This window comes from Triturus cristatus, chromosome 2_2, assembly GCF_964204655.1.
Source record: "Triturus cristatus chromosome 2_2, aTriCri1.1, whole genome shotgun sequence".
In the NCBI taxonomy this organism is placed as follows: Eukaryota; Metazoa; Chordata; class Amphibia; order Caudata; family Salamandridae; genus Triturus; species Triturus cristatus.
In genome coordinates, this window is record NC_140582.1 from 974,940,316 (window position 1) to 975,012,404 (window position 72,089).

Here is a 72,089-nt window from a genome sequence, read left to right on the forward strand (position 1 = left end):
CGACGCCGGTATCGACGCCAGTGAGGAGTGAGTATCGGCTCTACCTCCAAGCGACCCCGTCCCGACGCCGCTGCTGATCGCATCGACTCGACGCCCTTCTCGACGCCGTGAGCGCTGCTCCGGCCCGACATCCCTCGACGCCGCTGCGGATTGACCCGACTCCGAGGCACGATCGACGCCGACATCTCGACGCCGTGGATCATCGTTTTCTTCGTTTCTCAAGGTACTGTACTTGTGGGGTCTGTTGCGACTCCAGGCTCGACGTAGCGCTCCTCGCGGTCGACGCCGAACCTTGAGAATCTGGTAGACTCGACGTCGTGTGACTCCTGTGGGGGTTACATTGTTGCCAAAGAACTGTGCTCAGAAGAATACTTTGCTAAAGAACTATTTGCCAAGAAGAAACCTTACTTGAACGATTATTTTTCCTTCCAAAGAGTATTTATTAAGACTGTGGTATATTTTTGTCGTTATTTGGTCTTGTGCTAAGCCTTATATAAAAATACTATTTTTATAATAACTTCTGTGTCGTGTCCATCTGTAGTGTATTCACCTTATTACTGTATGTGGTCATAAATGCTTAACACACTGCCTCTGAGATAAGCCTGTCTGCTCTGCCAAGCTACCAAGGGGGTAGCAGGGGTTATCTGAGTGTGTAATCCCCTTGCCCTGACTAAAGTTGGTTGGTCCCTATTTGTCAGAAGTGTATACCTCTGCCAACTAGAGACCGCCGGTTCTAACAATGATCATGATGGGATAGGAGACTGTGTTGAAAGTTGCAGAGAGGTTGAGTATCATGAGGGCTGACATTTATCCTTTCCTGAGGATCATTCAGATGTTGTCTGTTCCTGCTATAAGGGCCATCTCTATTTTATGGTTAGGTTTGAAACCTGATTGGCCTGGTATGAAAGGAGGAAGACCGGTCAGTAGTTTGTGAGGTTGGCTAGGTCTGATGAGGGCTTCTTCAGGGGAATATTGACAGCTGCACGCTACCAGGCTTACAAGAAGGTGGCTGTGTCAATGGAAGTGCTTAGGATGAGGGTGAGAGCTTTGTTAATGGGTGTTGCACCATTGCTGAAAGCCTGGTGGGGGCAAGGGTCAGACAGAGCCCCGGATAGGTCATTTACAAGTGACTTATCCCATGTCTTTCAACATCTCACATAGTGATTATTACATTTGAAAAAAGTTATAACACAATTTTTGACATGCTAGCATTCAAAAAGTAAAATCAGCAAGCACTGGTGAAGCCAATAGGTCTCGTCTTTAGAAGGAACGTATGACCTTTTCGCTTTGCCACTGCTTGTTTGCATTGGCACCATTCTTACATGGCCATTGGTCATCTTATAAGAGGAAAAGCCAAAATGCCTGCTAGCACGTCATACTAAAACACATTTGCTCATCTTGAAATGGTAAGGATGTCAGTCTTGTACACAAGCATGCTCACCATCATGCAAAAGGGATTTTTCGTCGTTTACAATTCCAATATAGCTGGTGGCCTTGTCGGAACTGTAAATTAGTAGAAAACATATATTGGCAAAGCAGGTGTGCCTAGCTTTGGGCATGTGCTCATGGAAAAATACATTCAGCTTTGCACAGGCAACACTACAGGTATGCAACTGAGCACAGATAACTTGCATACATGAATGAATACATAAAAGGCCACACTCAATCAACAGTTAAAACCACATAATGTATGGAGGTTCAAATGTACACAAAGTAAGTAATACTTTATTGTTTGATTAACAAAAATCATTACAATTTAAAACAATGGTATATAAAAAACAGTTCCTCAATCAACTAAAAAACTTTGATATGTTAATTAACTGGGACCTTTTTCATTTCCCTTAATTCGCTAATTTATATACAACTGTACATAGAAAACACTACAATGGTTACATACCAAACAGGGTCTTTGATACCATATATAGACCTCTTTATCACAATTGTTCATTGGTCATAGTAAAAGTAACATATAATCATCAAGCAGTTCCCAAAACAATAGAATAAAAACTGTAAACATTATGTACCATTATTCAAATAGATGATAAAGTGCCTAAGTGCTTATACATGGTCTATAGAGTCTAAACACCTGAATAGCTAAAATAACTGACCATTATCATATCAAACAAATAGAAAGGAAAGCCATAAAACAAGTCAATAAAGCTGTAAACATTATATACCACCATGTAAATGAGCAATAAAGTGCCTCTGTGCTTTCACATAATCTTTAAGGCCTAATTCCCAAGGTTACCAGAAACAGAATCATTGAGTCAAGCTGCGTAAAAATTCAAAGTGCCAGGTGCCTAAAAACAACTATCCTTCTATTATCCAATCCTTTAAACTTTACCTTTAGAAAAGGCATAAACAAATTAATTAAAAGTAAAAAGGGCAGCATTTTTTCGTAAATTGCTAAAAACTTTATCAATTGACAAATCAATGGAATCCACACACCCGATAAACATAGAATAAGGGCGGATGAGCAGATCTTACCCCAGCTTTAAGAAATAAAGGTTTTAGAAATGTGCAACGTGTTTTAAGCCATTGTGGAAACACACACACAGACACAATGTGTAGTAGAGTTTAACACGGCCAACCGCACAATCTACATTCACTAGTTGCCCATTGTTGGATCCAGGTTAGCTTGCTCTCCTTAGTGGAGTATCTGCCAAGTCTTCATTTAAAAAATGTATCCCTCATATGGGCCGAAAAATAAGCAGTCAAATATGGCTGAATTCGCAAAGAGTGATGGAAATTAATCACTGACAAAACATGTGTATTTGCCACTAAAGCCTCCTTATCCACTAGAAGTGTATTACCCCCAGGTCCCTCCGTCCTCGACACCGTCATGGACAAGTGAGATGTAACTATCTCACTGACAGAAAAAAGAACGCAGGAATGCTGGACCTATCCTCCCCCCTCCCACTGGGAGTACATAAGGAGTACCGGTCCCAGCATTCCTCCTGTTCTTTTTTCTGTCATCCTGACAGTGTGAGGACGTGGCAGGAGTGGGGGCGCTCCTGCCTTGTTTCTGGATCTGTCGTTGTGGCTATGGGTTCCTACCTGGTGCCGTTGGTCCTTCGTTGCTGGCCTCTCCCTCCCTGCCGGGCTTGGGTGGAGTGGCGCGGGCATCTTGGAATCCTTCGCCGCGCGGCGGTGTCATACCGTGTTGGTGGATTCATTGCCCGATGGCCGCCCCTCCTGCCTGCCGAGCTTGCTAGGGGGCGCGGCCGGTGTGCTGCACGGGGATTGGTTGCAGCCTCCTTTCCCTTCCGGGCTTCGTCCTGCCTGGCTTCCAGTTTTTGGACTTGGGGACGGAAGTCAGGCGCCTTGAGGTTCCCGGCTGTGGGAGGCTCGTTTAAATGAGCCGTTGGGGTGAGTACCGCATAGCGGTTGTTTGCTATTGTGTTTTGGCTGTGTTTGGTGTATTACTCTGCGATGGGGAAGCATTCTAGGAAACGTCATCACCGGGAGAGATCTTCATCTTCCTCTTCATCCACTGCTTCCAGGTCTCCTTCCCCTGCCAGGTCCAGGCGCCGTGATGCTGGTGGTGATGCGCGCATTAAGCGCCTAATCAGGGAAACTTTGACCGAGATGGTTGATGTTGGGTCCCGTCGCAAGTGCCCTGCTCCTGTTTCGTCTGACTCTAGTGGCGATGAGTCTGCGTGGTTGGGGGACGGAGAGTTGAAGGGCAAATATGTGGACAAAGACGCTATGCCCAGTATTCTGAAGCATGTTAAGGAGAACATGGGGTTCCCTGATGAGGACGCACCTAGTACCTCTAGGGGCCCTTTGTTGTGACAATTTCAGAGTGCTGCCACAGTCGATGTTCCTGTCCATCCCTACATTAAAGATGTTTTGAAGCGCGAGTGGGCTGATCCTGATCGCATTTTGATTCCGTGATTCATGGCTCGGCTTTATCCTCTGCAGGATATGGCTACAGATCTTCCGGATTCGATTCCTATTGACTCCTTTGTGGCTAGTTTGGTGGGACGCACTTCCCTTGCTGAGGACGCTGTGCTGAAAGATCCTGTTGACAAGAAAGCGGATGTTGCGCTCCGTAAGGTGTATTCTGGTTCCCACCTGGCCTTGAGGGCTGGCATCTATGGGACTTATGTTTCGCAGTCCCTGCTGTCTGACCTGAAGTCGCTCTATCAGTCTATGGACAATGCCACGGACTGTTCTGGTTTGCTTGAGCAGATCGAGCGTCAGGTGGAGCTGCTGTCTGATGTCTCCTTTGACGTTGTGCGTGCTTCTGCTCTGTCCGGAGGGGCTTGTGTGGCTGCACATCGCAGTCTTGTCCTTAAGGACTGGAAAACTGACTCTGCGCAGAAGGCTTGCGCATTGAGGTTGCCTTTTCAGGGTACTATGTTGTTTGGGGGGGAGTTGGAGACCAAATTACATAAGTTATTTAAGGAGAAAAAGCATTCTTCTTCTTTCAAAGCCTCTGCTCCTGTCCCTTCTAAATCTAAATCTTTCTTTTGCCCTGCTTCTCGTAGACAGTTTGTGAGGGGCCAGGGTAGGTTTGCTTCTGGCCGTGGTCGGGACCGTAAAGCTAAGTCCCCTCCGCCTGTTAAGCCGCGTTCCTGACTCTTTGGCGGTGGTTCCCGGGTTGTTGGTTGGAGGGCGGCTGCGCTTCTTCCTGGCTGCCTGGGTTCAGTCTTGTTCCGACGTCTGGGTGTTGGAGATCATTCGCCAGGGTTATACTCTGGAGTTTTCGGTTTCTCATCCAGACTCGGGTGTTCGGCCGACTCCCTGGCCTTCGGGTCGTGTGAAGCGGTCTCATCTTTCTCAGGGGATTCTGGACCTTCTTCGGAAGGGTGCCATTCAAGAGGTTCCTCCGTTTGAGAGAGGGGTGGGCTTTTATTCCCTGATCTTTCTGGTTCCCAAGAATACGGGGGGTTTCCGCTTGGTTTTAGATCTGCGGGTTATGAACAAGTGGGTGACCAGGATTCCATTTCGCATGGAGACTTTGCAAAGGGTGATTCCTTTGGTGCTTCCGGGTCACTTCATGTGTACCCTGGATCTACAGGATGCATATTACCATGTGCCGATCCATCCGAGGTCCCGCAGGTTTCTGCGGTTTTGTGTACAGGGGCGTCATTATCAATTCATGGTGTTGCCCTTCAGTCTTCGGTCGGCGCTGAGGGTCTTTACGAAGGTGGTGGCTCCTTTGGTTGCGTGGCTTCATCTCCTAGGTGTGATGGTATACCCGTACTTGGACGACTGGTTGGTCCATGCTCCCTCGCGGGTCCTGTTGTTGGAGGCCCGGGAGGTGGTGTGTTCGGCATTGAGGGCCCATGGTTTCCTGATCAACATCCCCAAGTGTCAGCTGATGCCGTCTCAGGACATGGTTTTCATTGGGGCCCGCTTCCGTTCGGATCTGAACCGAGTGTTCCTCCCCAAGCCTCGGGTTGTGACGTTGGTATCCCTTGCTCGTCGTTTCAGGGTGGGGGGTGCCTTTCCGGTGCGCCTTTGGTTGCGTCTTATGGGTCTGATGGCGGCGACTGTTTTTACGGTGGCCTGGGCGCGTTTTCATCTGCGCCCCCTTTGGGTGTACCTCTTATCTCGCTGGGATCCCCTGTCCCGCGATTTGGATGTTCTGGTTCCTGTGTCTCTGGCGGTCCTCCCGGTTCTCCTTTGGTGGTCTGTGAGGGGTCATCTGTCATTGGGTCTGCCCCTGCAGTCTTCTCCTTCTCTGGTCTTGACGACGGATGCCAGCGCCTTGGGTTGGGGTGCGACCTTGGGGTCTCGCACCCTTCAGGGTCGTTGGTCCCTCTTGGAGAGTCGCAGGTCATCCAACTGGAGAGAGCTCACGGCGGTGTCCCGGGCTGAGATGGGTTTACGGGGACTGTTGCTCGATTGGAATGTGTTGGTGAGGTCCGACAATAGGGTGACGGTGGCGTATCTGAATCATCAAGGAGGGATTCGTTCGGCGTCTTTGAATGCGGTGGTGGTCCCCCTGTTTTGTTGGGCGGAGAGCCATCTGCTGTCTCTGACGGCGGTTCATCTTCGGGGAGTGGACAACTGTGTGGCTGATGTCCTGAGTCGGTGCTTTCCGGATTCTCTGGAGTTGTCTGTCACCCCATTTGCTTTTCGGCTTGTGTGCGGGAGGTTTGGACGTCCCTTTCTGGATCTCTTTGCCTCCCGACCCAATGCTCAGCTCCCCCGTTTTTGCTCCCGGTTTCTGCAGGAGGGTTGCTGGGGGGTGGACGCGCTGTCGATGCCTTGGCCGTCGCGTCTCCTCTATGCCTTTCCCCCCCTGGCTCTGGTTCCCAGATTTCTGGCCCGTCTGTGTCAGGAAGATCGGGAGGTGGTGGCGGTCCTGCCGTTTTGGCCTCGGAGGTCCTGGTTTCCGACGGTGCGTCTTTTGGCGGTTCAGGGTCCCTGGTTTCTTCCCCTGTCCCCGTCTCCCCTTCGGTCTTCCCCGTCCCTGTCTCTTCTCCGGTTGCAGTTGTCGGTGTGGAAGTTGAGAGGTAGGGTTGGAGACGGCGCGGTTTCCCGGAGCATTTAGCGGTGGCTCTTCAACGTTCCCGGCGGCCTTCTACCCTCAAGGCTTATGATCGGCATTGGGGTAATTTTGATCGTTGGTGTTCGGCATTGGGCGTCTCCCCTTTGTTCTGTTCCTTGCAGGTTGTCCTTCAGTTTTTGTGGGAGGGTTTCGAGAAGGGTTTGGCTGTGTCTACTCTGCTTGCCCAGTGGGCAGCTGTTCGGGCAGTTCGTTCCCCGTGGGGGAATCTTTCCTATATTGAGGACTTGGTCTCTCGTCTTCTACGCAGTTTTACTGTTTCTCGGCCTGTGCCTTGTCCTTCTTTTCCCCTGTGGGATTTGCCTTTAGTCCTTCGGCTTTTGATCGGTCCTCCTTTTGAGCCTTTGGATGAGGTGGATTTGAAATTTCTCACTCTCAAGGTGGTTTTCCTGGTGGCTGTCACCTCTGCTCGTCGTCTTGGGGAGTTGGGGGCCTTGATGGCGCGTGCTCCTTTTCTGTCTTTCACGGAGGGTGGGGTGGTACTCCGCCTTGATTCTTCTTTTGTGCGGAAGGTTTCTTCGCAATTTCACAGGTGCCAGGAGTTGGTGTTGCCTGCCCTGGGCTCTGTTTTGGATTCTCCTGGTGGTCCCCAGTGGTCCTTGTTGGATGTGTGCAGGGCTTTGCGCATTTATCTTGACCGCACAGCGGTGTTTCGCAAGTCGGACTCCCTTTTTGTCTCCTTTGGGGCGGCTTCGCTTGGGAGTAAGGCTTCTTCTGTGTCGATCGGCCGTTGGCTGAAGCAAGTCATTTCCTTGGCCTACTCTCTGTCTAGGTATCCTCCTCCTTTGGGGGTTCAGGGTCGTTCTACGAGAGGGGTGGCTGCTTCTTGGGCGGAGGTTCAGGGTGTTCCTCTCTCTGAGATTTGTAGGGCTGCCACGTGGGCCTCTTCTAATACTTTCATCAGGCATTATCAGCTCCTCAATCTGTTGGGGGATGATGGAGGTTTTGCATTGGGGGTGTTGAGCTCTGTTCGCTCCTGATGATTTTTTCTTCTTTATTTCCAATAAATCTCTGGGTTTGTTTGCTATCCTGGTGGTTTGTTGTATTTTCTGGTATGAATGCCGGTGTTTGCTTTGGTATTTCTCACTTGTCCATGACGGTGTCGAGGACGGAGGGACCTGGGGGTAATGTCCTATTACTTACCGGTAATCTTCATTACTCCGGGTCCCTTAGTCCTCGACACCGTCATGACTTCCCTCCCTCCCTCCCTGTCTGCCGGCCTTCATTAGGGCTTGGTATTTCAGGAGGAATGCTGGGACCGGTACTCCTTATGTACTCCCAGTGGGAGGGGGGAGGATAGGTCCAGCATTCCTGCGTTCTTATTTCTGTCAGTGAGATAGTAACATCTCACTTGTCCATGACGGTGTCGAGGACTACGGGACCCGGAGTAATGAAGATTACCGGTAAGTAATAGGACATTAATTTTAATCTTTTTATTTAAAAACTATTTAAAGCTGAGCTTTGACATTTCTGGAAACCATGACTTTAGATCAAAATTCTGAAAGCATGTTGAAATATGAGATATCCAAGCGTCTGTATAAACAGAACAAATTATTTCACACCAGCATTTGTTTGCTAAAGAGTCAGGATCAGATAGAAACAAGGAATATATACGTTTAAAAAATTACCCTTTCACCACCATAGACTGTCTTTGGAGAACAAACTCCAGACGAATTTTGGCTTGGCCAATTGACCTGGGGATTCCAAAGATTGATTTAGAGGTCTTAATTACTAATAGATCTAAGAGTTTAGCATCCTTTCCCCTTGGTGAACGGTGAGCCAAATGCAAATGTTGGCTGTAGCTTGGCTCCTAAAACTTTAAGAAGATGTTCATACGATTGACACCTCAATGATTTACGTAAAGATTTAAAAACATCAATTTAAAATTATGTTTTTGCCCTCAGAACATTAAAATGACTTTTAAATGAGACTTTGGGCCAGATGTATCAATTAGTTTAACCCATTTTGTGCCTATTGGAACATGTGTTCGTACATATGAACCTTTGTTATCAAATAAAATGCCCAGGTATTATATGTCTTCCCCACTTCAATCGGCCCACCTCTAGCTCTCCATGATCTAGTTTTAAACATCACTGGGCCAATTTCCATGATTTTAGTTTTTTTAACATGCAGCTTCATATCGTTGAGTAAAATATAATCATCAAATGCAGTAATTAATCTTTGTAAACCTATCGGAGTTTGACTTTGCAAAATCGCATCATCAGCGTATTGTAAATAACTAAGATATCCATCACCAAGTTTCAGAGGATGGGCATTAACAGACTCAAATATACTGTGGGGGATCTGACATAAGAAGATCAAAAAGACAATGGGCAAGTACACAGCCTTGTTTGAGGCAATTACAGGTTTTGATGTTTTAAGACAAAGTAAAACCATCATCTAGCTTAACCTGAACCCAAGTAGTGGTATGGAGGAGTATTATTGCATACAGCAACTTTTGGGGAATACTACATCCTGCAAGTTTTCACCATAATAATACTCGTGGCACTGAATCAAAAGCAGCTTTTAAATCTATAAAACAAATGTATAGATTTAGTTTTTTTTATACAGCCCGCTCAGTTTATGGAGTAAGGGCCAATAAATTAGCATTTGTAGATTGGACCTTATGAAATCCTGTCTGATTAACTGGGATTTTTTCCTGCAATGCAGCCAATTTTCCAGCTCACTCAATAAACGGGAAGCAAAGACCTTAGCTTCTACATCAGTTAAGGCAATTAACTGATAATTTGAAGGATTATTTACTGGGCCACTTTTAAAAATGTGTTCTACAATACTTCTTTGCCAGGATTCAGGGGCAAATATTCAATGCAAATACTGCATTAAACATTAGTCAACACTTCAGCCAACATATCAGTGTTGGCAAGGAATATAGCATTAGGGAGCACAATTTGTGCCAGGAGCCCCATTTGATCTTTCTCTATAAATTCTCACAGTAGTGACTCACATCTGGCCTATTTGTATCAGAAGCACAAGCACCATACAGGTTGTTAATAAACCTCACCCAATCCTCCCACATAATATTAACACACATGGCCCTATAACCTCCCCTTTCCAACTCATTAATGACATCCCAAAAAGATTTTGCATTATTTAGCTTAGTGGCATTTAATATTCTGTGCCATTGCCCTGTTTGATAATGTGATTTCACCAGCCACACTTCTTGTCTATATGACCTTCATTATTCCCTCAGTTTGTCCTTAAAAACATAAGATTGCCAATATCGATGGATAAAAACTTCCCTTGTCGCCCTATTGAGTGACTGTTTTAGTTTAAGCAACTTAGGGCCCGATGTAGGTAAAACCAAAATACCGAGTCCTTAATAGCGAATTTTACTGATTCGCTATTAAGGACTCGCAAAATTGAATGTAGGTAGGAATCGCTAAAATATTAGCGATTCCTTAACATTCCTTAATAATGAATCCCAAATTGAGATTAGCTAATAAGTAATATCTACCCATTCATTCCTATGGGCTAGGAAGCACATAGGAAGGAATGAGAAGATATTCACTATTAGCGATTCGGTATTAACGAATGGCAAATAGCGGGCGCTTTTTCAAGGGTATATTTCAAGGGTGCCAGGATGTCAAAAGGGCACCCTTTTGCACCCCTGAAATGTGCATGTGTGGCGTTCATACATGCCCTAATGGCATGAATGTGTGCCACATGGCACTTTAAAAAAAGCAAAAAAGTGTTTTTTTAAAGGAAATCGCCAATTACCACCAACTTGAAGTTGGTAGTAATTAGCGATTCCTTAAGGCTAAAGTGCACTTACTTTTGTGCTACTTACATTGCATTTAAGGAGTCGCAATTCCTGATTTCTTAAATGCAAGAGCAAAATAAGGAATCGCAATTTTGCGATTCCTTATTTTGCTAGGAGGTTCAAACTCACCTACATTTCTCGCAGCCAAATACCGATTGGTAACGCTGGAATTCTGCTAATTTCAGCGTTACCGATCGCTATTTGGCCACTTACATCTGGCCCTTAGATGAATACCATTTGTTAGTGGTGGGTAATAATGGATTCGCTTTTTGCTGGGTTTCGTGCTGTGAATTTTCTAATCAATGATGAAGTGATATAATTCCACTTATCCATCATTGATCCTACTCCCACCAAACTTTGATCACTATCTTTGATTAGAACTTCCACAAACGTCATTATTTCAACTTGTTTTCTGAGTGGCATACCAGCCGTTTCAAGTTATATGAAGAATGGACAATATTTTGAAGCACATTGGCATTGGGATTACAGTTTATTGGCAGATGCAAAGTTAATAACTGAGGATTATGTTCACTTTCAACTCTAAGAGTCACCTTATTCAACAATTTTTAACCCAGTTTATCTGAAACAAAAGTGTAATATATGATTAAACCATGCTTGGACTGTTTAAAGGACGGAACTACCCTTGATTTGCACCATAAAGATGATTCATTTAACATATTTGGCCCAAGTTTCTGTATATTATCACAGCACAATTTAACAATATCATTTCTCGACCCATTTAAAGAATTAAGTGCAACCAGATGTACATTTAAATTTAAAGAGATAATCAAGCCGGCCGTTGGATACCAGAGTGCTAATGTTCTTATGAAATCCCACAAGGTAAATAGCTGAGTTGTCTTATTATTTTTCCTTGTGCTTGAATAGAGATTGAATATTATAATCATATAACAGTCATGCTGTAATAGACCACCTTGTATCCATGGCAACTAAAAATCAATTGCTTCTACTTTCAGTCTTAACTCGGATTGTGATATAAAATGAAAGACCGCCCTTTGCTCGGCCTTGTTTATTAGTGCGTGTAGCTGGAAGATTACATTAATTGAAACCAATCAAAGGAGTATCTTGCTCTCTCCGTGTTTGTTGGAACATCAAAATTTCAAAAGCATTTAAAAAGAAATTGTATCAGGGTCAGCGAATAAGTGAGCTAAACCGTGGACATTCTAAGAATATATTAGCAATTGTTTATTGTTTCTACTAGCAGCAAGCAGAGTTCAATCCGCATTGACAGAAGATGCATTTGTAGGGGTAGCTGGAAGCCATGCCCAATCATCAAATGGTAATTTGTTTTTAATTAACAATTCACAGGTACATACACCTTTTGATGTATTTGTAACTAACAGGCCTGTATTGTTAACTAAATTAGTCAGTGGTCCAATTGTACCTCTAAGTAATGGAATTGAAATTTTACAATCAACTTGTTTTCAATTTTTAGGGCTACTACTTCCAGTATAGAGGGATATTTTGAGGGGATGCATTTCTTAATCCCAATACACCAGTTCATAAAATATAAACTTGAGTAAAAAATGTTGTTTACTATTTCATTAGTGGTACAAGTTGTGATAGTGGACTCACGAACTAAGTTTGGGTTCATTTGTTTGAATTGAACGGATAAAAGATCTGTGGATTTAATAAGTGTTAATTCAGAAACTGTTGAGATGAGATTTAAGATTGAACTCCGATTCAAACTATTATGTATGCCCCTAGATTCATATAAGGGATGGAATACTAGTTTCAAGGCATTAGACGATGGATTTTCCGGCAATACCCCAGTTGATATAGCTAAGCCTGGTTTAATGCCGCCGGATAAAAAGCTATTCCGATGTCCTTTAATAGATAATGATCTCTCGGTCGCTCCTGACCTACTATCCTTGACTAACATAGGCCCAGAGTTCTCTGGATAACACTACCCTGTGGTTCAGACAGTCTCATTATTTATAGTTGGTTTAGTCAGCATTTGTGAATAACAAGCTATTTCACCTAAACTGTTCCAGTTAACCGGCTTGGACTTTGTCATACTCTGAGTAGCACTATCATGTTGCAGTAACAAAACCCGTTATTCGTGCCTTGTTCAATTGGCATTTGTAGCTGACAAACATTGATACTTGCCGAATCATTGTTACCACATTTTGGAGGACTAAGTACCTGTGATTTCGGCAGGGAGTTTGAATGAGTTGTCTGGATAAAACAATAGGGATTATCTACACCCTTTAGAGATTATTCCTACCTTTGTATATTCTGACCAGTCGGTTTAAAAATAGGGTAACAATCCCTGGGTTGTTGCACAGGTTTAGTTGATATATCTATAGTTTTCTTCACTTTATTCTGGGCCTTCCACAACCTCTTTCTAGCCCTTTTTGTAAAAGGGGGGTCGCCAAAGGTATCTTCACATAAAGCAGTGGGATTTAAAACATGACTTCTCTCTATATCAACATTTTCTGTTACAATAGGACTTTCATCAGTGTCAGTATCGAGCCCCAAACCCCCTCCCAACCTCCTGGTGTCCCCAACTGAACCACAAAAAGTATGCGCAGGGGTATCACACAGAGCATTTTAAGAGCTTTGTACCCTCACTAGTAGCTTTTGCCCCCAAACCAATATGCGGCAGTAGAGGTAGTTCTGCCTTTGGTTGTATGGGCAATTTGTTAACCTCATAAATAAGAGACCCTACTATATTTGGAGGTTCTGACACATTATCCAAGATAATTGAACATGTACATTTAATAAGTTGGTTATTAATATCGGACTGAGCTCTTACAACCAAGTTAGCTAAGATATGCGGTTTGGTGTCTATCCCAGCCACATACACAGATGAAGTATTTAATAACTCCACCTGGATTTCACGTTTCTTGGAACTAAAATTTAGCTATGTTGTTATTGCATCCATTGTACCCAACACATTTCGCCATACTCCATTATCTGATGGGAGTTGCTTGGGAGGACTTTCTTCCACTAACGTGGGGACGTCATATGTATCTAAGAATGAAATATCTGCAGAATTCAAAGTATTATATATTTGATCAAACTTGCTAAGCCTCAGTTCAGACCCTCTACGGTTCATTTCTTGAGGGGTTAGAGTTGGCTGTGAGTCAGGAATTTGGTTGCATTCCCAAATTATGGGACTATATGGATTCACGCTCATTTTTTTATTTGATCACTGGTTTATGGACACTCCTAAACTCTCGCAGACCTTTAACATCTTAAGTATGGGTGATTTGGAAAAACTTTTGTTTCATTGGTTATCATCCAAACATAAGACATCACAATCACTAGAAGAAGAGTAGTGATCAACCACAACTTGAGCAATAACTTCCACCTTTAAAGGTGAGATCTGTTGAACAGGCAACATTATTAAATCTGATGTCACATTTGATGGGAAGACAAATTAGGCACCCGGATCAGGGCTGAAATGTACTCAGGCATTTATTACTGTTACGTGGGGCTTTCCTCTTTTAGATGAGACCATTTTTGTAACAGTAGTTTTTTAACAAAAATCATCATCATCAGCAGGCTGTTGCAAACAATCACCCAACACAGCTCAGTGGATAACAGACCATCACAATCTGCCAAAACTATTGCTGGTGAGCATAGAGCTGCTGGAGCTGATACGGGTAAAGGCAACCTACCCTCACATTGAACTTTATATGACAATTTAAAATAGTCCATAATACAGGACTGATAGAGCTGGGTCCGATTATTATTAACAGTCTTAATTACTTGATCATGTTCCATACTTGGTGATGCCTCAATATGGAAACATTTCCTCCAGATCTATCTCATTGCAGGGTAACTCATCCTTTTGGGCTTTCTTGATGATCTTCCACCTTTTATGTGACTGTAAGGACCCACGTAGGTGACCTGACTTCATAATATAATCCTTCAATTAGCCTCCAAGACACAGATATTCACAAAAGCAAGATTGACAGCGACAAATTGGTAGAAAAGTCATCTTCTCCTACCACACTTAGCGAAAACATGGAGAGGAGTAAAGGGAATTCTCAGACTGCAGACTTTGGACAGTAGTTTGACCTATCTGTCCATATAGCATGAGAAACTTTACGATGTGGACAAGAACTCCGGATGCAAGATCCAAAAGGAAGGCCAGATAAAAAGATTTCAAAGAAAAAAAAAATAACAAAAATTAGAAAGTATATATATATGGACTTTTCACTTGCACAGCCAAAAGATTAGCCGACCCACTTGGTCGTAGTGTAAGCCGCACCAGCCTAACAGCCACCAACAGAAGTGCCAACAGAGGTACCAGGGCCTAATGCAAGCAAGGGAGCCCACAGCGCAGCCTTGACATGTTCTTACTGTGTCTATATCTATGAGTAGTAGGGCCCAAGCAGTCCCAAGGGCCCATAAGTTTAAAATACTGCTGTCTGGCTGCCACCAGGCGAGATCTGCAGCAGTGTCCTTTTTGGTGCACTCAGAGCTAGAGCTAGAAAGGGCTGGAAGCAGTGAAGCAGTGAAGCAGCTTGAATGCAGAAGATTTGTTAATTTTTTTTAAAGATTTAAAAAGCAGCATGAAATCAATCATGTCTTTCCCCCTAGTGATATAAACAACTTGATTCCCTCAATTCAATCAGTGCGAAAAAGCAGTGAAAAGCAGTGAAGAACAGGCAGGCAGCAAATGTCTTTTAAATGCATATATCTTTACAAAGTGGGGCACCACCAACAGCAGAAGAGCTGAAAAACAAAGCTCACTGGAGTCAGGAGCCAAGAACCTGCTGAGACCCACAGGTGACGCTTCCACACCTGTATGCGGAGGTCCAGAGTGCTGGGGGGTCGGAGAGCTGATCGCAGTCACAGAGGTCAAGAAAACAACCACGTATCCCACATGGATCACAAAGCCCGCCTGCTAGCTCTCACCAGCAGCATCTGCTACCTCTGTTCTGCCATCCCTCCGTCCCACTATCTTCAGTCAGGTAGGGCAAATTTGGCGCAGGGGGAGTGAGCGGTAAGTGACCGAAGCGACGGCCGACAGAGAACCAGAACCCGGAACCAGAACTCGGAACCAGCACCCGAAAGTCAGACTCAAACTTGAAATAATTTCTTTTCAATTATTTTTCATTATTGAGGTGCCACACGAATGAGATCGGTGAGGGAGGAAAACAGACATCCGCGATAATAATTTAGGCAAGTTTCATTCACATGCGAGCGCTTGCTTTTTCTAACTAAGCATCGCACGTTGTCAAAACAACTGTTCCATTTTTCAACTACATAGGAGCTGAGCCCAAAGCATGAAAACGCCAGCGCCTCTTCCCCAAAAATAATCACAAGCTCTCAAACACGTCAGTGTGAGTTAACCACTTTCTTTTTTAAATAATGTTGAGAAAGCCAACGACTGCGAAACCTGAATATATGAGTTTAAAATTCAATTACTCTCTTTTTATGCTCTGACACAGCGTGTGGCCTGGTTTCAATCGGTTGAAAGTAAAAGCCCACAACTACGCGTACATCGCAGATAACAGGAGATCGTTGAAATAGCTGACTTGTGAAAGATTTAAGGCAAGTGTCAGTATGAATCTTTTAGAAAAAGGAACGCTTTTCTAAGGCACGCTTTTTAAAACATACTATGACATATTGTTTTTAATACAAAGCTCTCGTGTGGCATTGTTCGCTAGAGTGCACCTAAAATATAGCCTTTCTTAATTATTCGTTTGAGAAAAGCACATTAAACAGTGCAGAACATCACACCACTGAATGCTAAACAGCTTATGCACTTACCTGCTCCCCTTGAAAGGTAAGAATAGACTCATGAGTGGAACAATTAGAAGTAGGAAAATATAAGTCTGAACTCATACTTACGTCCCTGCAATATTCCATTACGTTGCAGAGTCCGACCAAGTCCTGGTCCTGAGGAGAACCCTCAAAGGATAATAGGGTTCCGAAACGCGTCGACCACGGACAGCTAGCCGCAACCATCACAATTTCACTGAATGACACAGTGTGCAAAGAAGGCATTCAGCCTGTTGTAATTCTATTGTCGACTAGCTGGTTTTAGCAGGTTGCGGTAACGTAAATCATAAACAAGTCCGCATCGCTATTGTTTCTTTTCCAACTCAAGGACTGGTCATTTATGTTGTTAATGGTTTTTTGTCATGTATCTGTTAATTGTCAATTATATTGTATTCATTATTTGATGTAGTGTTGAATGATAACATGCATGTCGCTTTTCTATGGCATGGATTTAATGTCTTTTATGTATGCTATATAAACTAATGTTTAAAGAAAAAAGGTGAAATAAAAACACCAAACCCACTTTATGTGTCAAAAGGGGTTTTGACTAAAATAGACTCAGATAAATACCACGGCCAAACAACTTCTTGGTTCTAGTTTAATTGGTGGCCTAGCTTGGGCGTGAATATAGGCCCAACCCCCCATTTGTTAAAAACTTTCTAAAAGTGACATTTTTTTAATTGTGACTTAAAATCTGGCTTTACCATTAAACTGGATTTTTAATTACAGTTGCTCAGACACCACACATACATTTTTACCTATTAAGAATCAAACGTTAGCACCTATTACATTTAATATGGCCAATGTTTTGTTATAGGAAGGGTAGGCCTCACTGTAGTGAAAAACACATTTGTGAGTTTTTCACTACCAGGGCATATAAAACTTAAAAGTACATGTCCAAGCAGGGCAAGTAAAACTTAAAAGTACATGTCCAAGCAGGGCAAGTAAAACTTAAAATTACATGTCCAACCTTATAATGGGCTGTTTAGGGCCTACTTTAGAGGTGACTTATATGTAATAAAAAGTGAGTTTAAGGCTTGGCAAGGGGGTTATTTGGCCAAGTCAAATTGGCAATTTAAAATCCCACACAGGCTGCAATGGCAGACCTGGGACATGTTTCAGACTTGATACAGATTCAATATAGGCTACAAAAAGGCCTATTCTTTCTGCCCATCCTCAGCCTGGGATGTTGATATTAGATATTTGCCTACTCTAGCCTGCTCCCCGGGGCCTCTTTGCCCTGCATTACTCTGATGAGTAACGACACTAGAGTGGACCACATAGTCCAGACTACCCCTGCACTCTTTGCCTTTACTTTTCCAAGTAAAAGAAAACTAACTCCCTAATCATGTCCAGTCTCACCAGCCCACCATATCATTTTTAGCTGGTAACACTTCATTGAACATTGGGAAATCTTATCTCACACCCACCTAACATTATTAATTAAGCTTCGCCTCTGTGTCTTGGTGTTGGCCCAGGCTGCACGGAGCACTTAGTGCTCACTAGAAATAACATCCATGTGCTGAAGGGTGGTAATGTGTCTGTTGTCTGTGTATTTGTTTGTTGTGCATCTGAGTATGTGTGTTTGTGTGTGCATAGGTGTGCTTGTGTGTATTTGCTTCTAAATCTGAATCTGTGTGCATGTATTTGTGTATTGAACTGTGCTGGCACTGGCGGGTGCAGGGGCTTGCAATAGGGCCAAAGAAACTTGACCATACAATGATGGCAAAGCTGCGTACTGTGCACGTAGCGCTACAGTATACGTTAATTGTAATTTGGTTTTTTCTCAAAAGAATGTTTAATAAGAAAGACAATCACGCAATTTAATCCAGATACAATTGTGCCGACGGCTTACAGCTCACGGCCGAGTTCTGTGCTCTCACTAGTTCATCACATTCATCAGCCCGAGGCCTTTAAATAGGATAAGTGCCTTTGATTAAAAGTAATAGATGTATTGTTTCGGGTAGTGTTAGTAAAGACCATATCTGCAGCAAGTGTTGTATAACAAAGTAGACCAATATAATTCACGATTGAGAGCAAAACACAACATGGTCAATCTCAAGTGTATTAGGTTATTTTGTTAAATTGTCTCAATAACCTTCTACAGAGAACGGTCACAGCATCTATGCGTGCAACTGTGTGCATATGTAGGGGGGGTCTCTGTGTGTATTTGTTTGTGAACGTGTGCATGCAGAGCAAAATAAATAGTACCAACTGAATCAATTTGTGTAATCACACGTAGCCACAGCAAGCAAACGCAGATTAAAGATGGGCACCATACAGACCCCTTAGCTTGCTGCTATGCGGCCAAACCGTGTTTGTTGTAAACATTTGAGTTCCCATGGCTTCCTGATTGTGCACTGAGCGCAAATGGGCATTTAGAACTGATAAAGAAGGCGGTGAAATGTTTTGAGACCTACTCCCCATAAAAAGAAACAGTTGCAAAAAATTAATTCGAGCTCCGTGTAATTTGTCTAAAATTCCTGTGTGATGTGACTCTCAGGTAACACCATTAAAAAGCATTGGCGATGTCAATAGGTCTGGCTTCAGATTAAAGTTTTATGGAAATGTGAAGCATTACAAGTAAATAGAATGGTTATGGATATGTATTTGCATGGAAGCAAAGAAATGGAGAATAATATTGGTGTAGGTTAAAAGATCATGTGACAGTTGAACAGTCTAGCCTAAATATCAGTGTAGGCTATTGACTTCACTTCTCCCATCTTTGCTGCTGCCAGAAAAAAATGCACCATAAATTATCTTGTGATCACGACTTTAATACCATTGCAATGTTATGTGTGTGTCTCTGAAAGTTCAAGTTCAGGCAGCTGGATAAATAAACAAAATGGAGGACAAGCACTTTTATTGTGAAGACACATAGCTTCTGCCTAATCAAAGCATGTGCTCCTGGCTCCCAACATGTGGCTGGAGCCAAAGCCCCTCTGCAGTGATGCCCACATAATTGTCTGGCGATAGCTATGCTGTAAAGCCAGACCATTGTTGTGTTTTTACCGGGGTGTGGAGCTCCTCGGTAATTCACACGGGTCGGCCTCGGTCTTCGCCGGTAAGTGCGCGGGCGCCGGCCAGAACGCAGTCATGAATAAACACGCACACAGCGGTATTGTTTACTGCTGCCGGGTCCAACCCACTTGGGACCCTCCCCGCAGCCTTTTTATTAACAACGCCCACGTGCTGTGGGCTAATCCAAACAGAATACAATACAGCAAGGGTGTGAGGGCATAGAACCTATTTCAGGACATTCCCATAGTTTGACCTCATGTGACGTATCGCAACCGGCGATACTACATTCCTCTCCAAACAAAAAATAAAAACAACCCAGTGAAAACAACAAAGAACAATCAAATCCCCAGTTTGACCATGCGAGCTTGGCATAACAGAGTGGCACCTGTGTCCAATTGGACATGGTCCATTCAGCACAGGTGGTCTTTCAGCCTTCTGGATGGCAGAGGGTTCTTCCGCAGATCATACCTTGTCCGTGATTCATGACCTGGTTCAGGATTTCTCTCACACTTGTCAGGCTCCTCCGGCAGATCAGGAATTAGCACTTGACCCCTGTTTCCCGGATCCTCCTCCTCAGCTGGTCCAGTTCCTTCAGACTCATCATCTGACCACCCTTCCTGTGTTGAGGCGGCACCCTCCGGGTCCTCACAAGGCAATGTACATTTTCGGTATGGATTGAAATTTTTAAACACCGGTACATTTCGAGTGATGGTGTCCTGTCCTTTCAGGCCATAACTTGGGTGCCACGTAGACAGTGATCTGCCAGGGATCCTTCTCGAAAGGCATTCAAAACGTACTACCAGGATGTCGATCTCGCACTAATACCTAGTCACCAAAGAATTGTAATTTCTGCTGCAGAGATTCGCATTTATTGTGGTGTACTGTGAGCCCTGAATCCTGGAGTCGTTGAAGTACTTTCCGGAGTCTGGAGTTGTACTCTGATATGGACTTCGCATAAATCAAAATGTCATCGCTGACATTGAATACTCCTGGGAGATCTGCGAGAAGCTCTTGAATGGTGTTCTGAAACACCTCCGCAGCACTCAACACTTCAAAATTCAAACGCCGATATCGCCTCAGTCTGACATGTGTTGAGATATACCGCAACTTCTCATCCAGAACCAATTGTTGGTAGCCTGATCTAAGGTCGAGCTTGGAAAACCAACTAGCTTTACTGAGCTCGCCAATGAGATCATCAATTGTCAGAGTGAGGTGTCTTTATCGCTTGATGGTGGAGTTTGGTAATCGCATATCTACCCAGATCTTCACTTTGGGCTTATGGGCGACACCCTGGGAGTGGGCCCCTTCACCTTCTCTATATTTTCTGCAGCTTCCAACTTGTTGAGCTCTTTTTCCACGAGTGGTCTGAGGTGAAATGCCGGTGTCTGAGGGCCCCTGGTTGCACTGACGAGTCTATGTGCAGGTTTATTTGTTTTCCACGGAGGCACCTAATGCCATCGAATACCTGGGGAAACTCGTCAAGGATGTGATTTATGGCCTTGTGGTGTATTCCAAAGATGAAGTTGACGATTCTTAGAGCCTCTGCTGCTCGACATCCCAGGAGCATGCCATGATCTTCTTCCGTCACATACACTTCAGATTACTGGTCATATGTGAGAAAGGCCACGCATGGCGAGGGGTTGTTCTTGCCCATAGGCAAAGACTTTGATTTTATCTTAGAGCAATTGCGGGGCGTGTGCATCTCTCCATATGCCTCTGAGGACATGATGTTGATTGTCGCTTCCATGTCAACCACCGCTCTGGAGGGATGTTTTCCCACTAATATTTTGCACTGGGGTAACCGCCAAGCTGTCTGAGATGCAGAGCCAATTGTGAAGATAGAATGGACAGTATGTTCTTCACCCTATTTATCATCCAAGTCACTGCCTCTTTCCTGTCCTTCCGAGACAGCATTTACCGTTGAGTGCAGAGCTCGTCCTTTTCCTGAACGGCATACTTTCATGAAGTGACACACCCCTGAATTATTTGTCTTCTTATCTCTTCCCCTTCATTCTGAAAACCACAAGTGCTTGCTAACTCTTTCAGGCGTTCATGGAATACATCAAGGGACTCTTCGGGTTGCTGTGTCACCTGTCTGAATATGAACTTTTCATAATCCTGGTTTGCCATAGGTTCAAAATGTGCTGTTAATGCCGCTATGAGGGGGAGGTGCGTTTTGGTGCAGGTTCCACCACTGCTTTGGATATTTTATAAATGTCTCTCCCACCCAGATGTAGTAGCATCGCTCATTTCTGTGCGTTGTCAACTTTGGTGGCCTCAAAGAACAGAAGCACTCTCTACACCCACACCTTCCATTTTGGTGCTTGGCCAGATGGTGCCCCTTCCACTACGAAGGCCTCCACTTCAGGGATTTGAGCCATCTTTGTAACAGACTGGTTGTGGCAGACTCTTGCTCTAATGTTCTTGAAGGGGGCTGCAGGACAGGTTATTCCCCTCATGGTGTGACAATGCTTGTTTTTCTCAAATGATCTTCTCTAGTGTATTTGCTTGTGTTTAATTGTTCTTTCTTTTTTTCTTTTTTTTCTATCTTTGAAATTGTTATATTGTTTGGTTGTAAGCTGTGTTTATCTTATGGAAAGTCCATGCAGTCACTTACTAGAGGTCGTCTTCCCTCACTGCTGTAGGCCAGACCGTGGTGAGCTGTCACGCCAAGGGATGCAGCTGGCCGACGGGGCTTGCTGCTCTTCCTTCCCCCTCGCTGAAGAGGCTTCACAGTGGGAGCAGAGCGGAAGTCCCGGCACGATGTCGCCGAGAGCATGTTGGGCGTGGTCCGCACTGCGGCACGAGCACCGTGCACACGTGTTGGTAGTGCGCGGCTGCCGCGGTGAGCAGAGGGTCATCTAGAACATCCTCCTCACCAATGTTGTGTTTTTACCGGGAATGTGGAGCCTCTCGATAATTCACACGGGCCTGCCTTGGTCTTCGCCGGTGAGTGTGCGGACAAAGCCATGAATAAACACGCATGCAGAGGTATGGTTTACTGCTGCATGGGTCTGTTCCACTAAGGACCCTCCCCAAAGCCGAGGCCTTTTTAATAACAACGCCCACGTGGTGTGGGCTAAACCAAACAGAATACAATACAACATTGGCGTGAGGGCAGACACCCCTTTTTCATGACATTCACATACTTTGACCGCATGAGATGTATCGCAACCGGCGATACTACAACCATAAAAAGCCAATTATAGGATGGCCACAAATCCCTTTTGTTCAAGAGCATTACAATATTTTCGGTTAAGACCAATGCTGGACTTTTTCAGAGCATGTATGTGCTTGTTAATACCTTCTCTCTGCAGATGTAACTGTTTTTCAGAAACACCCTCGTTAGCAGATGTGTGAATTACTGTAGGTATTGTAGCCTTCATTAAAGTTTCATCATGTTAGAGGAGTGGGTAGGGAGGGGTGTGTGTTTTGTGCTGAGCACAGCCTGAGGTGCTTCTACCCATGCCCACAGCAAAACAAAAAAGCTTTGATGCTGCCACCAATATCCTGGGGAGGATTACAAACTTGTAATTGACACCAGCTATACAGTGCCTCCTTTGTGCAGGCGATACCGGCTCTTCAACAGGAGATGGGGTGAAGAGAGTTGATATTGTGGGACACACTGTGAGTGGCATTGTGTAAATTGGACGGTATCTTTCAGTTCGAAAAATGCCACTCATTAAGATGGAACTGAAGCAGATGTCCATTTGTTTGGAGCAACACCCACAAATAAATCACTTTAATTTTGGCTCTTTGTTGTTCATTATAATGGGAGTGTATTCATGTATTTTTGTTTGTGTGTATTTGTGTACCTGTTTCTACTTTTTTTGCACAGCTCTAGAATCCCTAATTTTAGCCTCCCACAAATGTCAAGCTGATTTCCTCTGTCTGATGACGCTGCTGCATCTGGATGCATGAGTTGGAGTGAAACTGAGAGACAACAGCCAGTGCCATTAACATCATACGTTTTCTGTGTTGGACCTCGGTCTCCGTGCCCTCGAACCCGTTAGCTCCCAAGTACTGCCACTATACTTGCATGAACTGGATTGTAATAACTTAATTTGGTGCTGTAAAACCCTCAATTCAGTCTCTGATAGGAAGCCCAGCATTACCTGGTAGTCACAGGGTGTCGTGTCTTGGCATTTATCTGGGTGCCACACTGCACCCAGTGCTCACTAGAATGGACAGGCATTTCCACAGCTATGTGCTGAAGTGTCTGTATATGGTTGTTGTGGTGTGGTGCAAATTATAGTTAGCTCAGTAAACTATAAATGCTGACTTTCAGTGTTTGTTTTCTTTTTCAAATATACATTTTTATGTTATTTCAATACCTAACTGGCAGCCCACCCTGTGGCCATATTTACAGCAAACTCCCCTCCGGCCCTGCTCTGTGCCCAACCCTCCCCCCATTTAACCCCAAACCACAGTTCATTTATTATTTTATTTATTATGTTTCATGAGTACCGTGGTCCTTCTGTGGCACCAGTGCTTAAGTTTTACCCTCCATGGTACTGCAATATGATGCATGCTTCCCCCAAGATGCTTATGCTTTATTATGGGGCAAAGGTCCTGCTGGGCCATGTGGGTGTATCATGGTAACCATGGCACAAAACAACCATGTATTTCTCTGGTGTCCCTCTGCCTCCTCCCCCCACAAGTGCTAGTGCTAGGGGGTCAGAATATGCTTACTCTGTCCTTTTATGCTGCTTTTTATTTTACAAATTTACAACATGTGACTGAGTCCCCAAGTCCTGTAATAGCAGCCACAATGTTTTTTCTCTGGGTTGTAGCCAGCCAATCAGATCTCTCGGTACCTCAGGACAGCTACCAATCCTGTGGTATGAAAATGGCAGACAGGAGAAAAAGCTTCCTCGCCCAATCAGATAGCTCTATTTCTTAATGTTTGGTACCACGGAACTCCTGTGGGAAAAACTGTACAAATACACCTTTTTTTAACCCCTTCATGGCCAGGCTGAGCAACTCTTTAAACCCAAAATTCTCAAAAACAGCTGAAGAGATTTACCCCAAATTACAAAGAGCATGTTCTTATTTTTTTGCCAAATTTGGTGAAAATGCATTCAGCCATTCTTTTGTATCGATGACAGAAGTCATCTATAGGAATTAATATGAAAGTCAACGCTTTGGGGTGATACCCTCTTGTTGGTCCCATTTGACAGATGACCCTGAAACTTCCAGGAAGGAGCTGAGAAGGATTAGTTTTATTTTTGAAAATTTTGTGTAGATTCGTCCAACACTGCCAAAGGTATTCACAAAGCAAACAACACTCTTCCTATGGAAGCTCTGAACGAACTGTAACTACTCTGTGGCAATCAGCACTGTGTAAATATATACTCACTGAAAAAAGGTTAAAATGACGTTATCGTTAGGTGTTGAAATGAAAACTGTAGGAAAGTGGCGTATTATGTGGTGTGGTGGTTGGACCTCACCCAAACCCCAAAACCCCAAAGATGGTCCTTGGAATCACACTAATAAATCCTAGCTAAGTCCTGGTAGGGTGACAAAGAACAGTCAGGGTTTACTAGAGGAGCGTGTGTTAAGCATTTCAGAGTACCAACATGGACAATAAGTAATTTGCACACCTTGAGAGAAATTTGACACCAATTTGTAAAAATAAAGGGTACTTTTTTTTCTTAATTTAAACACCAAAACAAAATAAATTACAAACATACAACCGGAGTTATAGATTTTAGAAGTAATAGAAAATCAATGCAAAATAACACAGTGAAAATGTTAACATTGCGGTCAATGGAGCAAACCACTAGTGACAATCGGTCACTTGCAGGTCGAGTTGCATTGTACCTTTGCAGGTTGAAGTTGATGGGGGTCCCAGGAGCAAGCCACAACAGTCAGTTCAATTTTGCCTGGCCCATGGAGCCCGGGTGCAGAGTTGTCCTGGCTGTCCTTGATGCTGAACTGGAGAGCTGCTTTTACCACAGAGAAAGTGCTGCAGGGAAAAAAGATGCCAAAAGATAACAATGATGTTGTTGCTGAGATCGGTCGAAGGTCGGGTGAAATTCACTCCTAATGCAGCGTCGAGCAAAGGGGTCAGTTGCCTGAGTGGCTTGGCTGCATTAAGCAGTACTGAAAGTAACTTCAACATGCAGTGGCCCAAGGAACGCTGTAGCTGCCTATAACTTCAAGGAATGTGTTTTAACTTGAGTGGCTGGGCCTGTATGTCAGCCTCATGCTAGACCACATTTAATATGCAAAACTCAGTTATGCCTAGTCTGGAATCATTCACCACACTTTTTTCTTTTTTTGGGGGTTCAGGGTTATGATTTCCCGATACCATGGTTTTTATAGTTTACCACTAATCTTTAGTTCAAATATACCATTTTCTTATGTGAAACACATTAGATCCCATACATCAAAAGGTATCTGTGCCCACTTGTGCCGTGTTCAAATCATAATGGAAATTTTTACATTCCCCAAAAATCATATAAAACATTTAAATGGCATCTTCATGGGTGTTGAGGGAATAGCTGAGTTCGAGCAGTTTGCACTGCTACTGCTTTATGCAATGGCAGGTCTCCTGTCAGTAATTTGATCGGGTCACCCAGGGTGGCACAAAACCGTACTGCAGAACTTCGGACCCCTTTGCCACATATGTACAGGGTACCCCTGGTACCATATACAAGGGAATTTTAACAGGGTAAAGTTTTTTCCAATTTGGGATTACCAAGCCAAACGTTTTGGAAGAGCACAGACACAGGGGTCCAAGCAGCAGCCTGCAGTGCACTATCAGAGTCATACCCATCAGCAATTGGAGGGAAAAGTAGGACTGACCATAGAAAATGGGCACTTTCCTAGATTAACCTCCCCCCGAGTGAAAGGTGATGAGCAACTAAACTATTCCCTGGTAGCTTTTTATCATTCAAGTAAAAAAATCTGGAAAGGCCATCTGCACTGGCATGGTCAGTCCCTGGTATGTGTTGCACTGTAAAGTCCATACCCTGTAGGAAAATGGACGACCACAACAGTTTGGGGGTTTCGCCTCTAATCTGCATTAGCAATCTGAGAGGCCTGTGGTCGGTTTGACCCTTGAAGTGAGTCCCAAACATGTAGGGTCTTACCTTCTTCACCCCTGCTTTCTTCTCAATGGCACTCCAACGCTGCTCTCTAGGGAGGAGTCGCCTGCTGATATAGGCAACTAGTTGATCCTAGCCCTCATCATTTGTTTGTGCCAACACTACCACAATCCCTGTTCAGAAATGTCTGGTTGGACAATAATAGTCAGGTGCCTTCAGTACAGGTGCTGAGCACATAGCATCCTTCAGGGTGACAAGGGCTTTTTGGCATGCTTTAGTCCAGATAGCCTCCTTAGGCTATTTCTTGGAGATAAGTTCAGTGAATGAACCACAAGGGTCCCATAACCATTCACAATTTTCCTGTTGTCACCAGTCAAGACAAGGAAGGCCCTTACACGATACTGGGTTTTCGGAACCTCCCACTCCAGAATAGTCTCGATCTTGGGTTGAAGTGGTTGGACGTGACCACCACTTACACGGTGGCCCAAGTATACAACAGAGCTCTGCCCTATCTGGCCCATATTGGCCTTGATAGCTAGAACTGCCTGATGCAGGTTCTGTAACATTTCCTTGAGGTGGATGAGGTGTTCCTCCCAGGTGGAGCTAATGACAGCTACATCATCTAGTGTCGGGACACTGCCAGGAGCATCTATGTGCTCTATGAATCTGTCTTCATCATCAAATTGCTGCATTAAAGTAATCCAGGCCCGAAATTACTCTATTCACAAATGTCTAGAATGTGGCAGGTACATTTTTTTTTACTCCAAAAGGCATCACTCTGAACTGGTAGTGAACTTCTGGGGTCAAAAATGTTGACCTCTCTTTCGCTCTCTGGGTGAGTCCAATCTGCCCTTACACCAATGTTAAATCAAAGGTACTCAAAGCCTTGGCTGCACCCAGTTTGTCAATTAGGTCACCTGCTCTTCCGATGGGGAGAGCATCAGATTTAGTAACTGCGTTTAAACCCTTGTAATCCACAGAAAGCCTCATATCAGGTTTCCTACCCTTGGAATGAGGTTTGGGGGCCAGTACCACTGGACTGGCCCAGGGACTGTCAGGGGTTCAATAACCCCAAGCTCTAAAATCTGGCTGACCTCAGTCTTAATGCAAGCCTTAACATAGTCTGAAAATCTGTAAATCTTACTTTGGCAGGGACGTTGTCGCCAAAGTCCACATAATGGGTACAACATAATGTTGTCTGATTAGAGGCCAACGAAAGGAGATCAGCAAACTGACCTAGTACTTGCCTGCAGTCAGATGGATGTTTTGCAGTAAGGGTGTCAGACAAAACAACACCGTCAACTGATCCATTCTGTGGGTTGTTTTACAGCAGGTCAGGGAGAAGTTCACTTAACTCCTCCTGGCCTCCATCAGCGACCATGAGCACGGTCATGTCAGCTCTGTCCTGGTGGGGTTTTAGGCAATTTACATGGAGAACTCTTTGAGGACTTAGTGGGGTGCCTAAGTCAACCAAGTAGGTGACATCCCCCTTCTTCTCCAAGATTGGATAGGGCTCAGTCCACCTATCCTGAAGGGCCCAGGAAGCCACAGACATCAACACCCATACCAGCTGCCCTGGCAGGAACTCCAACAGTGCTGACTTCTGGTCATACAAATGCTGGATAAGCTCCTGGCCGGCCTCTAGGTTCTTGTTTGCCCTTTTCATATACTCTGCCATACGTGAATGTAAGCTTAGTACATAATCCACTATGTCCTGCATGGACCCTTTGAGAGGTCTCTCCCATCCTTCCCTTGTAAGACTCAGTGGACCCTTACAGGATGGCCAAACAAAAGTTCAAAAGGGCTGAATCCAACCCCCTTTTGTGGCACCCCCCCTGTAGGCAAACAGCAAGCAAGGTAACTGGATATCCCTTCTACTTCTGAGTTTTTCAGGGAGGCCCATTATCATGCTGTTCATGGTTTTGTTAAACCTTTCAATTAAACCATTGGCCTGGTGTTGTTAGGGGGAAGTGAACTTATAGCTCATACCACATTCATCCCAGATAGCTTTTAGGTCTGCAAACACAAAGTTAGTCCCTCTATCAGCAACCACCTCTTTAGGAAATCCAACCCTAATGAAGATGCTAAGGAGGGCCTTTGCTACTGCAGGAGCAATTGCAATCCTAAGGGGAGGTGCCTCTAGTGGCATGGTGGCACGTGGCTAGGTTAGGCCTGGGAAGAAATACTGCCATTTTACATGTACATGATTCTTAAGTTGCCTTCTTTTCTACATGATGACTTTTGACACACATTTGCTTGAGTGACAGTGCAGGATTAGTTTCTCTGAAACCACATTGCTTACAATTCCTCTTCGTGAGTATACTATCATGACACCTTGAACATTTAGTACAAGGCCTAGACACACATTGTGCAAATGTTGCTGTTTGTTACTCGTCCATGAGGTGTCATGGCTATCACAAAGAGAATAAGCAATGTTGGCCCGGCTGAAGCCTCGACACGGAAGCACAGATGATGTTATTATAAATACACACATATTTCCATGCTCAAATTACAAGACCACACTGCTGTCATTGCTGTGTCGGGGTCTCAGACCAGTTGATTCCTCTTTACCCTCTGTGTGGAGGGATGTCCAACTTGTGACCAAGATGGCGACCTACATACCTTGCCTTCAGGTAATGGGGAGTTTTTTTCATCCAGTTGGGGATTCTTGGCAGAACATCCGTCCTAGGCAACTAGGTTAGGGAGCACATAGTACGAGTACACTATACCCAGTACTTATATGCCAGGATATATACACTGCTTTGCCACGACGGTGGAATCATTTATCCTTTACACTGTTCTAACATTGCTAATCACTTTTGTCTGCTTTTGTCTATTAATCACTGTAGCACACATATTTTATATAAGATTCACAATGGTTCAATAAAGATTGAAAATGCTCACTGTGAGCTAGCATGTCTATAGGCCAACATATCCTGAGGAGGTGCATGAAATCAGTCAAGCACCATCCCAACTTTTATGTTGTCCAACAAATGAACAGTTCCTAGTGAGAACGTGGAAACCGTACGACATGGTGCCGTCAAAGTTGGTAGATTGGGTTCTTATTTAATGGATCAAATGAGTAGTTCTCTCGTGCATACCCAGAGACCCCTGCACACCTCCTAACCAGCTGAGTAGGTAACCCCTATGTATTGGCTGTAAGTTGTTCAAGCTTAAACTTTTCAAAATCTTTTTCCCATTGTGTTACCTTCTCTGAATACCATTTCAGAATATGTCTGACACAGAAAACCCAGCAGCACTTAACAGAAATGCAGTTACTCAGAAAATAGTACAACATGGTCTCACAGTTGCAAGTGGAGATGTGACCTTCGTGGTTCAGACTCATGAAGCATACAGGACAGAGGTATTCTGTTCATGGGTTATATTCCCAGACAACACAACAAGGTTATTTCACAACTAAACACAAGATGAAGTTCCAAATGACAACACTATGGTGCCGATCCGGTAAAAACCGGGTACGAACCGTCGGTCGGAAAGTTTTCTCCGTCCGACTCGTACCCGGTCGGAAAACTTTACAAACATGGAATTACGATTCGCACGGAAACACCATTTCCGTACGAATCGTAAAAAACACCGACCGACGAAAATATACGTACGAATGTGATCCGGGAATGCTGCGACGTGACGTCGGGACGCTTTCAGGCAGCGTTTCACGACCCAGGAAGTACGATTCGAACCGACAGCAGTCCGGACGGCGATATTTTCACAGCACCAAAAAAGTGCCGGAAAAGTGAAGTACGGCGCGAAACGACCAGAGTAGGTGGCCCGGTACGCGCCGTACCCCCCCCCAGCCCCCGTACGTACGTGTCGTACCTCCCGTGTATGTACACCCGTGTACGTTCGAGTCGTACCCCCCGTGTATGTACACCCGTGTACGTGTCATAACCCCCGTGTATGTACACCCGTGTAGCGCTGGGGGTATGCACCGTACATACACGGGTGGGGGTACGACTCGAACGTACACGGGTGTACATACACGGGGGGTACAACACGTACATGGGTGTACATACACGGGTGGGGGTACGACTCGAACGTACACGGGTGTACATACACGGGGGTACGACACGTACACGGGGGTACATACACGGGGGGTACGACACATACACGGGTGTACATACACGGGGGTACGACACGTACACGGGTGTACATACACGGGTGGGGGTACGACTCGAACGTACACGGGTGTACATACATGGGGGGTACGACACGTACACGGGTGTACATACACGGGGGGTACGACACGTACACGGGTGTACATACACGGGTGGGGGTACGACTCGAACGTGCACGGGTGTACATACACGGGGGGTACGACACGTACACGGGTGTACATACACGGGGGGTACGACACGTACACGGGTGTACATACACGGGGGGTACGACACGTACACGGGTGTACATACACGAGGGGTACGACTCAAACGTACACGGGTGTACATACACGGGGGTACAACACGTACATACGGGGGCTGGGGGGGGGTCGGCGCGTACATACGGGGGCTGGGGGGGTTCGGCGCGTACATACGGGGGCCGGGGGGAGGTCGGCACGTATGCGGGCACATGTCTCCATGGTTGCTATGGGTGTTCGGTGCGGACGGTGTTTTTTCCATACGGTTGTAACATCGGACGCACGGGATGGATCGTGATTCCGCGGTCGGACTTCACTTTTCACATTTGTACGGTAAATTGTCCGAGGACGTGTCGGACACATTTTCCGACCCGAGGACGTGTGGGGAATAATTCCCAATGCGGTTCGTATGGACTTTTTACCATGCGAATCGTGATTGGCAGTTTGTACGGCACTTGTACGATTCGTACGGTAAAAAGACCGGATACGAGTCGTACAGGGAATTTTTTGGCCGGATCGTAATCGGCACCAATATATGAAGAAATGGAAATACCTTTAACATACCAAAAAGACAGAAATTGGTTTGGGGAACCCTACCACATACAACAAAAAATGTCCCCTTTGCAATGAGGGAGCAATATTGCCAGTCTTAGCCAGATACACACCGCATCCAGATGTTGATAGTTATTCACCAGTACAATTGCGCAGATTATAGAAACACATTGATAATATACAAATGATTGACATATTTTGTTATGCGAACATTAACATTAAATCCTGAGCGGACTGTTCATGCTACACAACCATAAATGGCTACACCAGGCAACAGCCTACAAACACTAAATGTAATTATGGGTAAGGTTCCCATCAGACAGGAGGAAATTCCGTTCTAGATTGCAAAAAAGACAAGTCAGCTTGAAGCAGTGTTTGCCCATACTGGCCCCCAGGAAAAACACAGAATTTTAACAATTTGCTTGCCAATGGGGATGGCTCACCCTGTGGAGGTCTGAACTACTTGGGGTACAATTTTTGCAGCATCACACACCAGAACACATGGTACACGTTCATTAGCTGATTTGCCAGAGGTGCTTAAACAGATCCAAAATGAATTTGGGGCAGCACCTGCCCTGGATTTGGGGATGAAACTGATGGGCAATTTTGCCACAGTGCCTACCGTTATAAATAACATTAATGGGGTAGCAGCAGCATTGGCTATACACCAGTGTCTGAGATTTAACTCCGGCACAACTGGAGCACGAATCACTTAACATTATCAAGGAGATCTATGCAACAGTAGGTAGGGCAAATTGAGAGTCAGACCTGGGAGACCACAACTGAAGATTAATTCTGAAAAGGATAACTTTAAGCAAACATCCAAGTCATCTACAAAGAAGAAGTGGGATAATAGTTAAAAGAAAGACAAAACTAAATTGCGGGATGGGTCTCCTCAACAGGAAGCCACTGAAAAGCGATATAGCCTGTGTAACCTTGATAATATTAGACAGCCTGACAAGTATAAGGATACTGATGCGCATTTTGTACTCCATAATCCACAAGCCACAGGTGTTTGATAATGTGGGTGATTGTTACCTGCTTATTGTAAAAGATCTTTTGAAGGGTGAAAGGCAGTGATTGGGCCCCCCATCTCTCGCGATGAGCATAGAGCCCGGCCAGAACACCATAAAGCACTGGTATGAACAGAAGCCTACTCTAGTGGAGTATTAGCCTGGCCAAAAGGTGTGGGTGATGGAGCCTGTGGAGCCCCGAACCTTGAAGGACCAGTAGACTGGGTCCTATGAGGTGAAGGAGCAGAAGGGAGAGGTCACCTACTTGGTGGACCTAAAAACATCTAGGAGCACTTTAAGAGTCATACATATGAACCACCTCAAGCCTTGTTCCAGAGGTCCAAAGTAACCATGCTGTTGGTGACAGATAATGGTGAGGAGGCAGAGACTGAACCCTTCATCTACCTCCTGTGTTCAAAGGAACAAGATGGGTCAGTAGTAGGAGTTGTCCTCTCCACTATCCTAACCCTAGAGCAACAGAGGGGCTGTTGCCACTTGTTGGAGCTGTTCGCCTACTTATTCTCACTGACCCCAGGGCTAATTAATTGATGTATCCATGACAAAGACCCAGGGGACAGCATGCTGGTCAAAAACAAATTTTACAGAAAGTGAGAGCCAACATAAAGGATGAAATATCTAAAACAATGGGTTTGGGGGTGACTGAGCCCTCCTCTAGTCCTTTGTCAAGTCCAGTGGTACACTGAGCACCACCCCGGAACTCAGATTTGGTGTGGATCATTTCAGTCACCAAGACTGATGCTCACCCTATGCCCTGAGCTGATGAGCTCATTGATCCGTTAGGACCTGACAGGTTCCTCAGTGCCTTTGACTTAACGTCTGAGTATTGGCAGGGGTCACCATTATCCACTCCTGATGGCTACTTTCAGTTCAGAGTGATAACCTTCAGGCTAAAGAAGGCCTCTGCCATCTTCCAGAGGTAGGTTAACCGGGTCTTAGCAGGACCAGAAACCTTCAGTGCCGCCTCCCTGGACAACATTACAGTTGTCAGCCCCAGCTGGGATGATCACCTGCATCACCTCAAGGAAGTGCTTCAGGACGTATAACCAGCAGGCCTAACTATCAAGGTCAATATGTGCCGGACAGGGTTAAGTGGTGTATTTGGACCACAAAGCCAATGAAGGCAAGGGTCAGACTCTTCAGCCGAAGATCCAGACCATCATGGCATGGGAGCTTCCCAAGATCCAGGCCCAGATAAGAGCCTTCCTAGGCCTCACTGGGTACTACAGGAGATCTGTTAATTGATCTGGCACCGTTGCTGCCCTCTTAACTGATCTGACTTCCAAGAAACAGCCTAAAGAAGTGATCTGGACAGAGGAATGCAAGAAGGCTTTTGACATACTAAAAGAGGCCCTGTGTAAAGCACTGGTGCTCAAGACACCCGACTACTCCAGAGAATTCTTAGTGCAGACAGATGCTTCAGAGCATGGCATTGGTGCAGTAGGAGGCTACATCCCAGGGAATGAGGTGAAGTGCAATTGAGAAGGAAGCATTTGCATTGGTCTGGCACTGAAGAAGTTGAAACAATTCTTATTTAGAATTCACTTCCGGGTCAGACAGACACCGACCCTGCAGATGGCTGATGCAAGTGTGAGGGGAGAATCAAAGACTGCTGAGGTGGTCCATCTCCCTACAGAGAATGGACTTCATGGTGGAGCATTGACAAGGGACTGACCACACCAGTTCTGATGGTCTTTTCAGGTTTTTCCTCCTTTGCAATGAGAATACCCATGAGGGTGGGTTGTTGCCCTGCTTTCTGCTAGGGAGTAGACATGTTGCAAATGACTGTATTTTCAGTGGCATTCCCCAGATTTGTGTCTACTTTATGTGAACCCATTTGTGTTAGCAATAGGACTCTGTGCACTTTAATCCTGCTAACCATTGGTAAAGTGCTTGTGCTATCCATTTTAAGCATGATACATTTGGGATAAACCTAATTGGCACATTTAATTTACTTTTTAACTATCCAGTTTGAGCATGATACATTTGGGATAAACCCAATTGGCACATTTAGTTTACTTTTTACGTCCCTTGTATATGGTACCACTAGGGACTGTAAATAAAATGCTACAAGTGGGCTGTGCTTAAGCATTCATTCTGCCACCCACTAAAGTGGCACTGTAAAACCTGTCTCTAGGCCCGGCCCTGCAGCCTGTGTGTGCAGTTTTAAACTGTCATTTCAATCTGGCAAATTAAACCTTTTGCCAGGTCTCAATCTTTCTTTATAATACTTATAAGGCACCCCAAGGTAGGGCCTAAATGTATATAGGGTGATAGTTAAAAAGTAGGACATGTATAATTAAAGTTTTACTTGTCCTGGCAGTGAAAAACCTCCAAAGTCATTTTTTACTGTGGCAAGGCTACTTTAATATATGTTTATGAAAATATATTTTATGTGTTTATTTTATGTATCTGTAATTTATTTTGTATTAATTTAGGATAAGGAAAATTAAATCTGAGCTTTATCAAATTTAACACTTTCCCTACTCTTGCTCAGGTGGAGTGGGAATAGTAAATCTGACCTCTCCAAAGTCCAAGGCTTTTCCTACTGTTGTATACACTGGAGTGGGAATAGTATATCTGAACTCTCCAAAGTCCAACAAATTCTCTACTGTTGCTCAGGTTGGAGTGGAAATAATAAATATAGTTTCTGCAAAGTACAACACATTCCTTATTTTTGCTTACGTTGGAGTTGTAATAGTAAATCGGACCCCTCTTAAGTCCAACACTTTCTACTGTTGGTAAGGTCGGCATGGGAGGGGTGAATTTGAACCATACAGCTTTAATTTTTTTGTCAATTTCTTTTAATTGCTTTGATATGTCATGTGAGAAAATGGGTTGTTGATTGACTGGGGTGCGGCCCCTGGCTAAGCAACAGCCACATGCCTTGCAGGGTGCACCTCAAAAAGTCACTAAATTAATCTGTGCTTAATCCTGGGACGCTTGACACAAAACAGAGTCAAGCCTAACTTAGAGGCAATGTTTAAAGTATTTATGCAGCAAACAAACAGTAATAAAGTGAAGATACAACACAAGAAAAATACCAAACCAATTTAGAAAAATAGAATACATTTAATTTTGATAAACTGTTTAACACGAAAATAACAAAAATCCAACCAGCAGACCCGGAGTTATACGTTTTTAACTTGTTTAGTAAAAACTTTCACCTAAAAAGGTCAGCGCTCCAACCGCGGACATCTAGTCACACGAGATAGGGTCAAAGTCGACAAAATATGGCAACAACAATGGAGCACGATTAGGATACATGGAGTGGATTAGGCTCGGTCACTGCTTACCTCCTGACTTAGAAGAAATTCTGAAAAAAAGTGTCTGAGAAGGTAAAGTTTAGTCAGGCAAAGCTGCAGAAGGTGTCCGAGGAGGGAGCGTCATCGTGGAGAAGTGTGGCTCACTGGTTAGAGCAGGCAGACCCTGAAGTAGAGGTCAGACCCGGGACCAGGGTTCAATTCCCGACGCGGCAGGGTCTTGAGCTCAAATGTCCATGGACTCGATAATTCTCGCTTCGGTGCCTGACCTAATCATGGGTTCACACTCTGCAACTCTGGGCATTAAGCTTGCTTAATCTCCACAACGGCCCCCCGCGGTGGGATGCCTGGCTTTCACCTTGGGGATGCCCTGTAGGGGCTATCTCACAGGGAAAAGCCAGGGTGGGTTCCCAAGGCAAGCGCGGAGATACCCCTTCGGGGGTCGATTCAGGCGCTATATAAGAAACATAATAATAACAATAATCATCAGATGGCCTTAGGTTGAAGCGGCAGTAAAGATTTCTACGTCCAGACATGGAAGTCGAAAATCTCCAGTGGCACAATGTAGAGGGCTGTAGCTAAAGACAGTTTCATGAGGTTGGATACCCTTTTGGTGAAGAACAGCTGAAAAGGATTTGCTGCTGCAGAGAAGAACGTAGCGGGAAAAGCTGCAAAGTCAATCTGACTGGCGATGCTCCTTGGGCAGATAGGTGAGCAGGCTGGTCCCCGTCTCCTCCTGGTTCTCAGAGCAGTTTTTTCTAAGTTCTCAGTTTTGAAATTTGGCCATCTGGGCATCTTTAGAACCACAACCAAGAGTCTAGGACTGCTGCAACACCTCCTGAGGGGTCAGAACTCATTCAGGCTAGGTCCAGTTGCAGGTTCAAGATGGTGGGAGCTGTTTGTGTCCCTGTGGCTCTGAAAAGGAGGCCAGCAAACTAACCCTTGCAGTCACTATAATAGTCCTGGATTCAGGTGAAGATGCAGGGATCAACAGCAGGGCTGGCCGCTGAGGGTTGAAGGAGGCTCCAGACAGCAAAGCAGTCCCTTCCAGGTACAGCAGCAGTCTTGCATAGTTCAGAGGAGGTCAATGCAGCAGGCAGTCCTCTGAAAGTCCTTCCGTAGGTCCAGTAGTGAACTGAAGAGTGAGTCTGAAGGTCCTATTTTATATATTGGTACCCTTCTTCTAGACAGTGGGAGAATGGAATTCCCTACCTCCCCTGCCCTGGCTTGAAGCTGGCTGCAGTGACAATGGGTAGATAGTGGGCCCTTTGTGTGAAGGCAGAGCATACCCTATTCAGTTGCAATTGGGGCTGTGCTCAGCTCCGCCCCCCATTCTGCCAGAAGATGGCCCATTGAGGCACATCTAATACCTATATTGTGTGACTGTTTGGGAGGAATTCACAAAGTCTAACTGTCAGGTACATTCAGTAATGCAACCCAAGACAGGCTGCAGGCACACAGGGCTGGGGCAGAAAAATGACAACTTTCTTCAAGTGGCATTTTCAAAACTGCAATGATAAACCTGACTTTACCATTAAAGAGGATTTCTTATTACAAATCCATAAATATCAAACATTGCATAGCTGCCTGCTCTCAATTGGAAATTAGAGCTTATTAAAGCTAATAAGAAATTCCCAATGTTGTCCCATGAAATGGGTAGGCCTCACAGTAGGGAAATACACATTTAGGAGTTTTTCACTGCCAGGGCATTTAAAATGTAAAAGTACATGTCCAATCTAAAAGCACCCTGCGTTATGGGCTACCTAGGGCCTACCTTAGAAGTGACGTATATGTAATAAAAGGAGAGTTCAAGGTTTTAAATGCCAAGTCGACATGGCAGTTTTACAACTGCATTCAGGCTGCAGTGACAGGTGCTGGACATGTTTTAAGGTGCTACTTAAGTGGGTGGCACAAGAAGTGCTGCAGGTACCCTGGTAAATTACATTTACAAGCTCTGGGTATATGGTATAGCACTTATAAGTAAATTAAATATGACATTTGTGTATAAACAAATGTATTCATGTTTTAGGTGAGGGAGCACAAGCACTTTAGTACTGGTTAGCAGTGGTAAAGTGCACAGAGGTATAAAGTTAACAAAAATGAATTCAGCAAAAAGTGGAAAAAAAGGCAAAAGGTTTGGGAGATTGTTTTCTTTATTAATTAATTAATTAATTGTTTACCTTAATGGGGCTATAGTACATGTTTTCATTTTTAAATATTTAGTGTTTGTAAATGTAAATAATTACTATTAGTATTTTGATTACTAATGTTTACAAAACAATTTTATTTTTTGTACTGTTAACTTTATTTGTTGCAATTATTTCAAATTATATATCTTAATTTTATGATGTTTTAAAAAAATGCCAGAACGGTTATGGTATATACTCCCACACTCTGTATAGTTTCCGAAAATCTAAAGGGTGCTCACTCCCTGGGCCATCCGTCTTAAAAGACCCACATAAGCATAAATGTAAGTTATTGGTGGAAGAAGCACACCTTAAACATAAATTCTTAATCTCAAGTGAGTAGCTAATAGAAAGTAATATGAGCTCATGAGTTCACCTCAAACATAGGAAAAAAGAAACAACATTTTTATATCTTAAAAGACAAAACAAAACAGATTAGATAGTCTCATTTTTAAAGACTTGTTCTTTATTTTCTTGTTTCATTCAAAGCAACAAACACAGCCAACGCGTTTCATCTCGCAAGCAAAGGGACTTCATCAGGGCAAAATGGGTATGGCACCAATGTGTGCCTTATCCAGTCAAGAGAAGTCTCATAATGTCTGTATACATGATCCAGTTAAAAATGTGTATCTTGGCATGTAAATCGATTGTTTGCCAAAATAATAATTCTACCAATGCCTTTGAAAATTGTTTCCAAAAGCAAGTCACCTAGGGTTTGCGTCTTCTCTCCTGTTGTTCAAATGACAAACAGAACACTGCACCGGCAGTAAGTTATATATTTTTAATATATTATACACATTTTTTAAATGTAATGTGATTTTTAAAGTTAATATATATGCTAAAGTTAAAAAAGTGTATAATTGTTAAAACTCAATATAGAAAATGTTATTATTATATTGTTGGCTTTCATATTTTTCTTGTCAATATATTTGACTTAACATACACAGTATGTAAAGTCAATATTTAAGTTGCCATATGTTTATGGCAACTTTTTTGCTAGCGAAATTTTTGTTGGGGATATCTCGTCATCCAACAGCAAAATTCAAGCATGGTACATGGAGAAAGTATTAATGGGCTAGGATATCTATTTCTACCTGTGCAATTAGCATCAGACTTTCATTGGCAAAAAAAGGAAACAAGTTTTGTGATGCAGTTTTACCATGTTATCGATGTTGTGAAATAGTGGATTTAACGCAAAACTTTAAATCTGTGCAGATTGTCCAAGCAGTTGATAGAATTAACATGTTTTACTTCCATATTGGTTGTATTTTACATGACATTATGTTAGCACTCATGTAGCTATCTTGAAATAGGTCCTTGCTGTATGCATACATTATTAGTAAGTGCAGATGTTATGTAAGTTAGGTTGATAACTGTGCCACCATTTTAGTTCTCGAAAACGCCATTTTGTATTATAATCGAAACTGTTACTTGCTCATTTACGAGAAATGGTCCTTGGTAAGTTTTGTTTCTCCAATGTTGAAACTTGCTCATTAACACATGTCTTTTCTGTTACATAGAGGCCTTCTTCCACCTGTCTAGAAGGGAGGATAGGCCAGACTGCCTTGGATAGTAGATAACTTGTGCCAGGCCGCGGAATAGAAACTTATGTTCTGTACCCCCATTGTATTGCGACATCTACCAGTGCTTTTCCTTTGTAGGCGGGTCCTTGTGGGCTCCGCAACATACATAAAGTAACTTTATGCTTGTTAGAGTCAGTCCCTCGTCAGCCATCATAGGAGGCTGGTCAGATTGGACTCCACTGCAGTGTACTCTGGGAATAAACTAGTTTGCTTGTATTCTCTACTGCGTCATCGACTCTTCATTATTGGAAGGCTAGAGGTGGTTGAGAGTGACCCGGGTGGCCCTAATTGGGTCACTTCCTTCAGTTGGTGCCCGTACAGGGACTCCACCAGGTGACCCATCCTGCCTGTAGTCGGGTCATGTGGGGTCAGGGTTGCCTCCGGTCAGATGTACGGATCAGTGATCCCCATATGATAGAGCCTGGTTCTTGGATCTGACCATTTGGTCTGAAGAGTCGGCAGTAGAGAATAATCTTGTTTTGACCAGTGGGCACCAGGTGAGTTCATCTTGATATTTGGTAAAAAGCGGCGCCGTCTTGATTAACTTGGTGGGTCTGCGGACCCTTGTGATACGGAGTGCTTTTGAACGTTCTGCCAGGCCACTTGTTGAATTTCGTTTATTCTTGAAAAGGCCTGGGGCTAGAGCCTATCTTGTCTTGGTGCAGTCTGAGGACTGACTTGTCTTGGCGCAGTTTGAGGACTGATTTTGAGAGCTCTTTTGTTTTGGTGCGCTTTATTGCGTGTGTGTTGCTTGAGTGAATAGTGAATGTGTCTGATGCTAGGATGCCTTATTGGAGTAAAGTGTGGTGCTTGGGGTGCCGCTGCTGTTCTGCTGAGCATCGACTGGATGAAAGGCAGCCTGCACCTCCGGAAGGCACTCCGAGGTTTGAGATGTATGTGAAGCATGGTATTGGTCCTATTATGTTTTGTACGTTATGGCACAAGTATACGAGCTTCAGTGGCCATTGGGGTACTTTTGACGAACAAAAATTGAATTATTTACAGGACAAATTATTCGCTAGAAGAAGTAGGCAGTCGATGTTTGATACTTTGCAAGTGTAGCAGAAGGAAGATAAGCAGAGGCGTATACGGGCTGAGAAGGAGTCTAGGAAGAAAGCAATGCAAACAGTGGTACAGAAAGCTGTAGCTTAGGACAGAGAACAAAGAGAGACAGGTATTGAATGTGCAGAAAAGAAGTTTCGATTAAAATGTTGTAAGTCCTATGTTGTTCGAGAGGAAGAGGATCCCTTTGTGGAGGATCTGCTGGAATCTCGCCCCTCACCTCCCTCTGCCTCGCCGAAAATATATCCTGTTGTTCCGTCGTCTCAGTCCCCTGTTTCTTCTCTGCCTTCGTCTGGTCCTTCTACAGACTTGACTGCTTCTGCTCCAGTGCTGCCTGCCTCCTCTCCAGTTTTGCAAGCTGCGAGTGTGTGACTGCAGGCACCCCACAGCGCCAATTGTTCCTGTTGATGTTTCTTCCCCTTCTCTTACACCTACAACTCAGCCATTGTTAACCTTGTCACCTATGTCTCTGTCTCTTGTGTCTTCCCCGAGTATTTAATCTCCAGTGTTGTGTAGTGTTGGGACACCGGTACGTGGATCGGACACAGGGAATTAGGCGGCAGCACAGGAGCAAATGGAGCGAGTATTGATTAGATCCGATGTGGTGAGGAGGAGAAAAAGATGGTGGCAAATCAGGCAGCGCAATGGGCTCAGAGTTCGATTTATACTGTGGAGGATACATGGGTGTGATGAAAGATTTCAAGCCATTTGTGCAGCAGCATGCCCTTCAGCATATGTCGGCTACATTGATTAGTTTGTGAGAACAATGTATTATTGGTACAGCTCCTCAAATTATTTATGACATTTGAGAACATGTTTATTCAGCTGATATGTCCCCTACAGACGTTTTCAATAATGTTGGTATACTTCTTGATTATTGGAAAAGATAATATAACCAAACTCCGACCACTGTTTCCCAATTTCCGATGAAAGAGGTGTATACTGTTTTTCACCCCAAGATCCCAGTGTAGCGTAATCAGAGGGGAGATGTTCTGCAGTGGGTAGGGGCTCATTTTCAAGAACAGTGGGTCTCTAACCCATGGAAGAGAAGTGAGGTGCTTGCCCTTAAGAATCAGTTACCGGACCTTAGGAAAAAACCGACCGCATATTATAAAGAATTAACAGAGGCCGCATCTTCGTCAGTTATGACTTTAGCAGACATTGAGATGTTTTTTGGGCTTTTGGTGCCAGTGGACATTTGGTGGCAGGTGCATACGCAGGATCATGTAGCGGAGCTGGGCGGCACTTGGAATGAGATTAGGGCATGGGATAAGGAGAGAAAGGCTGATGAACAGCCTAAAGCTGAAATTTTGGCTTTGGCAAGCCGCATTATTACCTATATGCATTCTCTTATCCCACTGTTGTGCGTAGATTTAGATTCCGTTTATAGGTATCCCAATTTATGCCCTTATATAGGTACAATTCACATTGCCCTTATTTGGACACAGAAATCCGGCCCTTATTTAGACATTGTCCGTACAAACCAAATACAGGCATGGCCACCTACATCCGTCCTTCCACGTCACAACGATTTCTTGGAAAACCAGACCCTTAAGCCTTAGATTCCAACCTCTCTCATTCTCAGGTATGGAACTGACTAGAACTTAGAGAACCTTTTGCCAACTCTTGGCTAAACTAAAATATAGCTAGCTATACTTTAGAAATAGCACCTACTTCAAACCTCGTACTGCATTTTGGTTAGGTACACTGGGGTAGAACAATCTAGAAGCATCAGATGAGTTTCACATCTTAGCATATGTTATTTTGATAAATATATGTCATAGCTACAAACCATGCTATTGCAGTATTATTTTATCTTACTGCTAACCTCGTACATATTGTACTTCGCAGTCTGTCTTATAATTGTAGCAATTCATTTCTCCTGCACGAGAAATAAGACTGTTCAATAAACCCTTTTTATTGAAAACACCCGTCTCTCTATTTCTGTGCAACTCTGTAGAAACGAACCATGCATGATTGACTGAGTGAAACTGTTATCTATTGATTCCACGATTCTGAGACTGTTCCAATTCTAAAGGGAAACAAAGTTGTCATGTTTATGCGGTTCTCAGAAACTAATCCCTTCTTGTATTTTCGAGAAGTTTGTAGTGACCTCTGAGTTAGCTGGCACACACAAGTAATTAAGTTTAATATACGCGATAGAGACATACTGACCTTAGTCCTAGGTCAAATCTATAGTGTATGTTATTCCAATGTGCAGAGCCTTCAAGGATATGGGAACTACACTACATGGCGCCCAACGTTTTGGTAAGGCACTAATTTAACGCTAGATAATGAAGTAACTCAGTCGTGCTTTCCTCAGAGACTCTCTACTCATAAAACTCCATAAGACGTCTGGAGTGGGTAGGGATAATATCCGCCATAGCTGTGTAGGACAAAAGTCCTATGTATTGGCTGTTTGGTTATGTTCAACGTTAAAGGATACAGTGTTCCAAAATATTGTGCACCTTATCTTTGTTTCCTTGAAACTTGCTCTGCAACTTTTTCATTAAAATGTCCGACACCGGAGATGCTGTTGTCGACAATGGTCAAGCTACGGCTGACCTTACAGGTCTTAATGAAGATGAGTTGGGTGTTATACACATCCCACCAAATTTTGCGTTCACTCCAAAGAGATATGTTAGCAACGAAACACTTGCAAACACGCGTAAACGTATGCAACTTAGTGATCCAAATAATTCCGGGTCAGTGCGGATTCACCTACTTAACTTTTAACAAAGGTGAAAAAGTACCCATTTCATACAAATCACACTTATATACACAAGCAGAAATGAAATTCACTTCTACAGAAAAAATTCTGACCGCAGTTCAAACCGCTGTAGCAAAAGAAAGAGCCCTAGCACAGGGGAAACGCATTATGATAGTGAATCCTGTACCAGCCCTGGAGGCAGTGACAAAGGCTAGCATTCCAAATGCAAAAGGTTTACATCCGAGCTGGATACAATGGGTTAATTCTTTTGCTGCAACTGATGTTGAATACGTTTTTGATCCATATTTGAAAACACAAGCATTCCTGCAATATGAACACGTATGTCCTCTGCCTACTGAAATTCTCCCTCTTGACCAGTATGAATTTATAATTTATACTGACGGATCTGCACAACCCGCTTCGGGGAGTAAACAAGCTTACAGTGAAGCATGTGCTATCGTTAAAGGTCGCATGCGAGATGGCAAATTCAGACCAATGGTGACAAAAACCCAATCTCTAGAAGATTGTACAGCTCAGCGAGCTGAACTACAAGCATTTAAGATGGCACTTGAAAATACAGATCGCTAATTCCCCACACTAATAGTGTTCAATTCATTTTACTGTGTTCAATCTTACAATGAATATTTACAGAATTGGATTCAAAATGGTTTCAAAGATGCAATAGGTGGAACAATTAAGCACAAATTGCTTTGGAAACCAGTTCAGTTGCGAAACGGACTACAAAACACTCACGTGATACACACGCTGAGTCACCAACGTGATGGCGTTCACGTTGAAGGGAATTCATCGGCTGATGGAGCCACGAAAGGGGCTGTGCAAACGGCTTCCGTACCTGCAATCACACGTTCAAAACGAAAATAGTCCGCAAAATAATGCTGGCTGTCAATGCAACAAGCAAAGGCAGCGGTGCGGCATTACCTAAAAAGTTTCCATTCAAATACTCATATATAATTGATGCGAACAATGTTCCGTTTGGGGCATAGGGTAATACCAAACATGGAACATAGATTAGGACTAATCCTAGCAGCACATGAAGGGCTTGCCTCTGCCCATGCAGGTGTTTCCGCCACAGTATCGTTATTAAAACAGAGATACTGTTGGCCAGGCATTAGGAAACAGACCAGTATTTATGTTTTGGACTGCGAAATATGCCAGAAGATGAAAGTCTCTACTGCGCAGACACCCCTGTTAATTTCAGATAAACCATTAGCTTGTGTTTACCTGGACCACTGCGGTCCCTTACAAAGGGATGGGAACTATAAATATATCATGCTCACAGTGGATTCGTGCTCTAGCTTCCTATGGATATGGCCTCAGCGCTCGACTGACGCTCGAACTGTTATAAAAGATTTGCGAGTCTTTATCGGCACATATGCAATAGGCACACTACATTCTGACCAGGGTCCTGCGTTTAGCTCTAGGGCTTACAAAGAAGCCATGGCCAGTCTGGGTGTAGCATTGCAGTATTCTTCTCCATTCCATCCTGAGGGAAATTCTGTTGTCAAAAGAAAAAACCGGGTCATAAAGCAGTCTATAACAGCTAGGGTATTAGGTTTGGGTGATGGGTGGGTCAAACATCTATATGGGGTCCAGCGAGCACTAAACAACTTGCCAAGAAGTTCTCTAGGGGGCGTCACTCCATATGAGGTCCTGTTTGGGACTAGAATGTTGGTTCCGGACTTAGATATGAAAGACACAGTGGTGGAAAACAAACAATTTGATATCAAAGATCACTTGGCTGTTTTACAGGCCTTAAATGACTTGAGAAAACAACAATGCAACGTGGTCCTGAAGCCAGCCACCACTGAGAAAAATCTGGCTGTTCCAGCAAGGCCTGTCTGGATCCCAAAGCATGGGGATCTAGTCAGAGAAAAGATCGCGGATAAGAAGGAATTTGGGCCTTCGTACAGACAACTAGTACCTGTCCTAGCAATCCACGGATCAAGAATAGTACTTTTGCTGCCCTGTTTTGGTAAAAAGGAGAAAACATTTGTGTCCATCGACCTGATCAAACCACACTATCTGGCCGATACTAAATAGTAGGCCAAGTGGACTCCACAAATGTAGCAGACGTACTCCTCTACCTACAATCTAAGAGGTTCAAACTGAGAACCTCATCACTTTTGAAGATTCGACAGTAAGAAATAGAGGACTACGCAACAACGCTATGGACCTTGTACCTCTTGAGACCCAAATAACTGTTCATCCAGATACACCTGTCTACCATGAAGTAACAAGTGATCAACTGGTTCCAGCAATTTCATCAACTACGGATGCAATTCCAAACATTGACAGAACTGCTTCTGGCTATTTCATGAACTTTGATACATTTTCTGAGGATCCCAGCGAGCCTGAAACTACGCCAATACAAAGAACTTTCAAAGAACAAGCAACAGACTTTTTTCATCTACTGGAAAAGACTTATCTGGTTTCACCATGGATTGAACTATGGCTTGTTTTGGGAATATTCTTCTTTTTACTTTGGTTAGCTCTGGTAATAACTCTGGGTATGCTGTTTAATGGAAGATATATTCAAATGGACACAGCAAGTACAAGAGTAAACTTACTTCTCCAGCCACACAAATCATCCCATCGTGAAGAAAGAGACTTGTCAGCAGTGAACATCACAGCGATTCCTATACCTGATGGTATAGTTTGGGACAAAAGAGAAAAGGACATTTTTGGCCCATCAGAGCTTTTGAAGATTCCACATTTATTTAAAATTTCATTAAGTGACTTTTTTACCTCCAGTACCTTTTCTGATGATTGGGACTTCGAGACTGTTAATAATATGATGTCTGATCTAGAGATGTCAACTGCATTCACTTATAATGAATATTTGCAAGGTTCACCAGACTATGAACAAATGTATTGCTATAACCACTATGGTCATCATTTCCTGCATAAATCTGCAATGCCCAGAAATGTATTTATGTATAACCAATGGGAACATTGTCTGACGCAACCAAAGAGTAGCTCGAAAACATTTGCAATGAAATTTCCATATTTTTCAAGGTTCAATGTATCAAACAAGACAGGAATGAAAAATTTGGAAAGACAATATTGAGACAAAAACTGTCTGGGGTACTAAATATTGGCAAGTACAGGGAATAGAAGCTTTGTTTAGAGCCTGTATAATCCCTGAGCAAATTATGTTTTTGAACAACACTGTCCAACAAACATCATGCCTTGGATTAGCCAAGATAAAAGACATGAACACACCGTCTATACCTGCACCTACAAGTGAAAGCACTACACAGGGGGAGGTCGACGTACATTCTATTTTGCATCATAACAGATCAGATCCTGAATGGGAAAAATGGTTGCTCTGGCCCTTAGACACAAACAACTGTCAAGATAGATTCCTGAATAAAACACAAGGTTTTACCTTTCATAGGCCAGACCCACGTTATGTCCAAAGACAGCATCCGGGGGTAGAAAAAACTTACAGTGTAGGGAAACTTTGCCTTGATTGGCTGCAGAAAGCTACACTAGAAGATGTAAAACAACACTTAACTTTACTTCAAGAAGACACAGACCTTAGGGAATTTTTGTTAGGACCAAGAAAACTGCGTCAAAAACGTTTCATATATGCTGGTATCTACGCTGCTTATAATGAAGCATGGAAGGTCACCCAAGCAGAGACTGCAGAACGAATACGCGAAATTGATCGTATCAATTTGGAGAAATATCTCACTGTAGTAGACAATGGGTTAACGACTCTGTCGTCCAGGATATATTCTTTGGACAGCATTGTATCCTCTGTCATAAACATCATGGAACAAGACTTTGTCATATTGCAACATGGTCAGTCTCAGTTACGTTCTATCATGCTATTAGGCTGGACGCTTCAAAACCTGCCTTCTGGCTACGTGCCTTGACGTTTAATCAAAACTACGTCACTGTTTCCGGAATTCAGTCTCATTGACAAACAGATCAAACTGGCGCAAAGGGGAGCAGACTATATGGTGCTGAGCATTGAAAAACTGGAGAAATTACCATTCACAGTGGCAGAAAAACCAGCTACTGAGTGGATCATACATGGTAAGATTACTCTGCCTGTTACGACTTTCCATTTTCAGTATTGCCTAAAAAATATACCAGCAGGCAAATATGAAAGGTTGGGCAAAGAATACATCAAGACATCCTGGGATTTACCTTACACACATAGATGTTGGAGTGGGGGACGTGAAGTGTTTCTTAGCGGTGAAAACTGTGAACACGCACTAAGCGGTTCTCTCCTTTGTCAGGGTATTAACTTACATGGGGCCTGTGATAGTTCCACTACAAACTTATCCTGCCACCTGCACGGTTCACCGGCAGCAGTGATTAATCCAATCTTTGGTCAACTTTCTAATGGGAGTTACATTATGTTGATTGATCACAGCTGCTGTGGCATGCTGCCAGGTATCACATGTCTAGTAACGGTTACTTCCAGGGTCACTTGCTGTATGCAAGTCTTGTTTCCCCAAATAGGCCTAGTCAGGGAATCGCCTTTATGGCCTTCACTGAATATCTCTTCTATACGAGTTGATACTTTAAGCAGAATGAAAGCCATTCTTTTACAAAAAACTGTCCCTTTGACCTCTGCCAAGGAAACCTATGCTCTCCAAGTCGCAAGGACTTCTACGGAGATACATACCCTTTTGTATACAAACTGCCCTGTGCATTTCTCAGAAATGTTAGGTCGTATCTTTAACATGTCTGAAACTAGAGGTATTGTACAAGTATTTAAGAACATGTGTGCAGGACTGTTAGCACCTTTTCCAGGAGTCTTCAGAATTTTTCCAAACTTGGTGCACTCTGTGTTTGGCGGACTGCCGCTCCTTTTAGCACTCGTTGCAGTGATACTATTTTTGCTCCTACTGCTACGATATGGCAAGCCAAATCACCAGCGATACCCAGTTAACCATGGAAAGAACTCTATTGGAGATGAGGTGTTGTGACCGCATAGTCCAAATTCTGGGTTTACCTCGTCTACGAGAATTAAACACCACTTTGTTTCTGTCATTCAGACCAATTTGGCAAGATTGCATCTTACCTGTTCTACCCTGCCTGCTATGCGGTGAAGAATGCGTGCTGTACATTTGTCTGACACTCTCATCAGTCATGCCTATGGATATCGATACTCTGCTGGACCCGATAACGGCCCATGCTATGTGTTGTCCCCAGCGGCTACCAATCCTGATGGCGGCAATCATTGAGATCTCACAGACACAACATGCTACTGCTGACATACGAGAGGAAACACCAGGCGCACAGGTAACATCCAATCCGAACATTGCTGATGCTTCCCATGCTGAATGCGATAGTTCGCATCTCTGTGCTGTTGATCTTCTACACAAGGTATTCCAACTCTCACCCACAATGGTAGATGACTTGTTGTCTACAGGATTAGAATATTTTATGTTTTCTCCATCCCCACACACTGACTTTTGATTCAAGTACACAGTGTTCCGGAGAGACTCTGAATTTGGCCTTCATTCTTTTTCAAACGTGGTACTGACTTTGGAACTTTCTCCTATGATTAATTTTTTTTTCCAAGGTGGCATACGGGACAGTATGCCACCTTGTCATGAATATCAATTTGACTTGTGTAACCTGATATGAAATGGTTTCGGCCCCTTTTTTCTTCTGTATTTACGAGCCATTTTCATCACATGTATATATTTTGTTCATTCGTTTAGCATTCCAATGTGATCCTATGCTTAGAATGAAACATTTCCATTTATATGTACAACACTTTTTATGCATAGCAATGGTTTTGTAATGTATTTTTAGACAATATGTTTTAGATACGTTTTTAGCGTATTTTAGCAAACCAATGCGATACTCTGTTTTAAGATATGTTTAGAACGTTTAGGATTCAGTAACGTCGTTCATACGAAACTGGAGTGGGTGTTGTGTGTAGATTTAGATTCCGTTTATAGGTATCCCGATTTATGCCCTTATATAGGTACAATTCACATTGCCCTTATTTGGACATAGAAATCCGGCCCTTACGAATTTGCCTCCTGAAATTGCGGCTCGGCTGCAAGCTTCTGAGAGTACTTGGACTACTTCCTCCCCTTCAGAAATATTGAGTATGGCTCAGTATTATGAGCATCGAGGAAATGAAGAAAAGGACAAGGTGGAGTAGAAGAGAACGGATTTGAAGAGGAGGGTGTTGTTACAGCAGGTTGCAAGGGGGTCTGGAAGGGGCCGAGGCACTGGTCTGGCTCAAAGGTCATGGGGTGCTAGTAGGGAGGTGCGCCCCAGGGCCGAATCAGTGCACGTATTGTAAAAAGGAGGTACATAGGCAAAGCGAATGTCGGCATCTATTACAGAAACTTGCAGTACCCAGGGCGCGGGGTTCAGGTGGAAGGGGCCGTGGGGAGGTTGGTCAGGATGTGGATCAAGCTGGTGCATCCTCGGGGGGGTCGTTCAGATCAGAATGATTTTGATGACCCCCGGGGAAGGCAGTACTATCATGATGATTATTATATGGATGAAGCTGCAGGGATGTCGTATAGCTAGGCCAGCAAGGGACAGGGTGAGGGACCAGTCAAAATTCCTGTGGATTAGCATGGTCCTTATGTCACGGCAGATTTGCATGGTTAGGCACAGAATGTTTTGGTGGATACAGGTGCAATGAATAGCTCTGTTTCTCGTTCGCTGGGTCCCGGGGCAACCCTGTCTGGCCGTAATAATATCTCGGTAGGTTTTTCAAGTGTACCGGTTGTGTGCCCCATTTCCCGACCTCTTGCTTTGACTGTTGGTCCTTTTACTGTGGACTCCCCATTTTTCTTGATGGCCAATTGTGGGGAGAATGTATTAGGATTGGATTTGTTGAAGAAGTTACATTTCATCATTTATTATTCCCCGGATGGTGTTTATATGACTCTTGGACCTAATGTGGTTAGTGTAAAACAGTGTTTGGCGAAAGATGCACCTCTTCCTGTTGAATTTAAAGACATGCCATCCTCATTGTTGGCCACAGGGGGTACGCATGTAGGGCTGTTGCAGATACCACCGTTTTCTATAAAGGTAAAAGATAATGCTGTGCTCCCTCGTATTCCCCAATACAAAATATCACAGGCTGGGGAACAGGCTTGATCAAATCGGGGGTGGTTGAGGAGATGGTAGCGAATGTGTGCAACAGCCCTATTCTTCCTATTCTTAAAAAGGTACCTGTGGATTCCCCTGATGCACATCCTGATGTCTATCGTTTTGTGATTGATTTGCGGGAAATAAATAGGAATGTTGTCCCCCAGTTTCCGGTAGTCCTTGATATTAATGTCCTTTTAACAATGATTCCTTCCACAGCTAAATTCTTTTCTGTGATTTCTATGCATACAGACAGTAGGTATCTGTTTGGATTCGCTCCGGCTAATAGAAGCCTCCAATTCTGTTGAGCTCCTCAGCGGAATACAGAAAGCTCTGGTATTTATAGCCAAGCTTTGAAAAGTCAATTGGACTCTCTTTCTCTCTTCCCGCAGGTAACGTATTATTGCAGTATGTGGATGATATTCTGATAGCCTCTGATACCGAAGAGGGTTGTCGGGAGGCCACAATATAATTATTAATGCATTTGGTGAATACAGGACATAAAGTGTCCCTTTCCAAATTCCAATATTGTCAACAGCAGGTCACCTATTTAGGTCACCTGCTGTCGAAGGAGGGTCGGAGGCTAACACCTGAACGAGTTGATGCCATTGTTAAAATGCCTGTCTCTGAGACTCAGAGGGATGTGTGTGTTTCATACGCATCACCTCGTATTGTCGGCATTGGATACCCGCTTCTTCTTTATTATTACAGCCTCTGCTTTGCTTAACAACTAAAGATGTGCATGAGCATTTGCCTTGGACGCATGAATGTCAGCATGCTTTTGAACAATTAAAAGTTGCACTTTGTTCTGCACCTGTGCTAGGTACGCCTGATTATAAGAATCCTTTTGTGCTGTACATACACAAAAGGGCTGGGTGTGCGCCTTTGGTGTTAACAGAAGCCTTTGGCGGTAAGCAGAGGCTGTGCGCATATTTTTCTGCCACGCTTGACCCTGTCGCCAGAGGCCTCCCGAGTTGTTTAAGAGTGGCGGCAGCTATGGCAGTCTCTATTCGACAATCGGGAGGGCTCATCCTTAATCACGATCTCACAGTAATGTTACCGCATGCTATGGATGTACTTTTGAACAAAGCAAAGACGCAGCACCTTAGCAGTGCTCGTCTGACCGATTATGAATTAACATTATTCACACCTCATATTACTATCAAACGATGTGCCACATTGAATCCAGCCACATTACTACCCCTAACTTCGGAGAAGGGGACAAAGATGTCCATGATTGTCTGTTTTGTACTGAGGAGGACATGAAGGGACGGGTAGATCTGACTGAAGTTCCTTTACCTGACCCTCAAGGGGAACTATATGTCGATGGCTCTTGTTTCAAATTGTCAGATGGCACCACTACAACGGCGTATGCTATTACCACACTGCGCACTGTAGTTGAGACATTGCGTGTTCCTCACCAATCAGCGCAAGCTGCAGAGCTAATAGCTCTTTTGCGAGCATGTGAATTAAGTTAAGGGCTGACGGTCAATATCTATACTGACATTCAGTATGCCTTTGGGGTGGCCCATAATTTTGGACGCCTCTGGGCAGAGAGAGGGTTCTTGACTTCACATGGGAACAGGATACAACACGGTCCATTGATAGAGAGGCTTTTGACAGCTTTGACTCTTCCCAAATGACTGGCAATAGTGAAATGTAGTGCTCACAAAGCAATTACTGATGATGCGGGGAGGGGAAATGCCTTTGCAGATCAGATAGTGAAAAAGACAGCCAGGTCGAGAACGACAAAAATGTTTGTGGCAGGACCTTCTAGATGGGTACTAGATGTTGCTATATTTGAGAATTCATTGGAGAGTGTTATGGAAATACGGAGTAAGGCAACAGTTAAGGAGTTGGCAGTGTGGCAGGAGAGTACAGGGCGTCTAGATGATGAAGGATGCTGGACTGATAAGTCCGAGAAACAGAGATAGATGTTACCTGATGCATATGTACTTGTCGTAGTTACCGTGGTGCATGGTCCAGCTCCTATCAGTGCCAAAGGCATTTGTAAATTGCTAGATCCTGTATGACAAAATGACAATATTTCAAAGGTTGCTGCTAATTTAGTGAAACACTGTATGATTTGTTTGAAACGCTGACAAGGGTACCCCTACACCTTCTGGTGATTTTGCACCCCCTTATTTCCCTTTTGAGGTCCTCCAGATGGATTAAATAGAGCTACAGCGAATTAATAATTTGAAATATGGGTTAGTGGTGGTTTGTGCATTTAGCATATGGATTGAGGCTTACCCAATGAAAGAAAACACAGCCATGGTGACGGCAAAGGCTCTTCTTAAGGAGTTCTTCCCGTGCTACAGTTTGGCCCGTTTGATTTGGAGTGAAAATTGAAGTCTCTTTAATGCAAAAGTGATCCAGTTGGTGTGTGATGGCCTGCACATCAAGCAAAAATTCCACGCAGCCAATCACCCCCAATCAGCAGGTTTAGTTGAGAGATACACTGGTACTCGCAAGCTGAAATTGGCTAAGATTAAGGAAAGTACTGGGTTGCAATGGCCAGATGCATTACACCTTGATCTATTGTCCACCAGAATGACAGCCCATTCTAGAACTGGATTATCGCCTTACGAGGTGGTCTTTTGACTGTCCCGCAAATGTGTGGGGCGTCCTGAGACCGGAAAAAAAGTCTGAAATCGATTATCCTCTGTTAGTTGATTATTTATATGATCTCGCTAAAAGTTTACATTCTATTCGTCAACAGATACATGAAGCTTTTCCTCCAGCACCAGAGGGGCCCGGGCATACCACACAGCCTGGAGACTATATCCTTGTGAAAAAGTTCCTGAGACGAGACAGCATGGAACCCAGGTGTAAAGGACCATATCTGATCCTCATTACGACAAGCCGGCGAGTGCCGCTCCCCCTCTCCTATGATCGATGGGTAAAGAGGGAATAGGGGACCAGGAAACGGAGAAGGTTCCGCGTTTTGTTCCCTTTTCCGATGCCCAGCTGACTTGGGCACAGACGGAGGAAGAGAGCGAGGCAGTCTTGACAGCGGCAGTTCCCCAGAAATTAGGGCTGCCCAGGCTTCTTCTACATCTGATCCGTAGGAGCCTAATTCTCGGTCTCCAACACCCCCTGAATTTCAGATTTTTCTCCATGATGAGACAGTACCTGGAGTAGAAAGGTATAATTTGAGTCCTCGACGGAAGGATAGTGCACCAAAAGAGAATTAAGTTTAGCAGGGATGGACTTTGTGGATAAGATTAGTGAAAATGCCCCTTGTTTCTGTTTTTCCCCATTAGACTAGGGATCAGAAGATTGGTGCACTGTCTGTGACGCAGGACGGGATAAGTTGAGGGTATCTTCCAAGGAGGGAGAGCGCCCTATCCTGAGAACAGTGAACATTTGCTGATGGGCTGCAACAGTGTGGCTCCACCACGAAGTGTGACTAGAGGTGGGCGGAATTTACGAAGTCGTGCTACGCAAAGCTCAGTGAAACGGTAAAAAATCTCCGCGAGCACGCAGAAATTTCGCGAACACGCGGAATTGCTAGTTCTGCCCGTTCGCGATGCTTTTTTCCTGTTCGCGAACGCTGTTTGCGGGCTCGGGGGAAAATATCTCGCAAACACTCATTTTGAAAGCGGGAACAAGCAAAAAATTCCGCAAAGCCACAGATCACGGAATCTTTGGCAATTCCGCATATTCCGCGGAACGCAAAATTACCCAAATTCCACAAATTCCGTGAGCGGAACGGAATTGACCGCCCAGGCCTACTTTTGACGGACCCTGATCTTTTCGACATTCTATTATATTTTTTTCCTTTTTTGTGTCCTTTCCATCGTTGGTTCCATTACAAGATGTCTCTTTCTCCGGTGGTTTCATTTGTAAATTCATGGTAATCATGTATCTTTTTGGTCATCCCCTTGTAGAAGATGAATAGTTTTTTGCTGCCGTGACCAGAGCAGATCCGTTTTGAATGGTTGCTCAGGAAGAAAATGTTTTGGACTGTAGTCATATTGTTGCTTTTCCCGGTGGGAGGGGGGCTGTTCTGGGCATTGGAGTGTTCTGGAGTTACCTCATCATGTGTTTTATATCAGACAGTTTCCTCAGATCGTAGTAAAAGAACTATGCATAGTAATGTTTTCTTAGACACACGCCGGAAATTCTTTGGGAATAATTCAGCTTGTTATGCCACTGATTTTGTTACACGTTTATGGACCGCTTATCCATTATCATTAGTAAATTATACATATGTTCGTCCTCCCCAATTTGTAGAGGCAAAAGGTGAATTCGGTCTGGAATATCCTGGACCTTGCTTATACTATAGAAAGCCGAGAGGGACCGGGTACCAAGGGTGCATGCCCGAAATGTATTGTGGTGATCTGTACCTTGCTAAAAGAAATATCACCCTGACAGGTTAGCACTATCAACATCTGACTGTCACTCAAAAGGCAGGTACTTATCCTGTGTTTTGCCCTGCAATTAATAGTACGGATGCTTATTTGTATCTCAATTTCTCAAGAGAAGTAGTGTACAAAAATGTAATGCGTTTAGGAAGAAAAGACGATCCCAGTATGGAAGGAATACTAGATATGCTCCATTAGATTATCAGGGTCCACTTTATGCACAATCAGGTTTTTATTTTTTATCAAACAGTACGTATTCTAATATGTACAACAGTACAGAGGACATGGCTTTGGGAATGGTGCTGCCTCTTGGTGTACCTGCGCAAGTAACAATGATTAATCTGAAGTATAACAGTTTACAGGAAAAAGAGTCCCATCCATGAATATGTGGATTGTCATCTTTATTGTTTTCGTTGTAGTAGATGTTAAATAGTGAATCGTAATGGCAAGTTGATCATAGATGTTTGCAGCCAACACGTGTTTCATCAAAGGGCGGGTAACCCAAACGACTTCCTCAGGGCTACAAAGTGATGAAAAAGTACTAATCATACAACTTTGTTTCAATTTTATCATGAGTATAGCTCATTAAAAATAACATCTCAAAACGAATAACTATAATAAAAACCACAACATTGGTCATAGAACAACCCAGAAAAAAGGAGAATAATAAGAAATGGAAAATTATTTAAAAGTCAGGAGTCAACACCTATTGTGTAACACTATAAATGCTGTAGTGCATATAAGAAACATCCACCAAAGTGACAAGAAAATATAAGTAGCGAAAATAAGATAGGTAATCAATATGGTGATATAGTCAAAATACGTGCAAATTTTAGAAAAAGTAGAAGATGAAATTAATAATAAAAGAAAAAGAGTGATTCAGGACCAAGTTCCAAATACGAAGAGAAATACGAAGAAGATTATTCATACCGAGATAGACCAGTAAAAGTCACACCTCAAGAGTTAGGATAGACTATAACTATCAAAGCAGACACGAGGATTCAACAGATAGCAACTTAGGGTCCCCTTGTGGCAACATACTGAGATCTATATATGTACATACACACACACATTAAGAGTATCGACAAACGGACCTGTCTAAAGGTAGACGACAAATAACACTCACCATTAACAGTATAAATTCTGCCTGGTGACATGTAGGACAGGGAGTAAGTGTCACAAATAGAAGAAAATTCAATCAAAAGTTCCTCAAGATGATGTCGGATAAAATTGAGAATAATCTGCAAGGTCAATGTAAGCCAATATTGGTAAGTGTATTCAAAAGTCGTATTTGTTAAACAAACTTATCACGATCTCACTAACAAGTATGATAATTATATATCGTAATTTCCCATATATAAAATTGCCTCTAGGATGATAACCTATATGGCACTATTTCTTAAGACATGTAACATCAGATAGAGAGAAGCAAGTGGTTAAGTTACCTCTGCTATGGTTCCGGGAGTATATCCCAATCAAAGTAAATGGTCAGCGTAACAATAGAAATTCTGTAAATAATCAATAAATAGAATATTCAAAGAAGTCCTAACTCAAAAGATAGACCACACATAGTCCTCCTATCAACAAGCTCCTGTGCAGGTAATGTGTACAACAGTTTAGCATAAGCAAAACAAAAGAGGGGCTCAAGCGAAAATACGAGCACACACACAAGGCTACTTTCGAAAATCCATACTGGAGTTATCTATACTACAATTTTAACAGAGAGCAAAATGATACAGACCAACACTCTTATGTTGCTTTAGATTCAAATGCCTATGATATTAGGCCACAGTGGAAAATATCGCCAAAACACGAAGGCTCCGAAAGACGAGTTATATCAATAAGAAAATTACGGTCGGACATCAGAATCCAAGTAACATATCTGCAACACGGAGAGTACTCCGATTGAGATCTGAAATCGAGTGCACGTAAACGGGCAGGCACCATAGTAGTCCTGAATATATACAAGGCCCGGTCCTCGACAATAACGTCACTCGTGAGAGATTAGAAAAAGGACTATCACGTAAAGTATGTATTATCGGAGTCGCCATCTTGGAAAGGTAAAGGGTGTAAAGCACTATGTTATAATGAAATTGCCTCATATGTGTGTTCATCAATATTTAGAGTGACTCTCAAAATGCTAGAAATCCATAATATATCGCAAATATAAGGTAAATGAATTAAAGTCAAACAAAGTCAAAAACGATCCAATAACCATGAGGCCTTCATCACTAATGAAATATCGGAGTCGCCATCTTGGACAGGGGTAGGGTGTAAAATCCAATGTTATAATACAATTACCGCTTATATGTATTCGTCAGTATTTAAGGTAATTCTCAAATTGCTAGGAAACCATAATATGTCACAAATATAAAGTAGATAAGTTAAAACCAATCAAGATTAAAAACGATCCACTAACCATGAAGCCTTCAGCATTAAGTAATACACAGATTGAAATGTCAGGACAAGTCAGATCCTGGTCGAAAAAAGCCACAATGGCAGACAGAAGGAAAACAAAGTGGGAAAGAGAATTATTAATTAATCAGATAAAAAACATCTGTGTTTAGATTTAATAGTAAAAAGGTCAAATGTACCAGAGAGGAAAAGGGCAGACTTATCATCTGATTAAATCCACAGAGAACACAGAAGATGAAAAAAGAGAGTGATCATAGTGCAGCATATAAGAATGAAAAATCGGGCCGCAATATTAAGACAAATAAAACTTAGGAAGTTATCAATTATAACAGCATCAATGATAGGTACATATGAAGACAAAAGTGAGGGGAACATATTTTACATATCTTCCATATTTTACGAGGCCAACAGGTTACATATAAGTAATACTAGCATAAAATACATGATTACAATCAAATGTAATTAAAAATGAGTATAAACAAATAATAAACTGAATAGACAGTATAAGATTATCTATTCAGAGAACCAAATCAAAGCGTAAGCATTAGACATTCCCATGTAATACAATATTTGATAACAGTCATATAAAGGGAAGATAGATAGTATAGTCATTAGCAAGGGGGTTGTTAGACACATCACAAGACAATTCATATTTCCAAGAAGTAATGTAGTTCATGATCGATATTAATACCCAGTTCAACTGCACGAAGTTTAGAAATCCATCGTGCCTCACACTGGCGTAACCTTAATTCCCTATTACCACCTCTAGGATCAATTTTTACAGTTTCAATTCCATGGAAGAGAAATCCCAATGAGGATCCTTGTTCCTGGCACATAGAAGCATGGTTGCCTATAGGGTACCTAATGTCCAGATTTTTCAGGGCACGAAAATGTTAACAGAGATCTTTGGGACTCATAGTGGCTGTCTCCCGTTTGTTCCCTTGAGCATCTTGCTGATTTATCTTTCTACTTCAATGAATATTGATTTTGCGCAAAATATAACCTAGCCATGGTCTAAAGTCTTTTGTGTATTTAAGGTTGTGCGGCATATCAATAGTACTTTACCTATAATAATCAACAATATAATGAGCTCTAGATCGGAAAGAGAAAGGGTCGCAGAAGACCTTTTCAAGAATATTCATGCAGGGGTGCCTATCAATAAAGCAGTCACCCAAGGGGCCCCTAGACCTAGTGAAGGCCTTAGAGCAAAATTTGTGCGATTAGAACGACTCAGAAAATTTGAAACCTCCAAATGGTGGGATGGTGCAACCCTTAAACAGTATATCAAACTAAACAGGGTACCACGGGGGCTACGATCACAAATTTTCCCAACCTACGATGATTTAGAGGCTGACTTACTTTTAATTTGGGAAAAAGAATTGAATGATAACAGTATTAGACTAATGAATATCTTGATTGAAGACAGCTTTGGAAATTGACTTATTGGAGAAGGAGATCATTGATCTCAACTTAACAGAACCAACTAAGAAAAACTTTTGTAATTTTGGAAGAGATAATGGTTAAATTTGAGGAGGATATCAAACAACGTAAAGCACGTAAGCTAAGGAGAGATGAGATTGACTATGCCACTGGTAGAATTTTTACCTTTGCAAAAAAATTCGATGATATTATTAAACACGACCAACCGAAAACAGGTACTAATACACCAGTGGCTAATGTCGCCAGTGTTAGTTCTTCTGACAATATATCAAGTAGTGGAGATGAGGGTCCTAGCTATGGCCAATGGTGACACTCCCTGATAATTCTTTTTTAAAGGAGGTGCAACGCATCAGAATGGGCAACAAAGGGAACAAGATGAGACCAAGACAGGATACAAAAGGAAAACTAGGAGGGGGAAAAAGGGAGGAAGAGGAAACAATGGAAAGAGAGAGGGTACAGACCAGGTCTTGGAACAAGAACAGATAACTGACACAGAACATATAAAGAATGTACAGGTAGTCAACTTATCAAGCAAAACTTTGTCTAAAGATCTCATTACAGCACTTCAAAAGCAGGGGCGGCTGGTGACATTTGAAAGTGGTGGGCGTAAAATGATTGGTATACTGCACCGTAGCGAGCGAGCGTATTTTGAAAAAAGAGAAGAAAAATTGTGCATTTTCAAGCAAATTTGAGAAAGCAGGAAGGTTAATAAAGTAATTGTTAAAGTGCAGTTATAACATTAATAAAGAGATGTCATATAACATAGGTAGCTGCTTATTCAGTATAACCACAGAGCTTCATAACAGACTTCGAGATACAATGCATTTCTCAGTACCTCACTCACAGATGTTTTTTATTTAACAAACTAAACTGGTTAAAGTAGCAGCATTCAACATTGTTTACTTTTTGTAAATGAAATCAGCACGTCTCTCTTTAAGAGCAGCAAACTTTTCAATAACTTTAATGTTAAAGTCCGGGATTTTCTGAACTAGCTTGCTCTCTACAGAGAGCATTGCCAATGCATTGAGTCTTTCCTCAAGCATGGTGTTTCTCAGGAATGTCTTAATCCTCTTTAAGGCTGAAAAACATCGTTCTGACTCGACTGTTGTCATAGGAGTGGTTATGACAATTTAAAGGAAAGCCACTGTCTCTGTAAGTGACTTTTCCATATTAATTTTATGTATTAAAGCCAGCAAAGACAAGGCACTTGTGGCCTTCCGGTATACAGGCATTGCGTACAGTACAGTCAACTCAGTTCTCAGCTCTTCTTTATTGAGCATAGGATAAGCTCCCACAGCCTGATTCAGATCACGCTCCAGGAAGGATTCATCATATTTGGCAAACTGTTGACTTTGCAATAATGTGGCACTCACCAAATGTTTTGTGAAAGAAAAATGCTCTTTTGCCTGCACAATTACAATGTCACGATCTCCTTTGCAATTCGGACCAGAGTGGTGATGTTTTTCCTGCGGTTTGAGAAAGTAGATTGCTCTGGCAGTTTGCTGTCTAAATTGTCAACCCCATCTCTCACTTTGCTTGTGCTTTGTACAAACATAGTAGTATATACTTGCACTTTGACAGTATCTATCTCTCGTGCTTGTAACTGATTGTATAACAGGTCGACAGCTACCATTATATCATGAAATAAAAACAGTAAGAACTGAAACTCTCTGTCTTGTAGTGTTCTAGCAAAGCCACGGGCTTCAATCTGACTTTTGTAATCAAACTCATCTTTGCCTTCTATGGCTTCAAAACATTTCTGAAGGTCCTCTCTATGTTCATAGATTAGGATGACTGTACGGATGTTAAAGTTCCAACGAGTTGAGGATCCCCTTGGAACGCTTTTGTCCACAATCTCATGAAGTGCTTCTGTTCTTTTGGGGGAACGTGAGAAGAATGCTGCCATGCCTCCTATATCCTGAAAGAAAATTCGTGTCTCGGTGATCTTTGATACTGCCTGTTGCATAATAAGATTAAGTTGGTGAGCGTAACAGTGCACATAATGAGCATTAGGGTACACATCTCAAATTCTCTTCTGAACTCCACTAAGGCTTCCAATCATTACGGACGCACCATCATAGCTTTGTGCAATACGTTTTTTTTTTGAGGCAGCTCTGGAAAAATTAAGCACAGTTGACGCAGTATAGCTGCAGTAATGGTTTCTGCACTAGAGTCTCTTAAATGTGTGAAACCATAGAACCTCTCCACAACTTGTCTGTCATTGTCAATGTATCGAAACACTAATACGGACTGTGTTTTAGTGGCCACATCAGTGGTGTCATCAGCCTGAATAGCCACAAAGTCTGTGTTTTGCAATTCTTGCACAATATGGCTTCTCATGATTTCGAGCATACACTCAAGAAGTTCATTTTGTATTGTTTTAGAGGTGCCCTTAAAGACTGTAGCACTTGCTAAATGTGCTTCCATATCCTTGTCTATGCTTGCTATTAAATCCACAAGGCCTTTGAATATTCCAGGATTTGGGGAACCTTCTGATTCATCATGGCCTCGCAATGCCAGTTCAAAAGCACCACAGAAACGAATGCAATCAATTATTTTGGATAGAATCTGTCTGTTCCTATCAACTGCTTCATTGTGTTTCTGTATTGCTTTGCGGTATGCATCACTTATCTGCTGCTCAATCGGTGCATCTTCCCTCAACATTCCCAGTCTCGTCAGGTTTTCCATATGCTTTCTTGTGCGTGCATGCTTCTTTATTTTTTCAGACAAATGCTTCAAGTCTGTTACTCCTTGATTTGTCCAAGAAAGCTCACCACCAAACAGCAAGCAGGGGAAGCAAAACAGAGAATTTCTTAAAGGGCACCCTGTAAGCCAATCAGCTTTTGTGTACCAGGCGTTTGAGAATGTACGTGTGGACATTTTTCCTCTGTCCTGGGAAGTTTACTGTAGTTTTATGTCAGGCCGATGAGGTCCTAATTGCTTTAAATGTATTTTCTCTTCAAGTGGCCATGCCTGGAATGACCTTGTAATCAGCTCATGTACTGTATTCATAATGCCGATGCTGGCCTTACCAATATATATTAAAGAAACCTGTCAATAATCAAAGTACAACATATAAGGTGCGGTGCAATAATATCAAATTTCAGTATAAATACATATATCTTGTGCAGTATCGCAATAAATCTCCAACAGCTCCCCTTTGCACAACATGACTGCTAAAACTACAGCCTTACTGCCTGCTGCCTCTGTGTGCCATAGTGGTTGTTGAAGGCACTGAAACAGACACTGCTTGAGGGCCTTGAACAAGGCAAGGGATAGATAGTGCTGTTAACAACCGTTATTGCCCAAATCACAGGGCTAAGGCTGTTAGTAAATTCCATCCACTGAGGGTACAATGTTCAGAATGTGTGCCTACCCCAACCACCATGTACAGTAACCACACACATAGCCCTAACTCCAATCTAAAAAAAAAATAGCTTCAGTTTCCTTACCTTTAACTCTGGTGTTTGCTGGGTCATAGCCGGGGTGAAAGAGCAGCAAAGGAGGTCTTGTTCTTCGCCGGAAAAATGACAAAAAATTTGGTAATGGTTGTCAAGCTTTAGAAGGTGCTGAAAATAAAAATAGAAACAATTTATTAATATATGTGATGGATGTGTTAAGCTTCTTCCTGGTACTTGACAATTCTTTCTTTGAGTTACAGAGTACGTTGATGTGGGATTTTGAGCAGAGAACTGAACAGACTAAAGGAAGAAAAGCCAAGTGGCTTTAATGTGGTGGACGTGCATCTATATTTGAAACAGCAGCTACAAAAACATGAGCATTATACCTTAAAAATGTTTTTCAACCCACACATTTCTTGAAATCAACAGGAATGTTAATGGAGAAAACTGCAGAAGCTTTCTGAGTTCCAACGGATAGGACAAACTCCCTCTAAATCTAAAAGACACAACTTAAAAAACTGACAACTCCTTAAAAAACATCTATGGTACATTTGCTGTAATCACAGCCCAGCCTGTTGGCAAGTACTTGAAAATCTTGGAGTTATAAATGAATAAATGCATACGTTAATGCTAATATGAATAGATATCATCGTGGAATTTCTATTTTTTTGGGTGTGCCTTTATTTAGTAAAAAAAGTCGTTATTATGAAAGCAAACAGTCGTGGGCTTTGCTTAGGGGTGTTATGAAGTTTGGCGGGGGCAGGGTGTATCGCCCCAGCTTCGTCTTATTTTGGGTGCCTTCTTTAATCTGGAAGATGATGGTTGCCTCTACTCTACGTAATAGTTTTTCCAATTTAAAAAAAAAAAGAGTTTAATAATTTCCCTGCACCGCATTTTTATTGCTTCCTGTAAGAAATCACTTCATTAGGCGGGAGGCAGGCTTCAAGCACCATCGTTTCTAAACAGGACTCATGCTGTGTGGCGTGAGTGTTTATCGACAACACAGTGCACTCTGATTACACATGACATGACCACTACTTTTTTTAAATTGAGTTTAATATAACTTGACCCGAATCGGGTATCAAAGCGCTTTACGTAGCACCAGTTGTGTTACATGAGGACACATTCATTTTTGTTCAGCACGGGGAGGTTCAGAGTCATTGCCGAATGCCGAGAGCCTGAGAGTGAGACTCGAACCCTGTTCTCCAGATTCGAGGTCCACCACCACCCTAGCCGTTAGGCCGACTCCTCTACTACTTGCAATTGCAATTGCAAATACAATCTTACTGCCTCCTTCTAGAAGCCAGCCAGTATGCGTGAAACTTTTAACTTAAAAGTTTCACGCATACAGACATACCAACCCTCCCGATTCAGGCGGGAGTCTACCGATTTGACGTCTAGTCTCCCGTCTCCCGATTCCTACAAGCAAAACCCGATTCCTCAGGGGTTTCAGCTGACAGGGCTTGGTATTGTGTAACGTGCTAACTGTTCCAGCAATATGCAGAGTGGAGATGCAGGGGCTCTAGAAGGGGTGAAAAACCAACAAAGCCTCAGTAACAAGTGAATGGTCTTTTAAAGACCTGTGAAGTACTCTGGGGCGGGGCGGCTGTGTGTGCCCCAGGGAAGCTGTTTCAGCCCGGGCTGCCCCACACACTGGTGGGGGGTGTATGCACTGCCAGCAACCTGCCAGGCCAGTGCACAACACCAGCCGCGGCATGTGGAGGGAGTTCCGTGGGGCGGTAAGGCGGGGTGGGGGAGGGGCAGGGTGGGGGGTTCTAAAAACCGGAATATGGATAATTGCAGGTAAGTAAACAATTAAATAAATAAAACGAATTTCGTAGCGCGCGCTGCATCGCATTTTGCGATGCAGGGTGCGCTACGAAATTCCGCTCCTGAAATGCCTTAAAGTCAGTGCACGTAGGTCAACTTCATTGATATCTTGGTCAAAGACACTGTTCTTTCAGATCCTGTGTACAAAGTTAACTAATGGCTTATCACAATACTCCTAGGTGGGGGTACTATCCTACACTAGGAGTTTGGGAGCTAGAAATTGCTTTGGCATCTTAAAAGTTCACTTTAAAGACAATTAACCTGCACGAGTTCAGCTTTTGAGAGTGATTGAAGTTTGAAAATAAAGTCTGCTTTAGAGGTTCACATGGGGCTTTAGAGGCTGATTGGTGATGTGAAATCTTGCCCTGTGTTCTATTGTCACCCCCCCGTTCCTGCATAAAGATCAGGTTTAGGCAAAATTGAAAAGTTCAGTATTTAATTCCTTTCTGAACTATATGTACTTTGGCTTTAATGCTCCTTGCAGGAAGATTCACATCCTAGGGCCCTGGACACTCACGGATCACTCACCATGTTTCTGCCGTTTGAAGCATTCGCATTTGAAGTCTAAATGAAACTGAAATACACTAATGGCGGGTTCCAGAATAGGGGGTGGCCTACACCCCAAAAAGGCTCTTCACTTCAGTGGTGTTATAGCTAGGAGAGCTCCTGTGAGGGCAGACAGCAGCCTAGCGCGTGCAGGCTGAAGGGGCCTCCTCCCCAGCCCTGCCGAGGCAATGCACTCCGAGGCATCAGTATGTCCTGCTAAAGCGGCTTGGATCTCGCACTGATTCCAGCGTGTTACTGTCGTGAAGCCCGGAGAAAACATTGTACCGCCCTTCTTTAAGAAGGGCGGTAAAATGTTTTCTCCGGGCTTCTTTAACCTCTGAACCCTCACCTCGGGCCGGAAGAAGGGGGCTGGCGTAGGGAGCAGTTCTGTTGATCTGTTCTAAGGTCTCCATGTGCCCCGTGAAGAACTGTGTGAGAGAACTGACATCGCTCTCGTTCTTAATCCATCTATCGCCCTTGAAACTCTCACACGCACATATTCTACGCGTGTTTGTGAAATGACGGTGGCTGTCTGTGTGTTGTGTATTCGTGCGCGAGGGCGCCTGGCTGCAGATGTGTAAACAGGCCAGTCCACGTCTCCCGGTGCCTCGCTTTTCTTATATATTGTAAACTCAACTGCAAATAGTAAATTTCGCGGTTACGAATACAACCCCTAGCGACTCGCTAAGGGTCGTAACCGCGATATAAATCTATTTACTATTTGCAGTTGAGTTTACAATATAAAAGAAAAACAGATAAATAATTGAATATTAAAGATACATACTAGATTGGGCCTGTACTACACTACTCACCAATGGACAACCGTAGACCGACGTAGTAACGGGAGTCAGGGACAACACAACAACAATTGCTGTGGACAACACGATATAGTAGTCACGTCAGTCACCACCACACAAGTCAACACGACGGGTCCGGGAGAGCTGACACACACTGTATGTACAGTACACTACACGTACAGCAGTACACTGTAGTCACCGCCGCCACGAGGTGTGTATGCAGGCAGTGGCACTGTGCGTGATGACGCGACCGACGCAGAGTGCGCTGCCCACCTCATGGCCAATCACTGTCACTGTGTTCAGACATAAGCCACAGTGATTGGCCATAGTTGCGCGGCACCCAATGCAGTTTCTTCGTAGGCTGCCGCGCGGGGTCTGAGACTGTCTCAGGCTCTCAGCCAATCCAGAGACGCTGCATTAGCAGCGCCTGCCCTGGATTGGCTAAAGAGCACGGATAGGGCTCGCCCATACCGAGAGACGGGGGCTGCTGCATGAGGCAACCCTCGGCCTCTCGGCCCCCTCCCTCTCAGTACAATAGTAGTGCCTAGCTGGCTGGCAGACAGTGCGGCGAATGCGCATGCTTGTGCTGGTCATGAGCCAAACTCGAGCATGCGTAAATTGCGAGCCGCTGTCAGTCAGTCAGTGCATAGGTGAAACTGAAACAACTGAACTGTCACTCAACCTTCTAGTGCTCGCCCCCCGGCCCCACCCCCTTCATGTCCCGACTCCCGGCCGGTGGCCGCTACACACTAAGCTACCAATAAATATTCATTGCTGGATTTGCTGCAAGCACGCGCCGCGTGCGTTAAGTGGGGCACCACCCCTGCGCCCCAATGGACGCACCGCCACTGTTCAAAAGGGAATGAACTATTGTCCTACTTCGATTTATGTTGTTACAGATGTCAAAATTGATGTATTTAAATTTGTACGACAACTAAAATTAAAGAAGTTTTTCGAGCAATACCCTAAGCCTCCTGTCCATGAAGTGGGTGATGCGACTATGCGGGATGTCTCGATTCATGATGTTCTTAATGTGACCACCCTTTTATCCTTAAATGAGGACGCGGATGCTCCAGTTAATATTCATGGAGTGGCTTCCGATTTAGACTATTCAACTAATCTCAGTATTGATACTGGCCTTAAGAATAAGTCCCGCTGGACACCTCAACTCACTAGTGGGAATAATATTGATCTTTTCCATACTCAAGTTAACCTTGAGACTGACAGGTGGGACAAACGTATGACTGTTACTAAATATACACCTAAATTACAGAATATGACTTACAATGAACGTAAGGCACTACAAGATTTATCTAAAGATACAGACCTTATAGTGAGAGAAGCTGATAAGGGTGGTAATATGGTTGTTATGGATAAATTGAAATACGAAATGGAGATCTTATCACAACTTAATAATGACACCTGGTATAAAAGAATCGATAATAATCCGATGTTTGACATAACTAGACTCCTCAACTCCAATTTACTTAAATGGCATCAGCAGGGTCTCTTATCACCTGATGAATTCGCATTCCTCAGGACGGATAGACCTGGATTTCCTTTTATGTACTCTCTCCCTAAAATCCATAAAAATCTTGATAATCCTACAGGTAGGCTGTTAGACCTGGCATCTTTGGCGTGGCTACCCCTGACTTTTTGCCTCTACCTCCTGTATTTTTGATGCTATGCTGGATTTCGATTTTGCTGGTTTAGATGCTTTGGGCACTTTGCGACTGCTGATCAGTGTCAAAGTGCAAGTGCTCCCTTGGTAAATTGTTGTATTGATTGGTTATCCATGATTGGTATATTTGTTTCACCTGTTAGCCCCTAGTAAAGTGCACTGCGTGTGCCAGGGCTGGTGATTCAAATGCTACTAGTGGGCTGCAGCACTGATTGTGCCACCCACAGGAGTAGCGCTAAAATGATGTCTTAGGCCTGCTTGCAGTGCCTATGTGCAGTCCAGGACTGCCATGTCGACCTGGCCAGTGCACCCACTGACCAGGCCTTATCCTTCCCTTTCTGTACATGTAAGGCATCCCTATGGTGGCCCTAGGTACCCCCCTGGGCTGGGTGCAGTGTATCTGAAAGGTAGGGCATGTACTGAGGTGTGTAACATGCCCTGGTAGTGAATTACAGCCATTTTCGTTTTTCACTGCTGAGAGGCTATCTTGCCCATAGGATAGAATGGGGAAGGCTGTTTACATGCCTATCTTCCCATAGGGGCAAGATAGAAAATCCAAGTTTGGTATCTCTGTGTTCAGAATTTAATTATACATCTTTTTAGCAAGATGGTTTTTAAATTCACTGTGTGAGAATAGCACTTTTCAGAAAGTAGCTATTCTCCTGTTTAACCTTCCTGTGTGCCTGTGTGCTGGTTGGCTGAAGGGTGTCATGTGATGGGCCAGGTGGCTCCAGGAGCCTGGATGAGTCAGCAGCAGGGTGAATAGGGAGATCTGCTTTAGATGGGTGGGAGGAGTAGTCCCTGGGTTTGAATAGGGCTGTCCCTGCCAAACACAAAGCTGGCTCCACCCCCTGCTGGCCAGGCTGAGGACTCTGCCTCTGCTGGCACAAAGAAGGCTCCACCTCCTGCTGAGCGTCTAACGACCCTGCCCCTCACTCTGAAAGGAACCAGGTGCTCCAGAGCAGAGCACACCCAGGAACCGGTTTGAGCAGGGCAATCCCCCCACTGGAACAAAGAGAGACAAAGACTTGGAGGGGTATAAGAAGAGGACCCCAGACACCTAAAACTTTAGATCACTTTGGAACTAAGAAGAAACCTCTGCCAAGGAGAAAGCTGAAAAGGACTGAAGAGGAGAAGACTGCCTGCTTGCTGTTTTGCTTTGCTGCCAAGGAGAGGGGAAGGACTTTGCTGTGTCCCCTTCTTTTGATTCTGATCTCCAAGGGCCTGAGAAGAGCTGGCTCCCTGTTAAGAAGTCCCAGGAACAAAAGGACTTCACCACCAGCTCCCCTGGAACTCTGCTGAGAGAGTTCTGACCTGCCTTGGAGTGCTTGCCCAGTCTTGGGGCCTCAGGAGGTCGTTTTGCTGTGTTTGGGAGCTGGGAAGCAGAAGCGTGAACAAGAGTGACTGGTACCCAACGCATCATCCGATTGCGTGTCGCAAGACGAGAGTGCGAGGAAAATTTCATCGCGGCACCATCGCAACACGCAGGGTCCCCGCATCACCGAGTGCGTCGAGCATCGTCCCGGTGCGAGAAGATTCCTGACGCTGCGAGGGTCGGCGCAGAACCAGTTTGCGGGCCGCACCACTGCCGGTGCGTGAAAAGTCTCCAATTGCTGCGTGCGTCGACGCAGAGTCCCGTTCCGTGGCGCATCGAGAGTTGCGGCGCCGGAAGGCAACGCTGCGCCACGCATCGCACCACATCGAAGAGTGTCGCATCGAACCTGTGCGTGAAGCTTCCCCCCAAGAAACCTACGCAACGAAAGCCAAAGGTATCGCATCCTCCCCCTACAGATCGGAGCCGGCGCATCCACCTCTGCTGCGTGAAGCAGGGCTGCTGCAAAGCCTCCCCAGGATCTCAGGAGCATCGCATCGCCTTTGCCATCTTCCTTGTTATAGCTTTTGGGAACCTTATCGCAACTACAGGTACTGTTGGGCACGAGAGTGTTGCATTTTGTGCATTGAGAGTCGCATTGTGCAGGACACTGACTTTTACATCCTGGAGTACTTTCTGCAAACTCTTGAACTATCTTTAAAGTAACCTTTTTTATATGTTGGTTTGTCTGTAGTATTTGGTCTTGTGAAGTTTTTAGTAAAGATACCTTATTTTTCTAAAACTGGTGTGGAGTAAATCTGTGGTGTTTTCACTGGGTTACTGTGAGTGTTGGTACAAATACTTTACACATTGCCTTTGATAGCCTAGACTGCTCAGGCCAAGCTACCTAGAGGGTGAGCAGGGGTTATCTTAACAGTGTATCCCCCTTTCCCTGACTAGAAGCAAGGGTCCCTACTTGGACAGTGGTACTTACCCTGCCAACTAGAGACCCCCAGATCTAACATAGGCCAATAATATCTGTCATTGGAGGTCCGACTGAAAGGATGGCTGAGTTTGTGGATACCTTCCTACAAATATATGTACATAATCTTCCCTCATATATTAGGGATACTAAACATGTCCTCAATATTTTAAACGATCTTAATTGGGACCATGAGATGAGATTTGTCACAATGGGCGTCGTCTCACTGTATACAAACATCTTACATGAACACGGTATCCAGGCACTTAGACACTTTCTGTATCGACGTCCGATTGAACTTCTTAAACACTCTGAGATGTTGATTGATATGTCATCACTTATCCTCAGAAATAATGCCTTCATTTTTAATGATGAATGGTATCTACAAATATGCGGTGTGGCGATGGGTTCCAGATTTGCTCCGTCTTTTGCTTGTCTCTTTATGGGATGGTTCGAGGCGGAGCATATCTGGGGCCCTTCAGGTGCTAAATGGCATGATTACATTTTATACTATGGACGTTATGTTGATGATTGTTTGATTATTTGGACTGGTAGTAATGAAGATCTCACAGAATTTTTCCAATATATGAACAATAATATCTACAATATGGCCTTCACTATAACATCTGACCCTGACAGCATTATTTTTCTTGACTTAGAATTATTTCATCAAGATGGTAAAATACAGAGCAAAATGCATCGAAAAACCACAGCATGTAACTCTTTACTTCATGCTAATAGTGCCCATCCAAAGAGTCAAATCAATGCCATACCATTTGGTGAAATGCTGCGGGCTCATAGAAACTGCAGTAGAAATGACGACTTTCATGGACAGGTGAAGGATATCGCGTGCAGATTTCTTGCTAGGGGGTACTCACCTAAAACTATCGGTAGGGCTAAAAATAGGGCTATGCGACTTATCAGGTCCGATACCCTAAAGAGCACCCCTTATAAAGACAGAAAAGAAGCCAAATCCTTAGTAAGACTAGTGACAAAGTACCATTCTTGGTCACATAAACTATATGCGATCTTTAAAGACAACTGGCACTTACTAACTGCAGATAAGGGATTGGATCGTTACATCTCTAAATCTCCCAATATTTCCTATAGGAGAGGGAAGACTATTCAGAGTATCATTATCCAAAACAGATGCCAATCAAAACAACATGGCTTGGCCAACTCAACATTGGATCTTACACATGCGGTAATTGTAGCATGTGTAAGTTTACTAAAAAGGGAATAAAAGATTTTGAATACAATGGATCACGTAGGTTTCAAATTCATGATCATATTGACTGTTTCACAAAGTATGTTGTATACGTGATCCAGTGTAAGTGCAGCATGATTTACGTAGGTAGCACCATCCGTCCTCTCAAGGAACGGATGGCAGAACATTTTTGTGCCCTGAAAAATCTGGACATTAGGTACCCTATAGGCAACCATGCTTCTATGTGCCAGGAACGAGGATCCTCATTGGGATTTCTCTTCCATGGAATTGAAACTGTAAAAATTGATGCTAGGGGTGGTAATAGGGAATTAAGGTTACGCCAGTGTGAGGCATGATGGATTTCTAAACTTCGTGCAGTTGAACTGGGTATTAATATCGATCATGAATTACATTACTTCTTGGAAATATGAATTGTCTTGTGATGTGTCTAACAACCCCCTTGCTAATGACTATACTATCTATCTTCCCTTTATATGACTGTTATCAAATATTGTATTACATGGGAATGTCTAATGCTTACGCTTTGATTTGGTTCTCTGAATAGATAATCTTATACTGTCTATTCAGTTTATTATTTGTTTATACTCATTTTTAATTACATTTGATTGTAATCATGTATTTTATGCTAGTATTACTTATATGTAACCTGTTGGCCTCGTAAAATATGGAAGATATGTAAAATATGTTCCCCTCACTTTTGTCTTCATATGTACCTATCATTGATGCTGTTATAATTGATAACTTCCTAAGTTTTATTTGTCTTAATATTGCTGCCCGATTTTTCATTCTTATATGCTGCACTATGATCACTCTCTTTTTTCATCTTCTGTGTTCTCTGTGGATTCAATCAGATGATAAGTCTGCCCTTTTCCTCTCTGGTACATTTGGCCTTTTTAATATTAAATCTAAACACAGATGTTTTTCATCTGATTAATTATTAATTCTCTTTCCCACTTTGTTGTCCTTATGTCTGCCATTGTGACTTTTTTCGACCGGGATCTGACTCGTCCTGACATTTCAATCTGTGTATTACTTAATGATGAAGGCTTCATGGTTAGTGGATCGTTTTTAATCTTGATTGGTTTTAACTTATCTACTTTATATTTGTGACATATTATGGTTTCCTAGCAATTTGAGAATTACCTTAAATACTGACGAATATATATAAGCGGTAATTGTATTATAACATTGGATTTTACACCCTACACCTGTCCAAGATGGCGACTCCGATATTTCATTAGTGATGAAGGCCTCATGGTTATTGAATCGTTTTTGACTTTGTTTGACTTTAATTCATTTACCTTATATTTGCGATATATTATGGATTTCTAGCATTTTGAGAGTCACTCTAAATATTGATGAACACACATATGAGGTAATTTCATTATAACATAGTGCTTTACACCCTTTACCTTTTCAAGATGGCGACTCTGATAATACATACTTTACTTGATAGTCCTTTTTCTAATCTCTCACGAGTGACGTTATTGTCGAGGACCGGGCCTCGTATATATTCAGGACTACTATGGTGCCTGCCCGTTTACGTGTACTCGATTTCAGATATCAATCGGAGTACTCTCCGTGTTGCAGGTATGTTACTTGGATTCTGATGTCCGACCGTAATTTTCTTATTTATATAACTCGTCTTTCGGAGCCTTCGTGTTTTGGCGATATTTTCCACTGTGGCCTAATATCATAGGCATTTAAATCTAAAGCAACATAAGAGTGTTGGTCTGTATCATTTTGCTCTCTGTTAAAATTGTAGTATAGATAACTCCAGTATGGATTTTCGAAAGTAGCCTTGTGTGTGTGCTCCTATTTTCGCTTGAGCCCCTCTTTTGTTTCGCTTATGCTGAACTGTTGTACTCATTACCTGCACAGGAGCTTGTTGATAGGAGGACTATGTATGGTCTATCTCTTGAGTTAGGACTTCTTTGAATATTCTATTTATTGTTTGTTTACAGAATTTCTATTGTTACGCTGACCATTTACTTTGATTGGGATATACTCCCGGAACCATACCAGAGGTAACTTAACCACTTGCTCCTCTCTATCTGATGTTACATGTCTTAAGAAATGGTGCCATA